This window comes from Salmo salar, chromosome 25, assembly GCF_965601325.2.
Source record: "Salmo salar chromosome 25, fSalSal1, whole genome shotgun sequence".
Taxonomy (NCBI): Eukaryota; Metazoa; Chordata; class Actinopteri; order Salmoniformes; family Salmonidae; genus Salmo; species Salmo salar.
The window spans coordinates 47,007,812-47,079,023 of NC_138315.1; the positions used below are offsets into that span (position 1 = coordinate 47,007,812).

Consider the following 71,212-nt stretch of genomic DNA (forward strand, 5'->3'; position numbering starts at 1 on the left):
CATCAATGCTTTCAACATGTTGTTTAGAGTACAACATCTATCCTCTTTCATATGATGCATTAACCAATAAAGCAGCTGACCCCAACCCAACTATGATGTTAAAGTAGCTCCTAGACTCAACACTAGACCTAGACCCTGAATCCAACACTAACAAACTTTACCCTAACCTTATCCACTAGCTTAGCTAACGTTAGCCAAAACAAATTGCAATTCGTAACATATGAAATGGACATCTACATATGAATACATACCATACGAAACATAACATATGATACTCATTTGATTGTTACAGCTTTACGTTTACTATGTTCCGTCTACCCCTGAGTCCAGGTTGGAAGGACCTGTGGAAATAGAGGGGAGAGAGGCTGTCAAGATCAGGGATAAAGATATGCTATTAAACCTATTTGCATGGCAAGCTTTCCTCTTTGCATACCTAGGTAAGTTACAAGTTACATACAACTCTCCTTCCGTGGCGTCCAACTGCTCTTAAATGAAAGCAAAACTAAATGCATGCTCTTCAACCGATCGCTGCCCACACCTACCCACCCGCCAAGCATCACTACTCTGGACGGCTCTGACTTAGAATATGTGGACAACTACAAATACCTAGGTGTCTGGCTAGACTGTAAACTCTCCTTCCAGACTCACATTTAAGCATCTCCAATCCAAAATTAAATCTAGAATCGGCTTCCTATTTCACAACAAAGCAGCCTTCACTCATGCTGCCAAACATACCCTCATAGAACTGACTATCCTACCGATCCTCGACTTCGGTGATGCCATCTATAAAATAGCCTCAAACACTCTACTCAGCAAATTGGATGCAGTCTATCACAGTGCCATCCGTTTTGTCACCAAAGCCCCATATACTACCCACCACTGCGACCTGTATGCTCTCGTTAGCTGGCCCTCACTACATTTTCGTCGCCAGACCCACTGGCTCCAGGTCATCTATAAGTCGTTGCTAGGTAAAGCCCCGCCTTATCTCAGCTCACTGGTCACCATAGCAGCACCCACCCGCAGCACGCGCTACAGGAGGTATATTTCACTGGTCACCCCCAAAGCCAATTCCTCCTTCGGCCGCCTTTCCTTCCAGTACTCTGCTGCCAATGACTGGAACGAACTGCAAAAATCACTGAAGCTGGAGACTCATACAGTGAGGGAAAAAAGTATTTGATCCCCTGCTGATTTTGTACGTTTGCCCACTGACAAAGAAATTATCAGTCTATAATTTTAATGGTAGGTTTATTTGAACAGTGAGAGACAGAATAACAAAAAAATCCAGAAAAACGCATGTCAAAAATGTTAACAATTGATTTGCATTTTAATAAGAGGTCATACAATAAGTTTTGTAGTGATTCATATGTTGATGATGTAAAGAATATTTGCTGGTCTGTGGTGTGTAATGAGGAGCAACCAGACGCTGCACTTGACACATTTATGAAACTACTTATTCCAGCTACTAACACAGCCATGAAGAAAATTACTAAAAACTGTTAAATCTCCTTGGATTGATGAGGAATTGAAAAATGTTATGGTTGAGAGGGATGAGGCAAAAGGTATGGCAAATAAGTCTGGCAGCACAACTGATTGGCAAACATACTGAAAATTAAGAAATGTGACTAAACTAAATAAAAAAGAAAGTATACTATGAAACAAAGCTAATGATAGTAAAAAGCTTTGGAGCACCCTAAATGACATTTTGGGGGAAAATGCCAACTTCATTGAATCAGATGGCTCATTCATCACAAAACCCACTGATATTGCCAAATGCTTTAATGACTTTTTCATTGGCAAGATAAGCAAACTTAGGGATGACATGACAGCAACAAACGCTGACACTACACATCCAAGTATATCTGACCAAATTATGAAAGACAAGAATTGTACTTTTGAATTACGGTAAGTCAGTGTGAAAGAAATGTATTGTCTATCAACAATGACAAGCCACCAGGATCTGAAAATCTGGATGAAAAATTACTGAGGATAATAGCGAATGATATTGCCACTCCTATTTGCCACATCTTCAATTTAAGCCTACTAGAAAGTGTGTGCCCTCAGGCCAGGAGGGAAGCTAAAGTCATTCCGCTACCCAAGAATAGTAAAGCCCCCTTTACTGGCTCAAATAGCCAACCAATCAGCCTGTTACCAATCCTTACTTCTGGAAGAAATTGTGTTTGACCAGATACAATGCTATTTCACAGTAAACAAATTGACAACAGACTTTCAACACGCTTATAGGGAAGGACACTCAACAAGCACGGCACGTAAACAAATGTCTGATGATTGGCTGAGAGAAATTGATGATAAAATGATTGTGGGGGCTGCCTTGTTAGACTTCAGTGCAGCTTTTGACATTATCGATCATAGTCTGCTGCTGGAAAAACTTGTGTTATGGCTTTACGCCCCCTGTTATATTGTGGATAAAGAGTTACTTGTCTAACAGAACGCAGAGGGTGTTCTTTAACCTCTCTTGGGTAGGGGGCAGTATTTTCACATCCGGATGAAAAGCGTGCCCAAAGTAAACTGCCTGTTACTCAGGCCCAGAAGCTAGGATATTCATATAATTGGTAGATTTGGATAGAAAACACTCTAAAGTTTCTATAACTGTTAGAACTATGTCTGTTAGTATAACAGAACTGATATGGCAGGCAAAACCTAAGGACAAACCATCCCCCCCAAAATAAATCAGCCTACCACTTTTACTATAAGGCGAAATCCTCCCAGATTGCAGTTCCTAGGGCTTCCACTAGATGTCAACAGTCTTTATAAAGAGTTTCAGGCTGGTTTTTGGAAAAATGAGCCAGAAATTGTAGTTTTTCTAGGTGGCTCCCATTTTGGCTGTAGTGTTTCCAAGCGCGTGAATGAGAGCGCGTTCTTTGGTATTTTTCTCCGGTAAAGACAATAACGATTCTCCGTCTTAAATTATATCATTTATTTACGTACTAGGATACATAAGGTTTGATTATAAACATTGTTTGACTTGTTTGGAAAAGTTTATTAGTAACGTTTGGGATTCATTTTGTATGCATTTTGATGGAGGGAAACTGGGTGGATTATTGACTGAAGCGTGCCAGATAAACTGAGTTTTTATGGATATAAAGAAGGACATTATCGAACAAAAGGACCATTTGTGATGTATCTGGGACATTTTGGAGTGCCAACAGAAGATCATCAAAGGTAAGGCATTTATTATATCGCTATTTCTGACTTTCGTGGCGCACCTGCCTGGTTGAAACATGTTTTTCATGCTTTTGTATGCGGGGCGATGTCCTCAGATAATCACATGGTGTGCTTTCGCCGTAAAGCCTTTTTGAAATCTGACACAGCGGCTGGATTAACAAGAAGCTTTATTTTGATGTATTACACTTGTGATTTTATGAAAGTTAAATATTTATAATTCTGTAGTTTGAATTTCGCGCTCTGCAATTTCACCGGGATGTTGGCCAGGAGGGACGCTACCATAGTTGAGGTGTTGAGGTGAGGTGTTGAGGTGACTAAACTGCTTGGAGTAACCCTGGATTGTAAACTGTCATGGTCAAAACATATTGATACAACAGCAACTAAGATGGGGAGAAGTCTGTCCATAACAAAGCTCTGCTCTGCCTTCTTAACAACACTATCAACACGGCAGGTCCTACAGGCCCTAGTTTTGTCGCACCTAGACAACTGTTCAGTAGTGTGGTCAGGTGCCAGAAAAAGGGACTTCGGAAAATTGCAATTGGCTCAGAACAGGGAAGCTGGCACTTAAATGTACACAGAGAGCTAATATTAATATTATGCATGTCAATCTCTCCTGGCTGAAAGTGGAAGACAGATGGACTTCATCATTACTTGTTTTTGTAAGAGGTGTTGACAAGCTGAATGTACCGAGCTGTTTAAAATACTAGCACACAGCTCGGACACCCATGCATACCCCACAAGACATGCCACCAGAGGTCTCTTCACAGTCCCCAAGTCCAGAAGAGACTATGTGAGGCACACAGTGCTACATAGAGCCATGACTACATGGAACTCTATTCCACATCTGGTAACTGATGCAAACAGTAGAATCAGATTTAAATAGCAAGTAAAAATACACCTTATGGAACAGCGGGGACTGTGAAGAGACACAAACGGTACAGACCCACGCAGACAGTACGCACACATTGTTGTATGGGGATATTGAACATTTTGTGTTGTGGCTATGTGGTAGTGTAGAGATGTTATATGATGTAGTTTTATCTTTAGCTCATTCAGTACAAACATAGTTCACTGTTTAATCTGTTGTTTTATATGTAATGTGGGTGCTTTGGTGTGTTTGGACCCTAGGAAGAGTAGCTGCTGCCTTGGCAGGAACTAATGGGGATCCATAATAAACCCCAGGAAGAGTAGCTGCTGCCTTGGCAGGAACTAATGGGGATCCATAATAAACCCCAGGAAGAGTAGCTGCTGCCTTGGGAGGAACTAATGGGGATCCATTATAAACCCCAGGAAGAGTAGCTGCTGTCTTGGCAGCAGATAATGGGGATCCATAATAAACCCCAGGAAGAGTAGCTGCTGTCTTGGCAGCAGATAATGGGGATCCATAATAAACCCCAGGAAGAGTAGCTGCTGTCTTGGCAGCAGATAATGGGGATCCATAATAAACCCCAGGAAGAGTAGCTGCTGTCTTGGCAGCAGATAATGGGGATCCATAATAAACCCCAGGAAGAGTAGCTGCTGTCTTGGCAGCAGATAATGGGGATCCCTAGTTAATACAAATACAAAGTGTATAGATTGATGAGGATGTTTTTTTTTTTTAAATCCATTTTAGAATATGGCTGTAATGTAACAAAATGTGGAAAAAGTCAAGGGGTTTGAATACTTTCCGAATCCACTGTAGACCCATCTCTGATGATCCATGACGTCTTGACTGCTGCGTCACAAGCTAAATACAAAAACGCCATTTTCCATAAGCTATTTGGAGTGTCTCGTATCAGTCAGCTCATAATGAGAACTCTCTCTGATGACTTAAGTGTTTCCACCATTCCATTGCCCTATACTCATGATATCATAAAATGCCAGTGTACCAAGGCCAATAATGAATAAAAGGCATTATTGATCATTATCATACACATAAAGGTCACATAAATAAACACATTACACCAGGGTTCACCGACTGGCGGTGATTGTATTTGGCCCCCCAAGTTCTCAGTCAAATTGTTTATTTCATTTTGAACAGCAGGAAATCAGCTCGTAGTGATTTTAATTCAAGGAATCTGCTCCCAATTATTCCCAGGCATAATAGAGAGGAACATGTGATCGTATAGAAATGTATGCAAGGTTTCAATTTGCATACGATCACAAATGATTTGTAAATATGTTTTCCGGCCCCCAAGAGATAAAATCCGGCCTGCAGCTGAATCTAGTAGATGACCCCTGCATTACACTAAATAGCTCTTAGTTATTTATTCATCCCTGTGATGAAATGCTAAGTCCCTGATGTCAGTTAGACTATTATTTCTCACTAAGAGATACGTCCTCTTCTCTGCCATCCATTGTTGTCCTCTTTCTTCCTCACATCAGTCTTTCACCCATATCTTCCCCATCCACTTCAAGAGCTTTGTGATTGGGTGCAGCCGACATTAAAGGCGAGTCGAGACTGACTGATCAACAAATCACCTTGCATCATAAACAACAACTTAATATTATTTATACATCGGCCTGTCAGTCGCGGTGTTGATGCTCTCGAACACTGCCTTTCTTTGTATTGTCAGTCAGTCTGGTTTATGTGCATTATGTTGTTCCGTCCACCAGAGGGAGCTCTCTCTCCATCTGTCCCCCCAGGCATGATGCTGACCTCATGGTACACCTCATCAGGCTGGGGGCTGCTCTGCAAGGCCAGGATGGAGGAGCACTGAGGAGCCAACAGGTACTGCATGGGGTGGGGAGGGGAGAGGTTGGTCACACTAAAGGCGTCAGCTTGCAAACCGAATTAGTGTGCTCGCATACTCCCTTAAAAGATCTTCACTTAAAAAATGAGAACAAAAACAGAATTCTAGAATTAATAGACAGAATGAATCTAATATAACTCAAGAAATCTAACATTCATTTTGATATTTTTTGCAGAAGAGATCAGAAGAGTCACGCAATTTTAATTCTAAGATCTTTGGGGCAGAATTTCTCAAGTGACAAAATGTGCATGAAAAGGATTTGTCTCTTGTTGAAAGACAAACACTTAATTTAAGAATCCCTACTGTTGACCAATCACAGACAAGGTGTGTAGACTTCGGCTACCAACTTCGGCTTGCCTAGAGAAAAAATGTTGTGTGCACAAAGAGCCCCCCCCCCAAAAAAACTGTTGACGAAGACTAAACCGAACGAAAAAGTCACAAAATGTTGTCATAATATATGCACAAACTGTTCTGAACTGTTTCAGATGGGAAGCACGAGGATGCCTTAAAGGCCTTTAATACTTTAAAGGTCTTTCAGACTAATCTCTTTAAAGGTCTTTCAGACTAAAGGTCTTTCAGACTAATCTCTTTAAAGGTCTTTCAGACTAATCTCTTTAAAGGTCTTTCAGACTAATCTCTTTAAAGGTCTTTCAGACTAAAGGCCTTTCAGACTAATCTCTTTAAAGGTCTTTCAGACTAAAGGCCTTTCAGACTAAAGGTCTTTCAGACTAATCTCTTTAAAGGTCTTTCAGACTAAAGGTCTTTCAGACTAATCTCTTTAAAGGTCTTTCAGACTAATCTCTTTAAAGGCCTTTCAGACTAAAGGTCTTTCAGACTAATCTCTTTAAAGGTCTTTCAGACTAATCTCTTTAAAGGTCTTTCAGACTAAAGGTCTTTCAGACTAATCTCTTTAAAGGTCTTTCAGACTAATCTCTTTAAAGGTCTTTCAGACTAATCTCTTTAAAGGTCTTTCAGACTAATCTCTTTAAAGGTCTTTCAGACTAAAGGTCTTTCAGACTAATCTCTTTAAAGGTCTTTCAGACTAATCTCTTTAAAGGTCTTTCAGACTAAAGGTCTTTCAGACTAATCTCTTTAAAGGTCTTTCAGACTAAAGGTCTTTCAGACTAATCTCTTTAAAGGTCTTTCAGACTAATCTCTTTAAAGGCCTTTCAGACTAATCTCTTTAAAGGTCTTTCAGACTAATCTCCTTAAAGGTCTTTCAGACTAATCTCTTTAAAGGTCTTTCAGACTAATCTCCTTAAAGGTCTTTCAGACTAATCTCTTTAAAGGTCTTTCAGACTAATCTCTTTAAAGGTCTTTCAGACTAATCTCCTTAAAGGTCTTTCAGACTAATCTCCTTAAAGGTCTTTCAGACTAATCTCTTTAAAGGTCTTTCAGACTAATCTCTTTAAAGGTCTTTCAGACTAATCTCTTTAAAGGTCTTTCAGACTAATCTCTTTAAAGGTCTTTCAGACTAAAGGCCTTTCAGACTCTTTCATTAAAAGGCCTTTAAAACTAATCTCAATTAACCCAAAACTAAAATCTTGCATAATTTGGTCATATTTTATTTATTTAACTAGGCAAGTCAGTTAAGAACAATTCTTATTTATAATGACGGCCTACCAAAAGGCAAAAGGCCTCCTGCGGGGACGGGGGCTGGGATTAAAAATACAAATAAATTAAATAAAAATATAGGACAAAACACACATCACGACAAGAGAGACAACACTACACTACATAAAGAGACACCTAAGACAACAACATAGCATGGCAGCAACACAACATGACAACAACATGGTAGCAACAACACAAAGGGCAAGAAGGTAGAGACAACAATACATCACGCAAAGCAGCCACAACTGTCAGTAAGAGTGTCCATGATTGATTCTTTGAATGAAGAGATTGAGATTAAACTGTCCAGTTTCAGTGTTTGTTGCAGCTCGTTCCAGTCGCTACCTGCAGCGAATTGAAAAGACGAGCGACCCAGGGATGTGTGTGCTTTGGGGACCTTTAACAGAATGTGACTGGCAGAACAGATGCTCATTTATGTTTAAGCATTCTGTCCACAAGAGATTAGACTAAAACCATTCATTATTACGTCAAGATAGAACAGGACTCACTGATACATGGAACTCAGCCAAAGACACGGCCTCATTGATAACAGGACACACTGATACATGGAACTCAGCCAAAGACACGGCCTCATTGATAACAGGACACACTGATACATGGAACTCAGCCAAAGACACGGCCTCATTGATAACAGGACACACGTGATACATGGAACTCAGCCAAAGACACGGCCTCATTGATAACAGGACACACTGATACATGGAACTCAGCCAAAGACACGGCCTCATTGATAACAGGACACACTGATACATGGAACTCAGCCAAAGACACGGCCTCATTGACAGTCCTTTTTTTTTTCTTTTTCTAAACAGCAGCATGAACATGTCATTTATGGGTTAGAAAAAGAACAAATAATAGTTACTACACACAAAGAAACAGTGTATTATTCATTAAAACACACTGATCATGCGCCATACTGACCACTGTGAAATGTCCAGGCAGCTTGACCTTGGGTCTGAGGAAGCTGACCACCCTGTAGCAGTGCCAGAATGCTAGAACCACCAGCGGCACTGACACAGCCATCACCACAAACATCACCAGGGCCATCACCCAGGGCCTGTCCTTGGCTGCAGAGGGTTTGGGGTTGGAAAAGGGGACACCAGGGACGAAGAATTGAGTTGAGCAAGAGTAGACTTGTACTCGGAGAATCATTGAAGGCAGCAATCTAATACTCATAATTTGTGTTTTTAACAGATAAAAGGGAGGACAAGAAAGAGGGAGAGATGGCGCTCACCCTTAGGGGTGCTCTCACACGTAACGTTGCTGGGCTGGCTTTGTTTGAAGAACCTTTCGGTTACCACCCAGACCTGAAAACAGTACCTGGTCCATTGCTCCAGCTCCAAGACCACTTTATGCAGTTGGATGCCCGTCATCCGTTTGGCCTGCAGGGGGGTGATAGAGGAGTAGTGAGGAAGCATTGAGCGCCTCACAATGAGTATGTTTTACATGCATATTAACATTATGCATTAGTCATGTAAACACCTTACTCTGATTATCTTAAAATCGGCGTACAGTCAAAATAAAAGTAAGCATACGCCGATTAAAACATCTGGTTTTCTGAGCCATCTTTTGAATTATTAGGACATGTAGACCTTCAAATCGGCGTTCCAGCAGTGTAATTGATCTGCGCATGGGCGAGCACCAGCCGAGCCATCCTCCCTCTTTAGCGCGATGTAAGTGAGTTCAGGAACAACTGAATGTATGTGTCTCAGAAGTAGCTTTCACGTACAGTACAAATCTTGGTAACACTTCATTTTAAAGGATCTTTACTACACTGCAATCACACATGAATTTACACTGTAACAACTATTGTAGTTAACAGTAACAACTCCTAGTAGTAATTGCAGTATGTAATTACAGAGGTGTAACAATGAATGCTTGTTACCATGCTTGTTACAAATGGGCAGGTTTCCCACTAAATTCACCAACTTAGTGTTTTTGCTTCTTATCAGCTGCATACAAGCCACAACTGTCACAAAGGTTGTGACCCCTCGTCGGTGTGCTGGATGCCTGAGAGATTATAGCCTTTACCAAAAAAGATTGCAATAACAGTGCAATAACTGCAGTCGACTGTGGTATTTTGGACACAGTAATTGCAGAATAACTACAGTTACACTGCAAAAGTACTGCAGAAAAAAATATATTATTTTGGATGCAGTATTTGTAGCGTACTGCACTATAACTGCATTTATACTGCAGTGTACTGCGGTTATACTGCACTGTGAGGGAGCCTATGCTCAATAGGCTCTAATTACTTACCCTTGAATGTGCACTGTTCATCCTATACTGTGTCTTCACTCAGTGTTGTTGCTAGCACTTGACCCCAAAATAAAGTTAACTTGGTTGAGCTGGCAAAAACAGATCAGTAGGTCAATCTCACTGACTGGGATCTAATATGGGTGGCATCCCAGATGTGAAAAAACACACTGTTTCAAAGCATAGTACATTTAATGTTTTGACTAAGTACAATGTAATTACTAGGTTTTACACAGGCTGTAGCTAGTTAAAATGAAGTTTATCTTGAGTGGCCCTCATTTTAAAGCTTCCGGAAGTTTCACTTCACAACAAGGTACAGAAATTAAGTGAATTCTGGAATTAAACTTCCAGAAGCTTTAAAATGAGGGCCAGATTGTCAGAATGGATCTTGTACTGTATGAGTACACATTTAGTTACAAGTAAGTACACCTCAAGATACACTTCACTTCAACTAGCTAACTAGCTACATCCTGTGTAACTCCTAGTAATTACATTGTACTTAGGCAAACATTTAAATGTATTATGCTTTGAAACAGGGTATTTATCCTCATCTGGAATGACCAAGTTAACCCAGATTGGTACACTTTATTTTGGTGGCAAGCGCTAGCAATAACATTGAGTAGAGATATATTTCCAACAGTGCACTTTCATGGCTAAGTAATCAGAGCCTATTGAATAAAATCTATTGGACACCCAGCGCACCGACGAGGGGTCACAACCTTTGCGACAGTTGTAACTGTATGCAGCTGAGAAGAAACTAAACACTAAGTTGGTGAATGTATTGGGCAACCGGCCCATTTATAACAAGCATGGAAAACAAGCATTGATTCTTACACCTTTTTGTAATTACAGACCACAATTACTGCCATGTATGTCGTTACAGTTAACTACAATACTCGTTATAGTGTAATTACACATGCCGCTAATACACTTATAGTGTAATTACATAAGGGTCACTAATAAGGACCCCTTAAAATGAAGTGTTAGCCAAACTTTATACGTCCAAACTCAAATATACTTCCCAAAAACTAACATGATTGCTGTGGCATAATATTATTTTGATTGACGATTTTCTGCATTTATCAGAGTGCCATCCGGTAGTCTGATTTCAGATGTATCCATGTTAAGAGGATTATTAGGGAAATTGTTCTTCTTGCAAAGCATGTAAACGTTTTAATCAAACGATTATATGAATCTATCCACAATAATCCCATTATTGTGTGCATGTAACCGTACTCAATGTGTCACCAGATGATCACCCCCACGGTTATAAAGTTTACCATTGGCAGATGGAAAGTAGTTTCTGTGCCCAGACCCTAAACCTGCATCTCATACTCCTTATTGGCTACTGTCACTATGACATCAGATGTGAAAGATCAGGCAAACTGCTTTACTTTGTCTTTCCATTCCTCAAATCCCCTGGCTGTAGGCAGTGGAAATTACACTCCAGATGTATAATCCCAGATGGAAAGTAAAATGGCCACCATACCCTCTTCTCCTGGCCCTCCTTCCAGTAGGTGATGTTAAAGGTTGCATGATTGTAGATCTCTTTAAACTCAGAGATCCTGAGCACTGGGTCTTCGATGCTCACTTCAATGTTTGCACCACTGGAGACTAGAGTGACACTGGGAGGGCCTAAAGTGGCTGTGGAGAGAAACAGAGAGACATGGGAAAGAAAGTGACCTAAAGGAAGTGGCAACCTCTCAGGGGTAAAGAAATGACATGGCGCCTGCTAGTGGATCACCATAGTCCATTAATGAGCAAAAGCTGTCACGCTCCAGTCTGCAATCATACACTCTGCTTCGCCCTAACCTCTGGTTTAACAGTACCTGTTATTACACTTTCATACCCATCTCTAGTGCACTGCAAGAACTACTATGAAATGCTCATGTATTTCTCATGTGCTATGTATAGGTTATGAATGTGTTATGAAGTCCCTATGTAGATTGACGTTACAGATGGGTAACTAGGAACTCACTGTGTTCATCCATGATAAACTCCTTAGTCTCCACCCAGTGAGATGTCTCTCCCTCTCGTTCTGCCCTCACTTGGAAAGTGTACACTCCAAATTTGTTTAGATGACTGGTGAAGTCACAGCACAGGGCTGTAGTATTCCAACATACATACTGGTAGCTGCTCCTGACGCTTTTCCTGTGTTCAAAACAAGACATCACTCTATTGTTATTGCGGTAGACTAATGTTGCCAGTGTTTGTAAGGTGTTTGTCCAGTGTTTGTTTGTCCAGTGTTTGTCCAGTGTTTGTTTGTCCAGTGTTTGTCCAGTGTTTGTTTGTCCAGTGTTTGTCCACTGTTTGTTTGTCCAGTGTTTGTCCAGTGTTTGTCCAGTGTTTGTTTGTCCAGTGTTTGTCCACTGTTTGTTTGTCCAGTGTTTGTCCAGTGTTTGTCCAGTGTTTGTCCAGTGTTTGTATGCTGTTTGTTTGTCCAGTGTTTGTATGCTGTTTGTTTGTCCAGTGTTTGTCCAGTGTTTGTACGTTGTTTGTTTGTCCAGTGTTTGTCCAGTGTTTGTCCAGTGTTTGTCCAGTGTTTGTTTGTCCAGTGTTTGTACGCTGTTTGTTTGTCCAGTGTTTGTCCAGTGTTTGTCCAGTGTTTGTACGCTGTTTGTTTGTCCAGTGTTTGTCCAGTGTTTGTCCAGTGTTTGTACGCTGTTTGTTTGTCCAGTGTTTGTCCAGTGTTTGTCCAGTGTTTGTTTGTCCAGTGTTTGTACGCTGTTTGTTTGTCCAGTGTTTGTCCAGTGTTTGTCCAGTGTTTGTCCAGTGTTTGTACGCTGTTTGTTTGTCCAGTGTTTGTCCAGTGTTTGTCCACTGTTTGTTTGTCCAGTGTTTGTCCAGTGTTTGTACGCTGTTTGTTTGTCCAGTGTTTGTCCAGTGTTTGTCCAGTGTTTGTCCAGTGTTTGTACGCTGTTTGTTTGTCCAGTGTTTGTACGCTGTTTGTTTGTCCAGTGTTTGTCCAGTGTTTGTACGCTGTTTGTTTGTCTGAAACCCATTCTGACAAGTATTGTGTAAAAATAAAAAATAAATAAAAGTGAAATAGTTGCACCTATTCCTTATAAATATAGTAAGTGTATGTTGATGTGTGTGTGTGTGTGTGTGTGTATGTTGATGTGTGTGTGTGTGTGTGTGTATGTTGATGTGTGTGTGTGTGTGTGTGTATGTGTGTGTGTGTGTGTGTGTGTGTGTGTATGTGTGTGTGTGTGTGTGTGTGTGTGTGTGTGTGTGTGTGTGTGTGTGTGTGTATGTGTGTGTGTGTGTATGTGTGTGTGTGTGTGTGTATGTGTGTGTGTGTGTATGTTGATGTGTGTGTGTGTGAGAGAGAGGGTGTATGACACAGATTCTTCTGGGGAAGACTACTTGTGGGTGTGTGTCATTTCTCCTCTTTCCCAGCACCCATAGCAGGAAGTGTGCCGTATTTAAATGTTCACCCTCACTTGGTTGTGTTGTTTGGCAGTGTTCATATTACCACTTGTATTCTGATCTGTAGGTGAGCTTTTCCGTGTGGTTCTGAGGGGGATCCCACTCCAACACTAGTCCCATGTTGACGGAGTTAATCCTAATGTTACTGGGACTTGGAAGTTCAGCTAACACTGCTGTAAAAGCACAGTTATACACAGTTGAACATACTGACAAATACACATCATTCAGGGGGATTACAGGCTTTAGATAAACAAGGGTATTGAGTCAGATGGGGGAAATGGTATTGTATATGTCTTGGATGTTAAGTCCATTCCACTGTGCTTCCTCGAGATGAACACTCTTGACCACATATAGTATGTGGGTAAAACCTTAAGCCTATGTGTATGTATATATTTAGCGTACATCATCAGTATGTCAATGTAACAGAGTCCAAAATGTGAAGTGTTTCCATTGGTTGCCACTATTGACAGTAAAAGAGATTAAGAAATGTATAAGTGCTAAATAAATGTAACCTATAAAAGACTGAAATTATCACGAAATATCAACAACAAAAAACTATCGTAAACCAGTCGTATTATTGAATGGCTTAAAACATTCATCTACAATCAAAGCCAATCGATTTACAGCACGTTAGTAGACTATGCGATGGTAAGGTCGAAAGAGAAATACTGACCTGTCATTCCATGTAAAGTTAAGCATAATAGTTTGACAAACAAGATAGTAAACACCGTAGATTGCATGTTGCCCAAGAGATGTTCTGAATGGTTCCGTTGGCTAGATTTGCTTCTGGCCGCTCTTGAGAGTTTATTGTGTACTTTCTGAATGTACTTTCTGAATGGGCGGAGAATTGCGGGGAAGCGAAACCAAGCTGAGTGATATAAATTCAGAAAAAGTCTAGGCAGGTTTCCAATGAAACAAGTTTATTCGATAATGTCGGAAAAAAACCTTTAGGCTCGTTTAGATTAACGGAAACGGCAGATATATGATTCATTAAAAAAAATATCGACAAAAATGTGTATCCGTTCGACAGGGGTGGATCTTTATTTTGTCTTACTTTATTGCAACAAATTATGATGGAATTAACAGTGTTTTTCGAATAAATGATTGCCTAATACCTTTGAAAGAAAGCAGGGCACGTGATGTTTCGCCTTAACTATATAGTTTCACTCCACATTTCATTCGAAATGCCTACTGCTTGTCAAGTAATTTTTCGAATCTAAAAATTATATTTATTTGTCAAGTATTGTTCCGACTTGCAAGATTGCCTGAACTGCCGCTTCACCTTGCTTTTTGTAGCGTTACATTCGTTACTTTGATTTCCGAGTCAAAACGGAAAACGGCTCATTTATTGTTCCCGAATTTGAAAAACGGGAAATAGATTTGTTTCTCATTTATGGTGTCAAAATTAGACAGGGAATAATGGAAAACAAATAACAATATTTATTACATTTTTATTTTCGTTTTGTTCCTACCAAGAAGTACACGTCCCCTCATAGAATATTCATGGTGCTTTAGGAGAGTGTGTTTACAGCCTAGGTTGTCAGTACAAAGAAAGCATTCGACTGTGAGTGTGACAGGAAAATCTAAATACTCATGTTAGTTATGTTGTAGAACTTATTATGAAGTTAGCATGTCAATGTAATAAAGTCAACAACAAGTGAACAAAGTTGGCTTGCATTAGCGGCTAGCTAGCTACTGACTAGTTAGCAGGCTGGCTAGCTAGCCCTACCTGGTTACTGGCTATAGCTAGAAGTATCTATGGAAGTAAATTAGTCCCTAAACCTGCTACAAGCTGAAGATGCCCAGCCAGAGCTACCTGCTTCAGAAACGTCAGTTTTCTCCATTACTTTATGTAGCTAACTACTGTCTGGCTAGACTGTAAACTCTCCTTCCAGACTCACATTAAACATCTCCAATCCAAAATTAAATCTAGAATCAGCTTCCTGTTTCGCAACAAAGCCTCCTTCACTCACGCTGTAAAACTGACCATCCTACCGATCCTCGACTTCGGCGATGTCATTTACAAAATAGCCTCCAACACTCTACTCAGCAAATTGGATGCAGTCTATCACAGTGCCATCCGTTTTGTCACCAAAGCCCCATATACCACACACCACAGCGACCTGTATGCTCTCGTTGGCTGGCCCTCGCTACATATTCGTCGCCAAACCCACTGGCTCCAGGTCATCTATAAGTCTTTGCTAGATAAAGCCCCGCCTTATCTCAGCTCACTGGTCACCATAACAACACCCACCCGTAGCACGCTCTCCAGCAGGTATATCGCACTGGTCATCCCCAAAGCCAATTCTTACTTTGGCCGCCTTTCTTTCCAGTTTTGGAGACGTATATTACCCTCACTAACTTTAAGCATCAGCTATCTGAGCAGCTGACCGATCGCTGCAGCTGTACATAGCCCATCTGTAAATAGCCCATCCAATCTACCTACCTCATCCCCATATTGTTTTTATTTACTTTTCTGCTCTTTTGTACACCAGTATTTCTACTTGCACATCATCATCTGCACCTCTATCACTCCAGTGTTAATTTGCTAAATTGTAATTACTCCGCTACTATGGCCTATTTATTGCCTTACATCCTCACACCATTTGCACACACTGTATATAGACTTTTTCTATTGTGTTATTGACTGTACGCTTGTTTATTCCATGTGTAACTCTGTGTTGTTGTCTGTGTCGCACTGCTTTGCTTGGTTTTCATTATTGTGGATGGTTGGTTTTCATTATTGTGGGGACTACGTTATATTGTGGACGGTTGGTTTTCATTATTGTGGGGACTGCGTTATATTGTGGACAGTTGGTTTTCATTATTGTGGGGACTGCGTTATATTGTGGATGGTTGGTTTTCATTATTGTGGGGACTGTGTTATATTGCGGATGGTTGGTTTTCATTATTGTGGGGACTGTGTTATATTGCGGATGGTTGGTTTTCATTATTGTGGGGACTGTGTTATATTGCGGATGGTTGGTTTTCATTATTGTGGGGACTGTGTTATATTGCGGATGGTTGGTTTTCATTCCATAGCCATAGTCCATAGCCTTCATCTTCCTCCACAGATCCTCCTCGTGTATGGTCTGGGACAGATCTTGTCCCCAGTGTATGGTCTGGGACAGATCTTGTTCCCAGTGTATGGTCTGGGACAGATCTTGTCCCCAGTGTATGGTCTGGGACAGATCTTGTTCCCAGTGTATGGTCTGGGACAGATCTTGTCCCCAGTGTATGGTCTGGGACAGATCTTGTTCCCAGTGTATGGTCTGGGACAGATCTTGTCCCCAGTGTATGGTCTGGGACAGATCTTGTCCCCAGTGTATGGTCTGGGACAGATCTTGTCCCCAGTGTATGGTCTGGGACAGATCTTGTTCCCAGTGTATGGTCTGGGACATATCTTGTTCCCAGTGTATGGTCTGGGACAAATCTTGCTTCCAGTGTATGGTCTGGGAGCGACAGACTGAATGAGATGGGGGTCCAACCCCAGTCTAGGGGGCCCCAGTGGCAGGACAGAGCAGGTTGACGGGATCAGGCTGGGGATCCAGAGGCAGGACTGAGAGCAGGTTGAAGGGGTCAGGCTGGGGATCCAGAGGCAGGACTGAGAGCAGGTTGAAGGGGTCAGGCTGGGGATCCAGAGGCAGGACTGAGAGCAGGTTGAAGGGGTCAGGCTGGGGATCCAGAGGCAGGACTGAGAGCAGGTTGAAGGGATCCTCTGGAGGTGTCTAACCGTCACGACAGCGGGAAACAGAGGACTGCTAACAGAGATTAGAGACAGGAGGGGAATCATTATAATGATATTGATGGAATTTCCATCAATATACATACATCGGTATTGAATTGAACTCAAAGTTTCAGTATACCGGCTGACTTAAGTGACAACAGCCCCAGAGTTTTGGGGGAGAGGTTTGTGCAAGTGACCAGTGTAGACCACCACTCCACAGAAGAGGAGCACCAGGAGGCTGAATGTACCACAGACACTGAGACAGACATCAAGGACCCAACAGCACAGATATGTCCTGTGTGGTCATATCTGTGCTGTTAGGTCCTGGTACATTACCTGTGCTGGTTGCAGTAGAACTAGTAAAAGCACAGTGGAGCTCAGAGGGGACACGGTCACACAATACTCCGGCCCTGGCTACAGGTACCCAATCACAGTCTCCTCAGTAGAGGTGACCCACAATGTTCATATAGCTAATGTTTATAGTCATGTTTTACAATGCTACACTGTAATGCTTTGGATAGGTAATCTACATTGATCATTATCGTAGCCATGTGTAGCTATAATACCATTCCATGAGATACAGTATTTGTCCTATGACTAAGGTTTTGTTCATTCACTATCTGTACCACATTTTTATTTTATTTAACCAGGCAAGTCAGTTAAGAACAAATTCTTCTTTACAATGACGGCCTACCGGGGAACAGTGGGTTAACTGCCTTGTTCAGGGGCAGAATGACAGATTTTTACCTTGTCAGCTCGGGGATTCGATCCAGCAACCTTTCAGTTACTGGCCCAACGCTCTAACCACTAGGCTACCTGCCGCCCCTATTGACAAATAAACTGTGGGTTAGAGATGGGAGATAAGATGAGCCCCCCCGCTGAACCTGTGTTGGTGTAATTCTTAGAACGAGAGGTGAGTTTCCTTGAACACAGAGGGTGTTCTGGTGAGAGGAAGTAGTGGGCAAAACCACACATATCTACATCTGCAGTGCGAGGTAAACAACCCCTCAGAGAGGAAAAATGTGCCGGATTCAATTATTATTTTAGACAAGATACTGATCTGCTTTGTCATCCTCAGTCCTGGTGTTAATGTCAGGTTCTATTCAAAGAGAATGTGAGTGAGTTTGGCCACATTCTCAGAACTTGCTTTCTTTTCTAGGTATATGTATCCTGACGTATCTCTACACTGTAAAACAACAACCTCCAAATGAAGTAGATACAGTGCATTCGGAAAGTATTCAGACCCCTTCCCCACGTTACAGCCCTAACATGGATTAAATCACTTTTTCCCCCCTCTCTCTATTTCTACCAATGGTGTGCCTGTCCTAGACTGCAGTGATTCAGTATTTTACCTTTACCACATAACCAGCTGAAATGAAAGCACTTAGTCAGCAGCTACACTAGAAGGATGGATAAAATGAAAGCATGGGACTGAAGAGTAAGTGCGTACCTGAGGATCTGAACTGTGAAGTGGGTGTTGGCAGGAGTCCCTGAACCGGGCAGCCAGGTCAGAGTGTGCTCAAGGTTGAAGGAGACAATGGACATGTTGCTAAAGGCTGGGAGCAGAAACACCACTGGAACATGTAGACATATAGACAGAGAGGGAGACAAAAAAATATAAAATATAAAATGATAGACAGTCACACAGAACAGGACAGCCAGAGAGACAGGTATTAAGGCTGGGAGCAGAAACACCACTGGAACATGTAGACATATAGACAGAGAGGGAGGGAGACAAACAAATATAAAATGATAGACAGTCACACAGAACAGGACAGCCAGAGAGACAGGTATTAAGGCTGGGAGCAGAAACACCACTGGAACATGTAGACATATAGACAGAGAGGGAGGGAGACAAACAAATATAAAATGATAGACAGTCACACAGAACAGGACAGCCAGAGAGACAGGTATTAAGGCTGGGAGCAGAAACACCACTGGAACATGTAGACATATAGACAGAGAGGGAGGGAGACAAACAAATATAAAATGATAGACAGTCACACAGAACAGGACAGCCAGAGAGACAGGTATTAAGGCTGGGAGCAGAAACACCACTGGAACATGTAGACATATAGACAGAGAGGGAGGGAGACAAACAAATATAAAATGATAGACAGTCACACAGAACAGGACAGCCAGAGAGACAGGTATTAAGGCTGGGAGCAGAAACACCACTGGAACATGTAGACATATAGACAGAGAGGGAGGGAGACAAACAAATATAAAATGATAGACAGTCACACAGAACAGGACAGCCAGAGAGACAGGTATTAAACAGGACACCAGCCAGAGAGACGGGTATTAAACTGTCCACCAGCCAGAGAGACGGGTATTAAACAGGACACCAGCCAGAGAGACGGGTATTAAACTGTCCACCAGCCAGAGAGACGGGTATTAAACTGTCCACCAGCCAGAGAGACGGGTATTAAACAGGACACCAGCCAGAGAGACGGGTATTAAACAGGACACCAGCCAGAGAGACGGGTATTAAACTGTCCACCAGCCAGAGAGACGGGTATTAAACAGGACACCAGCCAGAGAGACGGGTATTAAACAGGACACCAGCCAGAGAGACGGGTATTAAACTGTCCACCAGCCAGAGAGACGGGTATTAAACTGTCCACCAGCCAGAGAGACGGGTATTAAACTGTCCACCAGCCAGAGAGACGGGTATTAAACAGGACACCAGCCAGAGAGACGGGTATTAAACAGGACACCAGCCAGAGAGACGGGTATTAAACTGTCCACCAGCCAGAGAGACGGGTATTAAACAGGACACCAGCCAGAGAGACGGGTATTAAACAGGACACCAGCCAGAGAGACGGGTATTAAACTGTCCACCAGCCAGAGAGACGGGTATTAAACAGGACACCAGCCAGAGAGACGGGTATTAAACTGTCCACCAGCCAGAGAGACGGGTATTAAACAGGACACCAGCCAGAGAGACAGGTATTAAACAGGACACCAGCCAAAGAGACGGGTATTAAACAGGACACCAGCCAGAGAGACGGGTATTAAACTGTCCACCAGCCAGAGAGACGGGTATTAAACTGTCCACCAGCCAGAGAGACGGGTATTAAACAGGACACCAGCCAGAGAGACAGGTATTAAACAGGACACCAGCCAAAGAGACGGGTGTTAAACTGGACACCAGCCAGAGAGACAGGTATTAAACAGGAAAGCCAGAGAGACAGGTATTAAACAGGACAGCCAGAGAGACAGGTATTAAACAGGACAGCCAGAGAGACAGGTATTAAACAGGACAGCCAGAGAGACAGGTATTAAACTGTCCACCAGCCAGAGAGACGGGTATTAAACAGGACACCAGCCAGAGATACAGGTATTAAACAGGAAAGCCAGAGAGACAGGTATTAAACAGGAAAGCCAGAGAGACAGGTATTAAACAGGAAAGCCAGAGAGACAGGTATTAAACAGGAAAGCCAGAGAGACAGGTATTAAACAGGAAAGCCAGAGAGACAGGTATTAAACAGGACAGCCAGAGAGACAGGTATTAAACAGGACAGCCAGAGAGACAGGTATTAAACAGGAAAGCCAGAGAGACAGGTATTAAACAGGACAGCCAGAGAGACAGGTATTAAACAGGACAGCCAGAGAGACAGGTATTAAACAGGAAAGCCAGAGAGACGGGTATTAAACAGGACAGCCAGAGAGACAGGTATTAAACAGGACAGCCAGAGAGACAGGTATTAAACAGGAAAGCCAGAGAGACAGGTATTAAACAGGACAGCCAGAGAGACAGGTATTAAACAGGACAGCCAGAGAGACAGGTATTAAACAGGACAGCCAGAGAGACAGGTATTAAACAGGAAAGCCAGAGAGAGATATTATAGTATAGCAAAATATTAGTACCAGAGATAATACACAAATCAAACATGTAAAGAAAATTATGTTTCAGTGAATACAAAGAATGAAGATAAGATACTGTAGATAAGGGAAGCTGCTCTTTCCATGACAGACTGACCAGGTGAATACAGATTAAAGCTATGATCCCTTATTGATGTCACTTGTTAAATCCACTTCAATCAGTGTAGATGAAGGGGAGGAGGATTTTTAAGCCTCGAGACAAATTGTGTGTGTGCCATTGAGAGTGAATGTGCAAGACAAAATATTTAAGTGCCTTTGAATGGGGTATGGTAGTAGGTGCCAGGTGCACCGGTTTGAGTGTGTCAAGAACTGCCACGCTGCTGGGTTGTTCACGCTAAACAGTTTCCTGTGTGTATCAAGAATGGCCGACCACCCAAAGGACATCCAGCCAATTTAACAACTGTGGGAAGCATTGGAGCAGGGGCGAAAATCTGATATCCACTTTGGAGGGGACAATTACATGAAATTTTCTCAAGAGCAATTCCTGAGGGGGACACCAAAAGTAGTGCTGTAACACATAGCCTACATTGTAATATGGTAAATGTATATTGAGGAACCAAAGAAATAAGATGTTTGCCGTACTCCTAACTACCGGTACCTAAAACTACACAACTAATCACAACAGCAATACCATTACCTTTAACAAATCTTAGTTCAGTCACCAGTTTAAGTTGAGAGTGGGGGTATCCATGGCATTTTACAATTATGTTCCTATTTTACAAGTTAAAAAAAATTGAGAACCTTTCATAATGTTGCCAAACAAAGACTCAACAAACTTACCTGAGACTCCCTGTCTCTGCCAGTCTGTCCCTGCATATCTGTCCCCAACTCTGCTGACTGTGTGCCATCTGTTGCCTGCTCTGCCTAATGACATCATTGTGAAACATTTCCATTAGAATTTCATTTCTTTCTTATGAACATTTTATCAACTAGTCTTTGAGATATTAGGCTACTCGGGTTCTTACTATGCGTTTTGGTGTATTGAAAAATACTCTGATGTCCGTCTTTTATTTTTCTGCCATTTTTCTACCTAGTTGGCTACACACACAGTGTGTAGGTTATTTACAGTAGGAGATGGGCTTCTATCACCTTCAATCATTCTATATGGGCTTCGATCTAAAAGGTAGCTAGCAAATGTGAAACGGATTAAAATGACAAGAGTTGACAGCTGTATGAGTTCACCATTTACACAACATATGCTGCAACCTTTTGTAATTTTAATAGTTTGTTTCATATTGGCTGGCTTCCAACAATAGCTGAATTTGCAAAGCTAGCGAGCACCAATTCAGTTTCAGTGGTGTTTGCTATAATCTTTGCTACCCGGGTTAAATAAAGGTGAAATAAATAAAAGTTCCCTTGCGACAATTTAGCTTTTGCAACGAGACCATTAAATATATTTAAGACAATGGTAGAAGAGAGTGTAGTTCTGTTCAGTTTGGACTTCAGTTTATCGCTAACCTTATCACAGGGACTTTGAAGCACTAATTTACATCATCTGCATGCTGATTCCATCTTTGACGACGCCACATAAATGGAATAGGTACTAGCTAGCTTAATAGTTAATATTTGCGTGCTAGCTCTGCATATTCAGCTAGTGTGTGTGTGCGCGATTGACTGGATTAACCTCACGGCAGTTACGTGCAAACTAAGGAACTGGCAGTGGATCAAACCATTGTGAGACAAAGGGCGGGGGGGGGGTCGCAATCTTTTGAAACTTAAAAAACGCGCTATTAAATGTCTATTATCAGCACAATTGCTTTCATTGCGTATTATTAATATTATTTAAATGACATAGTTATGTTTCAGTGATATATTGGGGGGGACAAATCATATTTTTCCCAGGATGGGGGGGGGGGGGGGTCGTGTCCCCCCCCCCGGGATTTCCGCCCCTGCATTGGAGTCAACATGGGCCAGCATCCCTGTGGAACGCTTTCGACACTTTGTGGAGTCAGTCCATGCCCCGACGATTTGACTGTTCTGAGGGGTGCAACTCAATATTAGGAAGGTGTTCCTAATGTTTTGTACAACTCAGTGTATTTCTTTGCTGTCCATTTTGATATAATATTTTTATAAGTGTATGCTGTATTAGTTGTTTCTGTGGTTTGAAGGATATGTCATGAACATAAAACTTCTGTTCTACTGAATAGTTTCTTAACTGTGTTTATAACAAACAGTAAAACAAATTTTAAGATGGTAGAAAAATATTTTATTACATACAAAATTAAGGATAAAAAAAGTAACATTTATAAAATAAATTGGCGTTAACAAATAAAACGGTGATTGCAAAATTAGTATAATACACACTTAAATTATGACTTTTTCCTGAATATGTAACAGTTAGATTAAATGTTTCCTACAGTATAGCAAAAAGCAAGTAAAGAAGTACTACTACGATGATCGCATAAACACTAAAAAGTATGTTGACCTTAAACTTGTGAATAAGTACAGAATACTGTATTGTATAGCTTGACCAATGATGCCCTTGACGTTTGCACATTAGCATTAGCCAGTAGTACTAATGCCGTCTGTGAACATCGATAATATAACCCCAAAGTACTTGTAAACCTAATGTAACTTTTGATAATGGCTCTCACATTCAAGTTAGCAACTTGAGAACCTTGCTGAGGTAATATGTACTTTAACAATTTAATGATGTAAAAAAACATAATTCTATGTCTAAATACTTTAAAAAACTGCAATAATTTAGTATAGTCCATATCAATACTATTGGTTGGCCGACGACTCAAACTAAATACTTCCGCTGTTCTGTCGTTCGCTACATACTTCAGTCTGAAACTGACATCGAAGTAATTTGTGGTGACATCAAAAGGAGGGGTGTTGTACAAAACAAAGTCATCAGTGATTGGATCATTTCTAACCAATCAGATTATCAAACCCAATGACATTTTCTAAACGCAGCTTTATCCATGTGTGTTCTGGCTCTGGTCCAATCCATCAGTTTCTGGGACCAATCAGAATGGTTAGAATGCGTTTGCATTCTAGAAATCGTCGGGAGGTACTCAAATCCAGACTCATTGCGGAGAAAAAACTAACGTCCTTGGGCGTGGTGTAGCATATGGCCGGTGCAAGGAGTCTGGGTAGTCAGGCAAATATATTGGCTCTTCTCTTTTAAATTTTAACTGGTCTGAAAATACAAGAAAATTCAAAGCAATACGGTGGAGAGAAACAGTTATTTTCACCTAATGCAGATAAAAGGGCGGCAGGTAGCCTAGTGGTAAGAGCGTTGGACTAGTAACCAAAAGGTTGCTGGATCGAATCCCCGAGCTGACAAGGTAAAAATCTGTCGTTCTGCCCCTGAACAAGGCAGTTAACCCACTGTTCCCTGATAGACAGTCATTGAATATAAGAATTTGTTCTTAACTGACTTGGCTAGTTAAATAAAGGTTAATAACAAAAATAAAGGAAGGACAAGGAGGGGAAGCCACTTCAGGCTACCTTGGGAAGACTGATATTTATGCCAGAAGAGTACACAATGTCCACTAGTCGGCACCTTTCATTAACAAATAAAAAACCTCCTGGCAAAAAAAATGGAATGGAATGGATAGTTGGTTAATTTTGCAACAAATTACTTCTCTCGTCGCCTCATGTAACCAGAATACTCCTCATCTTCCTCCTCCTCTTCCTCAGAGGTAGCAGTGTGCGTCTGTGTTATGGCAGGCTCTGTGGCCCAAAACGTGGTGTCAGAGGGTAGGAAGGGAGTGGTGGGCTCAGGGGGCTCCCCCAGAAAGAGGTGTTCTGGTACCATCATCTCTCTCTGCATCTTCATCTCCTCATGTCTACCTAGGGTTACAGACAGCAGGTTGACATCCAGGCAGCTCTCCTCCTCCTCCGGATGTAATCCCTCTGCATTCCCTGTGTCCCTCTCTGAGGAGAGACTGAAGCTCAAGTCCTGTCCCCTTGAGGCATATTGAGCTGGCTCTGTAAGCTGACTGGTTTGTGAGGGTCTAGACAGTGGATGGTTGTTTGATAGGGACATTGAGAGGCCGTCAGGTCTGAGCAGAGATTCAGGCTGTTGGTCGCTGGTTATGAAAAGAGGAACGTGAGGGCGGTTGGACTGTGTCTCAGCGGTGGTCTGAGTGTCTGTGGCAGTGGGATATGCCGGAGAGCATGTGTTTAGACAGAGGTGTAGGAACACCTCTGTTCCAGAGGAAGAGGAGGAAGAGAGGGGGTTATGAGGGGTCAGACCAGCAGTGATCCCTCGTGTCTTGTATCCTTGTCCTCCCCCACTGCTTCCCTCTGTCTCTGCCTCACTTTCTTCCTCACTCTCTCTGTCCTTCCCAGTGCTTCCTGAAGGGGGCGATGGTGGCACTAGATGCACTGAAGAAAATGGTTCCTCATCATAGGGCACTGGATGTAGGTTCTCCTCGTGGTGTTGTATTGAGCTCTGCAGAGAAGAGAGAGTTCATCTGTGAGGTTAGGAGGTGGGTAGTCAGACACCTATCACAGAATAAGACCATGGCTACCAAAATGTTTTAAAAATGAAATACGTTGATAAAAAAAAAAGTCTTAAATCAACAGAGCGTTGCGCCTCTTTTGACACCATGTGTGAGCCTGTGAATAAGGTCACCTCATGAATACTAAAAGCACTGCTGTGGTCAACACTTCATGATAGAACCAATCAAATAGTGAGCAGATGGGAAACAACCTAGCTTTCATTAGCACATTGTTAGCCTGGACTCCCCCCCCTCCACCTTATAAGTTAATTCAGCTGTGTTGTTTAAAATCAGAATTCCTTCAACCTCATTGGTTGTTTTTTGCTTTGTCATGCACCGTCTACTGTGGGACCTTATATAGACAGGTGTGCGCCTTTTCAAATGATGTCCAATCAATGGAATTTACCACAGGTGGACTCCAATCAAGTTGTAGAAACATCAAGGATGATCAATAGAAACAGGATGCACCTGAGCTAAACTGAGTCTCATAGCAAAGGGTCTGAATTCTTACGTAAATAACATGTCTTTTTTTATTTTAATACATTTGCAAAAATGTTTAATAACTTGTTTTTGCTTTGTCATTATGCGGTATTGTGTGTAGATTGCTGAGGGAAATGTTTTATTTAATAAACTTTAGAATACAGCTGTAACGTAACAAAATGTGGAAAAAGTCAAGGGGTCTGAATACTTTCCAAATGCACCGTATACAAAGTATCCGATAAAGAGACTATGAGAGAAAGAAGAGTTGCACTTCTCCAACCATTCCTGGACCTGCGACCAAAAACAATCTACATATGGACAAAATAAAATGCATCAAATTTTGTATATTAATTTAAATAGAAAAATTACATTTTGAATCCACCGTTATTTTGTTGCAATTAGTTGATTGTAATTTTGGGTAGAGCAGACATTTCCATGTATTTCTGTAAGCTGAAAGTGTGACATAACTCCACCAGTCATACTTATGATATAATTTATAAAGATTATACTTTTTTTGGTAATGTTTTTTTATTTTATCTATTAGTATATTTCAGTTTAACCACAATATCGGTTTTATTATTTGTTCTGTCTTCTCTGTTTTAAAAATAGCTATATTTTGGAGATTATTTCATTTTAAAATATCCGAAAGTAATAGTTCGTAATCTGAATAAAGGGAAAAAGGCCATTCTTGAACATGGGGTGAGTCATTCTTACTAATTTGCTAGAAAACAAGTCCGGATTTAAATTAACGTTTGTATGACTGAAGCCTTTAGTAAGAGGTGTAATGCTTCAATATTTAATCATTTCTGCCCTCCGAATTCATCTTCATTATATAAATAATCCTGTTTAATTTTGTCTGGCTTGCCGTTCCAAATAAAATTGAATATTTTTGGATCATATAATTTACAAAAACAAGTCGCTAGGTGTAGGCAAGACCAGTAGCAAATACCGTAAATTCCGGACTATAAGCCGCAACTTTTTTCCCACGCTTTGAACCTCGCGGCTTAAACAATGACGCGGCTAATATATGGATTTTTTCCGCTTTCAAATTTTTTTTTTCTCCAAAAAACACATTCTGTGACGTGCTCAGTTTTTTGGCGGCATGAAGCTTTCATTTGACCAATGAAATTGCCGAACGGGTTAACCTGTTGGGGCTAGGGGGCAGTATTTGCATGGCCGGATAAAAAACGTACCCGATTTAATCTGGTTACTAGAATATGCATATAATTATTGGCTTTGGATAGAAAACACCCTAAAGTTTCTAAAACTGTTTGAATGGTGTCTGTGAGTATAACAGAACTCATATGGCAGGCCAAAACCTGAGAAGATTCCTTACAGGAAGTGGCCTGTCTGACCATTTCTTGCCCTCCTTGATCATCTCTAACAAATACAGGGGATCTCTGGCATGACGTGACACTTCCTACGGCTCCCATGGGCTCTCAGAAGGCGGGAAAAAGCTGAACGATGTAATTCCATCCCCAGGCTGAAACACATTAGCGCGTTTGGCAAGTGCTCTATCAGAGGGCCATTAGACTGAGGCTCGTGCATGAGGGGATAGCATGCTTTTACTTTCACTCTCTTCGTAATAAAAAACGATTTCCCGGTCGGAATATTATAGCTTTTTTACAAGAAAAATGGCATAAAAATTGATTTTAAACAGCGGTTGACATGCTTCGAAGTACGGTAATGGAATATTTAGATATTTTTTGTCACGAAATGCGCCATGCTCGTCACCCTTATTTACCCTTTCGGATAGTGTCTTGAACGCACGAACAAAACGCCGCTATTTGGATATAACACTGGATTATTTGGGACCAAACCAACATTTGTTATTGAAGTAGAAGTCCTGGGAGTGCATTCTGACGAAGAACAGCAAAGGTAATAACATTTTTCTTATAGTAAATCTGACTTTGGTGAGTGCTAAACTTGCTGGGTGTCTAAATAGCTAGCCCTGTGATGCCGGGCTATCTACTTAGAATATTGCAAAATGTGCTTTCACTGAAAAGCTATTTTAAAATCGGACATAGAGTGCATAGAGGAGTTCTGTATCTATAATTCTTAAAATAATTATGTTTTTTTGTGAACGTTTATCGTGAGTAATTTAGTAAATTCACTGGCAGTGTTCGATCGGAATGCTAGTCACATGCTAATGTAAAAAGCTGGTTTTTGATATAAATATGAACTTGATTGAACAAAACATGCATGTATTGTATAACATAATGTCCTAGGGTTGTCATCTGATGAAGATCAAAGGTTAGTGCTGCATTTAGCTGTGGTTTGGGTTTATGTGACATTATATGCTAGCTTGAAAAATGGGTGTCTGATTATTTCTGGCTGGGTATTCTGCTGACATAATCTAATGTTTTGCTTTCGTTGTAAAGCCTTTTTGAAATCGGACAGTGTGGTTAGATTAACGAGAGTCTTGTCTTTAAAATGGTGTAAAATAGTCATATGTTTGAAAAATTGAAGTTTTTGCATTTTTGAGGTATTTGAATATCGCGCCACGGGATTACACTGGCTGTTGAGTAGGTGGGACGCTTGCCCATAGAGGTTAAGGTCAAACAACTTTTTTGTTTACTGTTTAGATTAAATCGAGCGCTCTCAAACTTCCCATCATTCTGATTACGGTAGTCATTTTGCTACAACCTAATCATGGCAAAGACACAGAAAAATGCATATGATGCAGCTTTCAAGTTGAAGGCGATTGATCTGGCTGTTAGAAAAGGAAATAGAGCTGCTGCACGGGAGCTTGGTCTTAATGAGTCGATGATAAGACGTTGGAAACAGCAGCGTGAGGAATTGACTCAGTGCAAAAAGACAACTAAAGCTTACTGCTAATTTTTTATTTTTGTTACAAGCCGTGTTTCGTTAAAGCCTATTTATTTTTGTTACAAGCCGTGTTTCGTTAAAGCCTGTGTATATTTGTTACAAGCCGTGTTTCGTTAAAGCCTGTGTATTTTTGTTACAAGCCGTGTTTCGTTAAAGCCTGTGTAAAGTTCATTTGTTTCAATGTACCGGTAGGCACCTGCGGCTTATTTATGTTCAAAATAATATATTTTTTAAATTCAGTGGGTCCGGCTTATATTCAGGTGTGCTTAATAGTCCGGAAATTACGGTATATCAAAAGTTTGGTATACTTCCACTGGTATGCCATCCAACCCTGGAGTTCTCTCAGACATAAAGGCTTTAATTGCGTCAAGAAATCCTCTGTAATTTGGCCTTCACATGAGTCTTTCTGTACAGTTGTTAATTTTACATTATTAATAGAAAAAAAATCCATACAATTATCTTCGGCTAGTGGACTAAAACAAAAACATGTGCTTAAAGTACTTTGTTTGGATTTTTAGTTTAAATATAGTTTGGTGAATCATGGGTTATTTTTAGTAGCATTTCTATGTTGAAGATGGAAAAAAAGAATTGTGCAGGGCCAATCTCCATTGTCTGAGCCTCCTGTTGACATTTTAGCATGAGCTAACGCTAAGATTTGTGACATGACTTTATGCTATGAGTTACCCAACACTCTTCAGTCAGTGCTACCTTGTCCCAGACCTTTTTATTTAATTTTTTTACCTCTTTCTCCCCAATTTCATGGTATCCAATTGGTAGCTACAGTCTTGTCTCATCGCTGCAACTCCTGTATGGACTCAAGAGAGGCGAAGGTCGAGAGCCATGCGTCCTCTGAAACACGACCCAGCCAAGTCGCACTGCTTCTTGACACACTGCTTGGTTAACCCGGAAGATAGCTGTACCAGTGTGTCGGAGGAAACACCGTACAGCTGGCGACCAAAGTCAGTAAGGAGTCACTAGAGCGCGATGGGACAAGGACACCCGGCCTTCCAAACCCTCCCCTAACCTGGACGACGCTGAGCCAAACCCTCCCCTAACCTGGACGACGCTGAGCCAATTGTGCGCCGCCTCATGGGTCTTCCGGTCTCGGCCGGCTGCGTCACAGCCTGGGATCGAACCCGGGTCTGTAGTGATGCCTCTAGCACTGTGATGCAGTGCCTTAGACCGCTGCGCCACTCGGGAGGCCAGTCCCAGACCCCTTCTGATCGAGTATTCCAACCATGTCCTGCCTTCTAGGGTGTTTTTCCTAGTTTCTGTGCTTCTGCATTGCTTTCTCTCTGGGGTTTTACGCTGGTATCTGTGAAGCACTTTGTGACAACTGCTAATGTTAAAAGCGATTAATAAAATAGATTTTATTGATTGAAAACCAGGGCTAGAATAGATCTGTATCAGTCTATAGCTTACCAGTACTTCTGGAAGGTGTTGTCTCAGACAGATGAATCCAGTGCGAAACAGTAGGGTAGTACTACACAGCCCAAACAACACAAGCAAACACAAAACCACCGAGATCTCTGTGTCTGTGGAGAGAGATCAACAGTCAGAACACAAAGACCACATATGTGCGCGCACACACACACACACACACACACACAGTACCTGCGATGTACTTGGCAGCAGTGAAGGCACAGTGTGGTTGGCTGTAGGAAGAGTTCTTGTCGCTTCTCTCCTCGCTGTCCATTATTCTGACGGAGACACAGTACTCTCTGCCTGGAGCCAGGTTCTTTAGAATCTTTTTCAGAGACTTCATCTCCTCAGAGTACTGGACACACAACAGAAACCAATGAAACCAATGCATTATGCTTGAATAGACTGAGTTATTCAGCACTGAAATGAGAACATGGCATGCAATAGTAAAGCATCTCTGATGATGCAGCGATGATGTTATACTGTGTGTGAATCTGTCACTCAATTTCAAATTGTCCCATATAGCTCCAACCCTTAGGCATGTTTTAGATTTTCAAAAGGTTTGGCTCCTCCTGTCCTCACCTTAGCTCCATGCCTGCTGCTTCTGATGCTTAAACTGTAGCGGAACTTGTCGTAGACATCCCGCAGGCCGTCCACAGGAGGCTTCAGGTCCACACACAGAGTGCTGCCACATGCCTTAACACTCACCACGGGCGGGTCCAGGAGGGCTACAGGACACACAGAGGGACAAACAGCACTTAGTGGCTGCTGTTCAACCAAGCAGTTTTAAAAAGTGTCTCCAAAAGGGGAGAACATGTTTTTAAAATGAAGAACGTGTCAGCCTACTAGTGGTTCAATTTGACAAGCTCCTGAACACAACTCCAAAGTATTTAAACATTAACCCTACAAACTCCATCCCCTCCTTCCCCCACAACCCTGATAAGCACTGGCCTGCTCTCCTTTGGCGTGACTGAGGAAACGCTGACACTCACTGCCATCGATGGGTTTAAAGCCGCTTTGGTTGGCCGGGGGTGAGACTTGGTTCCCAGACACAGCGAACACCTGGTTGTAGTAGGTGTGACTGTGGCTCGAGAATGCTTTAGTCAGGTTACACACCAGAGGGAACTCCACGTGCTCACAACCAGCCACCACCTTCCAAGATTGGCCACCCCTAATTTAAATGAGGGGGAAAAAGAGAGAGAGGTAATGATAGACAGAGAGAAGTTCAAGACAAACTTATTTGTTTGCTAGTTGGCCTAACATTACACAGTAGTTAGTATGGTGTGTGTGTGTGTGTGTGTATCATTGAGCTAAAATACAAGAAGACACTCCCAAGTCATGTTTTTTTAATTTATTTTTTATTTTTATTTCACCTTTATTTAACCAGGTAGGCAAGTTGAGAACAAGTTCTCATTTACAATTGCGACCTGGCCAAGATAAAGCAAAGCAGTTCGACAACATACAACAACACAGAGTTACACATGGAATAAAACAAATATACAGTCAATAATACAGTAGAAAAATAAGTCTATGTACAATGTGAGCAAATGATGTGAGATAAGGGAGGTAAAGGCAAAAAATGTCCATGGTGGCAAAGTAAATACAATATAGCAAGTAAAACACTGGAATGGTAGATTTGTAGTAGAAGAAAGTGCAAAGAAGAAATAGAGATAATGGGGTGCAAAGGAGCAAAATAAAATAAATAAATACAGTAGGGGAAGAGGTAGTAGTTTGGGCTAAATTATAGATGGGCTATGTACAGGTGCAGTGATCTGTGAGCTGCTCTGACAGCTGGTGCTTAAAGCTAGTGAGGAAGATAAGTGTTTCCAGTTTCAGAGATTTTTGTAGTTCGTTCCAGTCATTGGCAGCAGAGAACTGGAAAGAGAGACGGTCAAAGGAGGAATTGGCTTTGGGGGTGACCAGAGAGATATACCTTCTGGAGCGCGTGCTACAGGTGGGTGCTGCTATGGTAACCAGTGAGCAGAGATAAGGGGGGACTTTACCTAGCAGGGTCTTGTAGATGACCTGGAGCCAGTGGGTTTGGCGACGATTATGAAGCGAAGGCCAGCCAGCTAGAGCGTACAGGTCGCAGTGGTGGGTAGTATATGGGGCTTTGGTGACAAAATGGATGGCACTGTGATAGACTGCATCCAGTTTGTTGAGTTGGGTATTGGAGGTTATTTTGTAAATGACGTCGCCAAAGTCGAGGATCGGTTGGGATGGTCAGTTTTACGAGGGTATGTTTGGCAGCATGAGTGAAGGATGCTTTGTTGCGAAATAGGAAGCCAATTCTTGATTTAACTTTGGATTGGAGATGTTTGATGTGAGTCTGGAAGGAGAGTTTACAGTCTAACCAGACACCTAGATATTTGTAGTTGTCCACATATTCTAAGTCAGAACCGTCCAGAGTAGTGATGCGGGCAGGTGCAGGCAGCGATCGGTTGAAGAGCATGCATTTAGCTTTACTTGTATTTAAGAGCAGTTGGAGGCCACGGAAGGAGAGTTGTATGGCACTGAAGCTCGTCTGGAGGGTTGTTAACACAGTGTCCAAAGAAGGGCCAGAAGTATACAGAATGGTGTCGTCTGCGTAGAGGTGGATCAGAGACTCACCAGCAGCAAGAGCGTCATCATTGATTTATACAGAGAAAAGAGTTGGCCCAAGAATTGAACCCTGTGGCACCCCCATAGAGACTGCCAGAGGTCCGGACAACAGGCCCTCCGATTTGAAACACTGAACTCTATCAGAGAAGTAGTTGGTGAACCAGGCGATGCAATCATTAGAGAAACCAAGGCTATTGAGCCTGCCGATGAGGATGTTGTGATTGACAGAGTCGAAAGCTTTGGCCAGGTCAATGAAAACGGCAGCACAGTAGTGTTTCTTATCGATGGCGGTTACGATATCCTTTAGGACCTTGAGCGTGGCTGAGGTGCACCCATGACCAGCTCTGAAACCAGATTGCATAGCGGAGAAGGTGCGGTGGGATTCGAAATGGTCGGTAATCTGTTTGTTGACTTGGCTTTCGAAGACCTTAGAAAGGCAGGGTAGCATGGATATAGGTCTATAGCAATTTGGGTCAAGAGTGTCCCCTCCTTTGAAGAGGGGGATGACAGCAGCTGCTTTCCAATCTATGGGAATCACAGACGACACGAAAGAGAGGTTGAACAAGCTAGTAATAGGGGTTGCAATAATTTTGGCAGATACTTTTAGAAAGAAAGGATCCAGATTGTCTAGCCCGGCTGATTTGTAGGAGTCCAGATTTTGCAGCTCTTTCAGAATATCAGCTGAATTGATTTGGGAGAAGGAGAAATGGGGAAGGCTTGGGCGAGTAGCTGTGGGGGGTGCAGTGCTGTTGACTGCAGTAGGGGTAGCCAGGTGGAAAGCATGGCCAGCCGTAGAAAAATGCTTATTGAATATCTCAATTATAGTGGGTTTATCGGTGGTGGCAGAGTTTCCTATCCTCAGTGCAGTGGGCAGTTGGGAGGAGGTGTTCTTATTCTCCATGGACTTTACAATGTCCCAGAACTTTTTTGAATTTGTGTTGCAGGAAGCAAATTTCTGCTTGAAAAAGCTAGCCTTAGCTTTCCTAACTGCCTGTGTATATTGGTTTCTAACTTCCCTGAAAAGTGGTATATCACGGGGGCTGTTTGATGCTAATGCAGAACACCATAGGATGTTTTTGTGTTGGTTAAGGGCAGTCAGGTCTGGGGAGAACCAAGGGCTATATCTGTTCCTGGTTCTAAATTTCTTGAATGGGGCATGCTTATTTAAGATGGTGAGGAAGGCATTTAAAAAAAATAACCAGGCATCCTCTACTGACGGGATGAGGTCAATATCCTTCCAGGATACCAGGGCAAGGTCGATTAGAAAGGCTTGCTCGCTGAAATGTTTCAGGGAGCTTTTGACAGTGATAAGTGGAGGTCGTTTGACCGTAGACCCATTACGGATGCAGGCAATGAGGCAGTGACTTGCAGACTTGTTTACGCTGCTGTGCGTTTTGTTGCCGATCTTACTTTGCTACCTGACGGTTTTTTACTTTTTCATTACCGTATATTTTTACTTTTTCCCTCACTCAACTTTTTTCATTCAACTTTTTCACCCCGGAGGTTTTATCTGGACATGGTTCGTCAGGACTTCAAACAGCCGAAGCAAAGTAACATTAACATGATGCCTTCTAATTGCAGTCGTTGTACTTATAATATACAGGAGAACGATCGCCTTACGGCAAGGATAGCTGTGCTGCAAGCCCAGCTTCAGACGCAATCGTTAGGCAAGGGTAATTTCAGTGTAGGAAAGGATGAAACAGCGTCTGTGCCACCAGTAAGTACAGATAGTAACGTTAGTATAAACCCCCTCGCACGGTCCCCGCAGCCGGACAACTTTCTCATGGCTTCTGGAGGGAAACGCTGTAGGAATGCTCAACCGGTGTCGCTTATTCAGCCGACAGAAACTTTCAACCGGTTCTCCCCATTAAGCGAGTCGGAGGCCGAGACTTCTCTGGTCTCTACTCCTCCCGTTGTGGGGTCTGAGACGCCGACGGCACCCACCATTAGCTCTGACAAATTGAAAACCCTAGTCATTGGCGACTCCATTACCCGCAGTATTAGACTTAAAACTAATCATCCAGCGATAATACACTGTTTACCAGGGGGCAGGGCTACCGACGTTAAGGCTAATATAAAGACGGTGCTGGCTAAAGCTAAAACTGGCGAGTGTAGAGAGTATAGAGATATTGTTATCCACGTCGGCACCAACGATGTTAGGATGAAACAGTCAGAGGTCACCAAGCGCAACATAGCTTCAGCGTGTAAATCAGCTAGAAAGATGTGTCGGCATCGATTAATTGTCTCTGGCCCCCTCCCAGTTAGGGGGAGTGATGAGCTCTACAGCAGAGTCTCACAACTCAATCGCTGGTTGAAAACTGTTTTCTGCCCCTCCCAAAAGATAGAATTTGTAGATAATTGGCCCTCTTTCTGGGACTCACCAACAAACAGGACCAAGCCTGGCCTGTTGAGGAGTGACGGACTCCATCCTAGCTGGAGGGGTGCTCTCATCTTATCTACGAACATAGACAGGGCTCTAACTCCTCTAGCTCCACAATGAAATAGGGTGCAGGCCAGGCAGCAGGCTGTTAGCCAGCCTGCCAGCTTAGTGGAGTCTGCCACTAGCACAGTCAGCGTAGTCAGCTCAGCTTTCCCCATTGAGACCGTGTCTGTGCCTCGATCTAGGTTGGGCAAAATTAAAAATGGCGGTGTTCGCTTTAGCAATCTCACTAGTATAAAGACCTCCTCCATTCCTGCCATTATTGAAAGAGATTGTGATACCTCACATCTCAAAATTGGGTTACTTAACCTGTTGGGTCTAGGGGGCAGCATTTGCACGTCTGGATAAAAAAAATGTACCCGATTTAATCTGGTTACTAATCCTACCCAGTAACTAGAATATGCATATACTTATTATATATGGATAGAAAACACTCTAAAGTTTCCAAAACTGTTTGAATGGTGTCTGTGAGTATAACAGAACTCATTTGGCAGGCAAAACCCTGAGACATTTTCTGACAGGAAGTGGATACCTGATGTGTTGTATTGACTTTAAACCTATCCCATTGAAAAACACAGGGGTTTAGGAATATTTTGGCACTTCCTATTGCTTCCACTAGATGTCACCAGCCTTTACAAAGTGTTTTGAGTCTTCTGGAGGGAGATCTGACCGAACAAGAGCCATGGAACGGTGATGTCCCATTAGACACCTGGCGCGCTACTTCATGTTGGGTACCCTCGTTCCAATACGTTATAAAAGAGTATGCATTCGTCCACCTTGAATATTATTCATGTTCTGGTTAAAAAAGGCCCTAATGATTTATGCTATACAACGTTTGACATGTTTGAACGAACGGAAATATATTTTTTCCCCTCGTTCATGACGAGAAGTCCGGCTGGCTTACATCATGTGCTAACGAGACGGAGATTTTTGGACATAAATGATGAGCTTTTTTGAACAAAACTACATTCGTTATGGACCTGTGATACCTGGAAGTGACATCTGATGAAGAGAATCAAAGGTAATGGATTATTTACATAGTATTTTCGATTTTAGATCTCCCCAACATGACGTCTAGTCTGTATCGCAACGCGTATTTTTCTGGGCGCAGTGCTCAGATTATTGCAAAGTGTGATTTCCCAGTAAGGTTATTTTTAAATCTGGCAAGTTGATTGCGTTCAAGAGATGTAAATCTATAATTCTTTAAATGACAATATAATATTTTAACAATGTTTTCTAATTTTAATTATTTAATTTGTGACGCTGACTTGACTGCCGGTTATTGGAGGGAAACGATTTCCTCAACATCAATGCCATAGTAAAACGCTGTTTTTGGATATAAAAATGAACTTGATAGAACTAAAAATGCATGCATTGTCTAACATAATGTCCTAGGAGTGTCATCTGATGGAGATTGTAAAAGGTTAGTGCATCATTTTAGCTGGTTTTATGGTTTTGGTGACCCTGTCTGCTTGCACTTACACACAACTCTTGTAAATGTACTGTCCTAACATACTCTAAATTTATGCTTTCGCCGTAAAACCTTTTTGAAATCGTAAAACGTGGTTAGATTAAGGAGATGTTTATCTTTCAAATGGTGTAACATAGTTGTATTTTTGAAAAATTTGAATTTTGACATTTATTTGGATTCAAATTTGCCGCTCTTGAAATGCACCTGCTGTTGATGGAGTGCACCACGGGTGGCACGCTAGCGTCCCACCTAGCCCCAAGAGGTTAATGTTAGATCCCTCACTTCCAAGGCAGTTATAGTCAATGAACTAATCACTGATAATAATCTTGATGTGATTGGCCTGACTGAAACATGGATTAAGCCTGATGAATTTACTGTGTTAAATGAGGCCTCACCCCCTGGTTACACTAGTGACCATACCCCCGGTGCATCCGGCAAAGGCGGAGGTGTTGTTAACATTTACGATAGCAAATTTGAATTTACAAAAAAAAACCGACGTTTTCGTCTTTTGAGCTTCTAGTCATGAAATCTGTGCAGCCTACTCACTCACTTTTTATAGCTACCGTTTACAGGCCTCCTGGGCCATATGCAGTGTTCCTCACTGAGTTCCCTGAATTCCTATCGGATCTTGTAGTCATAGCAGATAATATTCTAATTTTTGGTGACTTTAACATTCACATGGAAAAGTCCACAGACCCACTCCAAAAGGCTTTCGGAGCCATCATCGACTCAGTGGGTTTTGTCCAACATGTCTCTGGACCTACTCACTGCCACAGTCATACTCTGGACCTAGATTTGTCCCATGGAATAAATGTTGTGGATCTTAATGTTTTTCCTCATAATCCTGGACTATCGGACCACCATTTTATTACGTTTGCAATCGCAACAAATAATCTGCTCAGACCCCAACCAAGGAGCATTAAAAGTCGTGCTATAAATTCTCAGACAACCCAAAGATTCCTTGATGCCCTTCCAGACTGCCTCTGCCTACCCAAGGACGTCAGAGGACAAAAATCAGTTAACCACCTAACCGAGGAACTCAATTTAACCTTGCGCAATACCCTAGATGCAGTTGCACCCCTAAAAACTAAAAACATCTGTCATAAGAAACTAGCTCCCTGGTATACAGAAAATACACGAGCTCTGAAGCAAGCTTCCAGAAAATTGGAACGGAAATGGCGCCACACCAAACTGGAAGTCTTCCGACTAGCTTGGAAAGACAGTACCGTGCAGTATCGAAGAGCCCTCACTGCTGCTCGATCACCCTATTTTTCCAACTTAATTGAGGAAAATAAGAACAATCCGAAATTTATTTTTGATACTGTCGCAAAGCTAACTAAAAAGCAGCCTTCGCAAATGGAGGATGGCTTTCACTTCAGCAGTAATACATTTATGAACTTCTTTGAGGAAAAGATCATGATCATTAGAAAGCAAATTACAGACTCCTCTTTAAATCTGGGTATTCCTCCAAAGCTCCATTGTCCTGAGTCTACACAACTCTGCCAGGACCTAGGATCAAGGGAGATACTAAAGTGTTTTAGTACTATATCTCTTGACACAATGATGAAAATAATCATGGCCTCCAAACCCTCAAGCTGCATACTGGACCCTATTCCAACTAAACTACTGAAAGAGCTGCTTCCTGTGCTTGGCCCTCCTATGTTGAACATAATAAACGGCTCTCTATCCACCGGATGTGTACCAAGCTCACTAAAAGTGGCAGTAATAAAGCCTCTCTTGAAAAAGCCGAATCTTGATCCAGAAATTATAAAAAACTATCGGCCTATATCGAATCTTCCATTCCTCTCAAATTTTAGAAAAAGCTGTTGCACAGCAACTCACTGCCTTCCTGAAGACAATGTATACGAAACGCTTCAGTCTGGTTTTAGACCCCATCATAGCACTGAGACTGCACTTGTGAAGGTGGTAAATGACCTTTTAATGACGTCAGACCGAGGCTCTGCATCTGTCCTCGTGCTCCTAGATCTTAGTGCCGCTTTTGATACCATCGATCACCACATTCTTTTGGAGAGATTGGAAACCCAAATTGGTCTACATGGACAAGTTCTGGCCTGGTTTAGATCTTATCTGTCGGAAAGATATCAGTTTGTCTCTGTGAATGGTTTGTCCTCTGACAAATACATTGTACATTTCGGTGTTCCTCAAGGTTCCGTTTTAGGACCACTATTGTTTTCACTATATATTTTACCTCTTGGGGATGTCATTCGAAAACATGTTAAATTTCACTGCTATGCGGACGACACACAGCTGTACATTTCAATGAAACATGGTGAAGCCCCAAAATTGCCCTCGCTAGAAGCCTGTGTTTCAGACATAAAGAAGTGGATGGCTGCAAACGTTCTACTTTTAAACTCGGACAAAACAGAGATGCTTGTTCTACGTCCCAAGAAACAAAGAGATCTTCTGTTGAATCTGACAATTAATCTGGATGGTTGTACAGTCGTCTCAAATAAAACTGTGAAGGACCTCGGCGTTACTCTGGACCCTGATCTCTCTTTTGAAGAACATATCAAGACTGTTTCAAGGACAGCTTTTTTCCATCTACGTAACATTGCAAAAACCAGAAACTTTCTGTCCAAAAATGACGCAGAAAAATTAATCCATGCTTTTGTTACTTCTAGGCTGGACTACTGCAATGCTCTACTTTCCGGCTACCCGGATAAAGCACTAAATAAACTTCAGTTAGTGCTAAATACGGCTGCTAGAATCCTGACTAGAACCAAAAAATTTGATCATATTACTCCAGTGCTAGCCTCCCTACACTGGCTTCCTGTTAAGGCAAGGGCTGATTTCAAGGTTTTACTGCTAACCTACAAAGCATTACATGGGCTTGCTCCTACCTATCTTTCCGATTTGGTCCTGCCGTACATACCTACATGTACGCTACGGTCACAAGACGCAGGCCTCCTAATTGTCCCTAGAATTTCTAAGCAAACGGCTGGAAGTAGGGCTTTCTCCTATAGAGCTCCATTTTTATGGAATGGTCTGCCTACCAATGTGAGAGACGCAGACTCAGTCTCAACCTTTAAGTCTTTACTGAAGACTTATCTCTTCAGTAGGTCCTATGATTAAGTATAGTCTGGCCCAGGAGTGTGAAGGTGAACGGAAAGGCTGGAGCAACGAACCGCCCTTGCTGTCTCTGCCTTGCCGGTTCCCCTCTTTCCACTGGGATTCTCTGCCTCTAACCCTTTTACAGGGGCTGAGTCACTGGCTTACTGGTGTTCTTCCATGCCGTCCATGGGAGGGGTGCGTCACTTGAGTGGGTTGAGTCACTGACGTGGTCTTCCTGTCTGGGTTGGCGCCCCCCCATTGGGTTGTGCCATGGCGGAGATCGTTGTGGGCTATACTCGGCCTTGTCTTAGGACGGTAAGTTGGTGGTTGGAGACATCCCTCTAGTGGTGTGGGGGCTGTGCTTTGGCAAAGTGGGTGGGGTTATATCCTGCCTGTTTGGCCCTGTCCGGGGGTATCATCGGATGGGGCCACAGTGTCTTCTGATCCCTCCTGTCTCAGCCTCCAGTATTTATGCTGCAGTAGTTTATGTGTCGGGGGGCTAGGTTTCAGTCTGTTACATCTGGAGTATTTCTCTTGTCTTATCCGGTGTCCTGTGTGAATTTAAATATGCTCTCTCTAATTCTCTCTTTCTGTCTTTCTCTCGGAGGACCTGAGCCCTAGGACCATGCCTCAGGACTACCTGGTATGATGACTCCTTGCTGTCCCCAGTCCACCTGGCCGTGCTGCTGCTCCAGTTTCAACTGTTCTGCCTGCGGCTATGGAACCCTGACCTGTTCACCGGACGTGCTTGTTGCACCCTCGACAACTACTATGATTATTATTATTATTTGACCATGCTGGTCATTTATGAACATTTTAACATCTTGACCATGTTCTGTTATAATATCCACCCTGCACAGCCAGAAGAGGACTGGCCACCCCTCATAGCCTGGTTCCTCTCTAGGTTTCTTCCTAGGTTTTTGGCCTTTCTAGGGAGTTTTTCCTAGCCACCGTGCTTCTTTCACATGCTTTGCTTGCTGTTTGGGGTTTTAGGCTGGGTTTCTGTACAGCACTTTGAGATATCATCTGATGTACGAAGGGCTATATAAAAATAAATTTGATTTGATTGATTGATCACTGAGATCTTGGTTGAAAACAGCAGAGGTGTATTTAGAGGGCAAATTGGTTAGGATGATATCTATGAGGGTGCCAGTGTTTACGGCTTTGGGGTGGTACCTGGTGGGTTCATTAATAATTTGTGTGAGATTGAGGGCGTCAAGCTTGGATTGTAGGATGGCTGGGGTGTTAAGCATGTCCCAGTTTAGGTCACCAAGCAGCACGAGCTCTGAAGGTAGATGGGGGCCAATCAGTTCACATATGGTGTCCAGAGCACAGCTGGGGGCAGAGGGTGGTCTGTAGCAGGCGGCAACGGTGAGAGACTTGTTTTTAGAGAGATGGATTTTTAAAAGTAGAAGTTGAAATTGTTTGGGTACAGACCTGGATAGTAGGACAGAACTCTGCAAGCTATCTCTGCAGTAGATTGCAACACCGCCCCCTTTGGACGTTCTATCTTGTCTGAAAATGTTGTAGTAAGGGATGAAGATTTCAGAGTTTTGGGTGGACTTCCTAAGCCAGGATTCAGACACGGCTAGGACATCCGGGTTGGCAGAGTGTGCTAAAGCAGTGAATAAAACAAACTTAGGGAGGAGGCTTCTAATGTTAACATGCATGAAACCAAGGCTATTACGATTACAGAAGTCATCAAAAGAGAGCGCCTGGGGAGTAGGAGTGGAGCTAGGCACTGCAGGGCCTGGATTCACCTCTACATCACCAGAGGAGCAGAGAAGTATGAGGATAAGGGTACGGCTAAAAGCTATAAGAATTGGTCGTCTGTGACGTCCAGAATAGAGAGAAAAAGGAGTAGGTTTCTGGGGGCGATAAAATAGCTTCATGGTATAATGTACAGACAAAGGTATGGTAGGATGTGAGCACAGTGGAGGTAAACCTAGGCATTTAGTGATGATGAGAGAGCTTTGTCTCTAGAAACATTGAAACCAGAAGATGTCATAGCATGTGTGGGTGGAGGAACTGAGAGGTTGGATAAGGTATAATGAGCAGGGCTAGAGGCTCTACAGTGAAATAAGCCAATAAACACTAACCAGAACAGCAATGGACAAGGCATATTGACATTAAGGAGAGGCATGCTTAGCCGAGTGATCAAAGGGTCCAGTGAGAGTTAGATAGCTAGCCGAGCCGTCTGTAGATTAGTGGGGTTCCGTGTGGTAGGGGGGACCAGTCCAATTGGCAAAATAGTTAGTTATAGAGGCCCAATAAAATTGTACGATAGACCTATTCAGATCGCAGCCGATAAAACAGCTAACGATTAGCGGGCCGCAGATGGGCATTCAGGTTACGTCGCGACGGAGGGGCCAGTTGGATAACTCCCTCGGGCAGGCAACGCCGGTGGTCTAGTCGTGAAGGTCCCGATGGGGCTCCGCATCGGCAGTAAAACGGGTCCGGATAGGTGATTGTAGCCCAGGAGAGGCTGATGGAACTCTTCAGCTGGCTAGCTCCGGAATAATTATGTTAACTCCGGGACCAACGTTGCCAATAGTCACTCAGGTAGCAGCTAGCTAGCTGCAAGATCCAGGTGTAAACGTCCAGAGCCTGCGGTAGAAATCCGGGGATATCGAGAGAGAATAGGTCCGGTAAGCTCTGGTCTGAGTCACGCTGTACAAAAATTGGCGATAGCTTTTCGAGCTAATGGATGGCTGAGGACCGCTAACCGTGGCTAGCTGAACTCCAACGTTAGCCAGGCTAACCTTTGGCTAGCTTCCGTTGTGGATTTCAGATTTGAGGTAAATAATACTTTTATTTTTTAAATTGGTGAGGCGGGTTGCAGGAGAGTGTTTTGAGGTTGAGTTTTTAGAGAAAAAAAAAAATATGTAAAAAGATATGCGAAGAAACAATATATATATATATATATATATATATATACACACACACGACAAGAGGAAGACAAAGGACGTCTGAACTGCTACGCCATCTTGGGACAAAAAAAAAAAAGTTCTCACAAGTCCATCTTCATCTAGGTCTATGATATAGTTCGGTTCTAATTCTCAAGACTAAAAAACTCAACGGACATTATGAAAGCTTAACCAAGTTTACTCTTCCCAGAGGGTCAATACAGCTGCATTAGACAAAACATGTTTCCACCACCACAAGTATATATACTCCAATTTAGGCACTCCTCCTCTCTAATCCTTACATCTATTATGGTTTGACGGGAAGACGAAGTAATAGGGTAATAAACCATAATTTCTCCCTTTAAGGGGATCTGACCTGACGTCAACCCCTCATTTTACTAACCCTCAGATCACCACCCGTATCCGCTATAGCAATCCTGTGACTTTCTCCCGTCCAGCCAACACATTCCAAAGCCATCTGGTTCCTACAGATAACCATCAACTTCTGATGTAAAAACCAGTCGCTATCACTCTTTAAATAAGATACTTCTGAGTTGAACAATGTTCCAAGTTTAACCAAGAATCTAACAATATGTTGTGATTACAGTACTGAATCATTCAAAAAGCAAACACATCAAGGGAAGGCAGTTTTGGCCTATTCAACTGAGAGGATCAAAGAGCGAGAGAGATACTCATACAGAATGACACAACTACATCATACACACACATACCTGTCAGAGAGAACCTTCACGCGGTAGTACACACCCCTGGGGGACCCCGGGCCTGGATCCCACCTCAGCTGGTGGACAAAATGTTTGGAGGAGAGAGTCAGATTGACTGGAGCAGGCAGATCACACATAACTGAGAAAGAAGAGGAAGATACATTTTATTTAGGATGTCGTTTGGGTCCTGGATGCTGATTGGCTGAAAACCTGTGGTATATCAGACCGTATACCACGGCATACTATGACACAAAATCACTTGTTTACTGCTCTAATTACATTGGTAACCAGTTTTTAATAGCAGTAATGCATCTCGGGGGGGTTTGTGATATATGGCCAATATACCACGGCTAAGGGTAGTATCCAGGCACTCCACTGTGTCGTGTGTAAGAACAGTCCTTAGCCGTGGTATATTGGCCCTATACCGCACCCCTTCGGGCCATATTGCTTAAATATACCACACCCACTCAGGCCTTATTGATAAAAGTAACTTCAAGTATAGGCCTACACCCACACCATTTTGTTGTTGAGGTATGGCCACACCATTCAAACACAGGAAAGCTTATTTTTAACATATTTAATTAGTTTTCCATCTACAAAATGCTATTTCACTCATATTGTAATTAATTATAGGTCATTATTTCAAAGAAATTACACTGGACAGTTACTTTAAGTATTACCCCTCAGAAATACAGTAATGATGACTACAATTACGAAGCCGTAACGTTACTGAGGAAAATATATTGTACAAGATGCAAAAATGTCTCACCTGAATGTGCCTGTAGTAACCAGGAAACCACCAATATCACTGGAGTCATGACACCATTGCCACAACACTCAGTGGTCATGTCAATGAAGCTGACTCTTACATCCTCCACCTTGACTCCACTGTGCAGCAGCTCTCATGTCCATCCCCATCTAAGCTGAAAGGACAGATAGGCTACATTGTCTCTTTGGGTGTGGTGTTTGTTCACTTGGTTCAAAGGATCGTTTGATTGAGTTGTGGATGTACTGTTAAACAGTGTTCATTCTTATGTGGTTGAGGGGTTCATAATTTGAGGAGCACTTGTTTTCACACAACTCAAACCAACATTGTGCTGGAATTTTGGAAAAATAAAAGGAAAAAAACGGACTCATTTGGTAAGCTACATTAGGCTATTGCAACCCGGGTGGTATTAGAATGTGTTTCTTTTCCTTTTTACAGAAATCTGCTGCTTTGTGATAATGGAAACTTTTGTAGCTATGTGGCATAACTAGTTGATATCACAAATTCTCAGTTCAGGTGGCCAACTAGCAGTGGTGGATACTTGAGTAAAAGTAAAGATACCTCAAAAGAAAATGACAAGTAAAATACTACTTGAGTAAAAGTCTAAATGTATTTGACTTTAAATATTATTCAGTATCAGAAGTAGGAATCTTTTCAAATTACTTATATTAAGCAAACCAGACCGCACAAATGTATAGTTTTTATTTTATTTAAGGATAGTCAGGGGAACACTCACACATAATTCACAAAGGAAGCATGTGTGTTTAATGAGTCCGTCAGATCAGAGGCAGGCGGGAGGACCAGGGTTGTTCTCTTGATTAAGTGCGTGAATTGGACCATTTTCCTGTCCTGTTAAGCATTCAAAATGTAACATGTACTTTTGGGTGTCAAGGTAAATGTATCGAGTAAAAAGTACATCATTTTCTTTAGGAATGTAGTGAAGTAAAAGTTGTCAAAAAAATATAAATAGTAAAGCAGGTAAGTAGTTTTATGGGGTAACGTTGTGGTACTTGAAAGTATTTTTACACCCCTGCCTCAACATTACCAAAACAAAACGTGCAACAGAGATAGTAAGAACAAAACACGATAACCGCGAGCAAAACAACAGTTAGCTAACGTTCGCTGTCGGTTCCACTGATACAACGTTTCCGTTAGCAGCAGTTAGCTAGCTGTACCACTAATTCCGTGATTCCGTTAGCTACTCGCTAACAAAGCCTAGGCCAAACAGTAGATATCATTTGATAACTCCAAGCATAATACAATAAAACATAGCTACCGATATGAGATGTTCACCTTTCTGCCTGGTTGGCAACAGAAGTCAAACAAGAGCCAGTCCTCTGCCACAATTGGGGTGCTTTCCGCAACTGCTGCCAGCTTGTAGAAATTCAAGGGTTTTGCCGCGTTCAGAACAACTGGAAACTCTGAAATCTCCTACTTCCAGGCGCTAGGGAAAAAAACTAGTTACGACTGGGAAAATAATTTTTTAACGGTCATCCAACTCGGAATTCCAAATCGGGAACTCGGGCCTCTTTCTAGAGATCAGACTTTCCCACCTGAAGATCACCGACGTCGTAATTTGACCTCGTATTTTGCCGAGTTCCCCGTTGTTTTGAACGCGGCATAACAACGCTGCTACTGGAAATGACGACAATGTTGAGCAACCAACCACAGATCTTTATACGAACTGATTGGCTTTATCTTGGGGACATTGTTTCACACTAAGCATTTCGTTTTTTTAGAGAGCAGTGTACTTTAACATGACATACAGGGCTCGATGTATCAAGGAAGTTCCCACAGACTAACTTTTTAGAAACAACAGCATAAAAAAACACATTCTACACAAAAACCGGGTCACGATTTGATCATTGAGCTCTAATTCCTCTTTCATGAAATTGCACGTACATTACAATGAATGAAACTGACACACATCAGTGGTATTCAAAGTCGGGTTGGGGGAACTGCATTAATGTCGCCAAATAACAACAAAAAATAAAAATAAGAGTAATTAATAGTACATGCATATAGTATGGGACAATATACAAAAGATCATTTCAAAAATCAAATGTATCTGAATGAACAGAATCCTGATAACACGTAGAGACATTTTAAGCCTGTCATTAGTTTTTGGGTGAGGATCGGGAAAGTTTGAATACCTCTGTTTTACATACACACATTCTCAACAGAAGACAATATTTGGGAAGGAAGGCATATCCAACCAAGTGGAATATCTGTGCAATTATCAGCTGTTCAATTACACTGTAGGCCTACACGGCACGCACGCATCAATGTCCCATATAGCCTGAGAAGTCTTCCTCCTCCTCTGTCTCATTGTGAGACTGCACAGTGCCAGTGTGCGTTACCAGGCAGTCAGAGTATGTCTTTGTACAGCTGACAGCATGTCTATCTGAATATTCAGAGTATTTGTGTGTGCAGTCTGTCTGTGGCGGTGTCAGTACTAGGCCTGTATCTTCCTGTATCTCACCCTGTGATCCCATGCTGTCTAGTCCTAATGTCCTCTGTAAGGAGTCTATGGGAAGTAGAGGCTTCTGCTCCTGTTTGGAACAGCATAATAAAACATCTGTCTCATTCTCATCCTCCCTCTTTAAAGCCCCCAGAGTCAGAGAGAACAGATTGACATTAATAGAGGTCTCCTCCCTCTCTTTCTCCTCCATCTCTTTCTCCTCCTCTCCACCCAATCCTACAAGTCCCAGATCTCTGTCTAGGCTGGAAATGACCTTCACTAGTTGACCTTTGACCTCGCTCTGACCCTGACCTCCAAGCACCACCACACCCACAGGAGCTTCCTCTTCTTCCTCAGCAGCTACCTCAGAACTCAACCCCCCAGAATGCCCTACTGCATTAAGGGCCACATTGGCCCCTGATGCATTCTGGGACTGTGTGGTGCCAAAGCTGCTTTTAGAGGAGAGCTTGGGGGCGCAGTCCATGTAGCAATCATTCCCCCCCGCCTCCTCTTCACCCTGTGATCCCATGCTGTCTAGTCCTAATGTCCTCTGTAAGGAGTCTATGGGAAGTAGAGGCTTCTGCTCCTGTTTGGAACAGCATAATAAAACATCTGTCTCATTCTCATCCTCCCTCTTTAAAGCCCCCAGAGTCAGAGAGAACAGATTGACATTAATAGAGGTCTCCTCCCTCTCTTTCTCCTCCATCTCTTTCTCCTCCTCTCCACCCAATCCTACAAGTCCCAGATCTCTGTCTAGGCTGGAAATGACCTTCACTAGTTGACCTTTGACCTCGCTCTGACCCTGACCTCCAAGCACCACCACACCCACAGGAGCTTCCTCTTCTTCCTCAGCAGCTACCTCAGAACTCAACCCCCCAGAATGCCCTACTGCATTAAGGGCCACATTGGCCCCTGATGCATTCTGGGACTGTGTGGTGCCAAAGCTGCTTTTAGAGGAGAGCTTGGGGGCGCAGTCCATGTAGCAATCATTCCCCCCCGCCTCCTCTTCACCCTGTGATCCCATGCTGTCTAGTCCTAATGTCCTCTGTAAGGAGTCTATGGGAAGTAGAGGCTTCTGCTCCTGTTTGGAACAGCCTAATAAAACATCTGTCTCATTCTCATCCTCCTCCTCTTCCTCCTCCCTCTTTAAAGCCCCCAGAGTCACAGAGAACAGATTGACGTTACCAGAGGTCTCCCCCCTCATCTCTTTCTCTTCCTCCACCTCCCTCATCTCATTCTCCTCCTCTCCACCCAACCCTACAAGTCCCAGAGGTCTGGGTTGGTCTCCGTCTAGACTGGAAATGACCTTCGCTAGTTCACCTTTGACTTCTCTCTGACCCTGACCTCCAAGCACCACCACACCCACAGGAGCATCCTCTTCCTCCTCAGCAGCTACCTCAAAACTCAACCCCCCAGAATGCCCTGCTCCGTTAAGAAGGGCAACATTGGCCCCTGATGCTTCCTGGGACTGTGTGGTGCTGGAGCTGCTATCAAAGGAGAGCCCCGCATCGCGGTCCATGTAGACCGTGCCGTTTCCCCCCTCCTCCTCTTCATCCTCCTCCTCTTCCTCCCCTGCTTGGTTTGCGTTCTCTCTGTTGTAGTGTGCTTTTGGTGTGAGGGCCTTCCCTTGTTTCTCTGGCTCAGAGGATATAGAGACCAGGTCAGGAACTGTTCTCTCTGGGGTGACTAGGTAGCCCTCAACCAGGGCAGTCTGCATGGGGAGAGGGAGGAGAGAGAGGCTGTGTTAGACACAGAGAAAGGCACAGTGATGTCACTGCCTGAAGCAGATTTAACTTTATGTGGACTACAGGGCATGAAAGACTTGAAGTTAATGTTATTTGCCTTTTGCAGGAATTTACTTTGGCTTTGCATTTCTTAAGCTCCACAAATTCACATCCAGGACCAACAGATCAACATTGAAACTATGGCAAAGCCAAACAAATAATATCACAGACAAACAGTGATAGAATTGTGAGAGAGATGGGTTTGACAATGTAAACATATACTGCTCAAAAAAATAAAGGGAACACTTAAAAAACACATCCTAGATCTGAATGAAATAAATAATTTTATTAAATAATTTTTTCTTTACATAGTTGAATGTGCTGACAACAAAATCACACAAAAATAATCAATGGAAATCCAATTTATCAACCCATGGAGGTCTGGATTTGGAGTCACACTCAAAATTAAAGTGGAAAACCACACTACAGGCTGATCCAACTTTCATGTAATGTCCTTAAAACAAGTCAAAATGAGGCTCAGTAGTGTGTGTGGCCTCCACGTGCCTGTATGACCTCCCTACAACGCCTGGGCATGCTCCTGATGAGGTGGCGGATGGTCTCCTGAGGGATCTCCTCCCAGACCTGGACTAAAGCATCCGCCAACTCCTGGACAGTCTGTGGTGCAACGTGGCGTTGGTGGATGGAGCGAGACATGATGTCCCAGATGTGCTCAATTGGATTCAGGTCTGGGGAACGGGCGGCCCAGTCTATAGCATCAATGCCTTCCTCTTGCAGGAACTGCTGACACACTCCAGCCACATGAGGTCTAGCATTGTCTTGCATTAGGAGGAACCCAGGGCCAACCGCACCAGCATATGGTCTCACAAGGGGTCTGAGGATCTCATCTCGGTACCTAATGGCAGTCAGGCTACCTCTGGCGAGCACATGGAGGGCTGTGCGGCCCCCCAAAGATATGCCACCCCACACCATGACTGACCCACCCCCAAACCGGTCATGCTGGAGGATGTTGCAGGCAGCAGAACATTCTCCACGGCGTCTCCAGACTCTGTCACGTGCTCAGTGTGAACCTGCTTTCATATGTGAAGAGCACAGGGCGCCAGTGGCGAATTTGCCAATCTTGGTGTTCTCTGGCAAATGCCAAATGTCCTGCACGGTGTTGGGCTGTAAGCACAACCCCCACCTGTGGACGTCGGGCCCTCATGGAGTCTGTTTCTGACCATTTGAGCAGACACATGCACATTTGTGGCCTGCTGGAGGTCATTTTGCAGGGCTCTGGCAGTGCTTCTCCTGCTCCTCCTTGCACAAAGGCGGAGGTAGCGGTCCTGCTGCTGGGTTGTTGCCCTCCTACGGCCTCCTCCACGTCTCCTGATGTACTGGCCTGTCTCCTGGTAGCGCCTCCATGCTCTGGACACTACGCTGACAGACACAGCAAACCTTCTTGCCACAGCTCGCATTGATGTGCCATCCTGGATGAGCTGCAATACCTGAGTCACTTGTGTGGGTTGTAGACTCCGTCTCATGCTACCACTAGAGTGAAAGCACCGCCAGCATTCAAAAGTGACCAAAACATCAGCCAGGAAGCATAGGAACTGAGAAGTGGTCTGTGGTCACCACCTGCAGAACTACTCCTTTATTGGGGGTGTCTTGCTAATTGCCTATAATTTCCACCTGTTGTCTATTCCATTTGCACAACAGCATGTGAAATTTATTGTCAATCAGTGTTGCTTCCTAAGTGGACAGTTTGATTTCACAGAAGTGTGATTGACTTGGAGTTACATTGTGTTGTTTAAGTGTTCCCTTTATTTTTTTTGAGCAGTGTATGTTTCCCATGCCACTAAAAGTCATTTAAATTGAATTTAAACAAATGAGTGAGAGTGTAGGATGTGGTTAGCTACAAGATAGAGCCATTTCTCACCAGTGATCTAGGCAGGTGGGTCTTCAACTTGCACACGAACCCAGTGTAGAACAGGACAAACATGAGAAGCATCAGGCCTGCCCCACTCACAATGAAGAGAACCGACAGCCCAGCTACAACAGCAGGGACTGGGGGGAGGGACAAGTCATCGTTATACCCCAGTCCAAGGTGTACCGAATGAACAGAATAATCCTGATAACATAAGAGTTCCATGCAATATCTAAAATAGTAACACAGTGCCAACACATTACCTAATATCTGGCATGGTAAAAGTGAGGATGAAGCATTGACTGACAGAACTATAAACAATATTCACCTCTGTTAGGCTCCACAATACTGGTGTGAGCACACTTCCACTCAGAAAGCTGTGTTTGTTTGTTGGTGTTGATCAATGTATGCACCCTCACACAGTACTCTGTGCCCACCTTCAAGTTCCCCAGCATATAACTTAAATTAGTTGTACGGGTCTCTTTGAACTGAAAATGAATATGATCGAAGAGTATTCATTTAGATTAAATGGTCCTCATTCTCATTAAATGGACATAATTTGTAAAAAAAATAAAATAATAATAATTTGAATAGAATTTGACACTACAATGAAGACAGGGAAAGGATAGGCATTGTTGTTTTTACCTGAGTCTCTCCTGCTCTCTTCCAGTCAATCTGAAAGGATATGCTGTTCCCATAGACCTTTTCAATGGTTCCCATCTCAGGCAGTGTGATGTTGATTACCAGGCAATTGCCACATCCATCCAAAGACAATGTTGGAGGACCAATAACAGCTGTGGAAGATATAATGGTACTGTAGCATCATTTCACAATTAATATTTAACTTTTATTTTTTTATTACAAGAACATATTATAATAGACACATTGACACACAAATACATGCCTAGATTGTGTTATGTGATGACAACTTGGCTAATGTAAATAATGGCCCTCACACAAACACCTGGTTAAAATCCCTAGCAGAAGTATAGTCATCCGCCTATTAGCGAGACAGAATGACCAGCAGACGTACTCTGTGTGAAGGGGGTGAAGGTGATCCCGGCCAAGGGCGACTCGAAGAGGTCGTGGGAAGCCTGAACACACAATCTGTATACTTCTTTGGGGTACTTCAGATCCAGCTTCTGATTTGTCATGTTGGTTTGATGTTGTATCTCTAGGGTCGTGTTGTTTTCTCTGTTAGGATAGAAATGAGGAGGTACATTCTTAATGTAGCGAATAAATTTACAAAGTAAACTTAGTTAAATTACTTTATTGACAAAATACAGTGAGTTAATTTGGATTACAAATAATTATGATTTGGATTTCAAATAATTATAATTTTTTAATCAGTGGTCTTCAGACCTCAAGAAGATATATTCTATCTCAGAGTGATGTGTCTAGCCACATTACTGGTTTACTAGTCTTTCCTGTTCCATAATGGCTTAAGAGTATTTATCTACACATATATTATATTCCAAAAAGATTGGAAATGTATCTGATGATTTATACATATGTACATTGGATGATGCCCACATTGATCATGTCCAGGGTTATACATATCTGGGTATCTGGATTGACGAAAAGCTATCTTTCAAAAAGCATTGATGAGTTAGTTAAGAGGTTTTTAGGAATAGGGAATGTCTTTTGTTAAATAGCAGAAAACAAATCATTCAGTCTACATTCATTCCAGCTTTAGACTACGGCAATATCTTCTATATCAGGTTTTCCCAAACTGGGGTACACGCAATGCCGTCGGGGTTACGCCAAATAAAAATGTGATTCACATTTTTTTTTTAAGACCAAAAATATTATAATCACATTTTCAAACAGTACATTTATATTTTACAATGGGGCTATACATTTAGGTGAGGTTTTTTTCTCACCTGAGTAGCCTCGTTTCACTGCCAAAAATACAATTCAACCATCTGGCGAAATAACAACACAATGTCAAATACAGGTAGCCTAGACAAATTCTTAACATCCAACAACATTAACCGTTACTCTCTCAATCGAAACCTTCACTCTTGCGCAGACATTTAGAAATGAAACATGACAATTTGAAAAATAAGCCACGGGAGTTTGAGTGAGAATAAAGACGACTTTGAGTAGTAAGACCTGTATAAAACCAACAGATACCAATAATAAGAAGGGGCTAGAATCATCTTTTAAGGTGAGCTACCGAGTGGCTAGGACAGGCAAGCCCCATACTATTGTGGAGGACTTAGTTCTTCCTGCTGCTGCAGATATGGGCTGGGACAAAGCTGGGGGAAAAGGCCCAAAAAGCTATACAGACAATGTCTTTATCAAACAACACTGTTTCACGACGCATCAGTGACATGGCAGGAGCTGTTTTGAAACAATTACTGCTTCACATACAAGCCAGTGAATTCTATGCGTTACAGCTGGATGAGTCAACAGACGTGGCGGGCCTGGCACAGCTCCTGGTATATGTCCGTTACGTTTATGGGGGGTCAATTAAGGAAGACATCCTCTTCTGCAAACCAAGATAACATGAGATTATATTTTTAAAGTACTGGACAGATTTGTGACATCAAATGGACTTTGGTGGTCAAGATGTGTTGGTATCTGTACTGATGGAGCAAAAGCCATGACAGGGAGACAGTGGAGTGGTTACGCGCGTGCAAGCAGTTGCTCCCGACACCACTTGGATACACTGCAGCATCCACCAAGAGGCTCTTGCTGTCAAGGGAATGCCTGACAGCTTGAAAGACGTTTTGGATACTACAGTGAAAATGGTTAACTTTGTTAAAGCAAGGCCCCTGAACTCTAGTGTATTTTCTGCACTATGCAATGATATGGGCAGCGATCATGTAGCGCTTTTATAACATACAGAAGTGCGCTGGTTATCAAGGGGCAAAGTATTGACACGTTTTTTTTAAAATTGAGAGACGAGCTTAAAGTTCTTTACTGACCATCATTTTCACTTGTCTGACCGCTTGCATGACGAGTTTCTCACACGACTGGCCTATCTGGGTGATGTTTTTTCTTAACAAGGACAACACACAGGTCTTTCCATCATTTTATGATTTATTGTGTGCAAATGAACACAAGCTTACCAACAATGTCAAATGTGATATAGCGAAGCACCTGAGTTGGGTGCGCAATTACGCAGGTACTTTCCCGAAACGGACGACACAAACAACTGGATTCATTATGCCTTTCATGCCCTGCCTCCAGTCCACTTAACAATATCTGAACAAGAGAGCCTCATCGAAATTGCAACAAGTGGTTCTATGAAAATTGAATTTAAATCAGAAGCCACTGCCAAAATTATTGATTATTATTATTTGTGCCCTGGTCCTATAAGAGCTCTTTGTCACTTCCCACGAGCCGGTTTGTGACAAAAACACACTCATTCTTATGTTTAATAAATGTATCATATAGTGTGTGTGGCAGGCTTACAATAATGGCAAAAAACAACATTTGAGAGTGCGCTGACCCCGGTGCTAGAGGGGGTACGCAGCTGGAGGTTGAATGTTTGAAGGGGTACGGGACTATAAAAAGTTTGTGAACCACTGTTCTAGATGAATGCACTTGACAGTGCCAATGTACCCTCTAAACAGCGCGCAGTAGCCCGAGACTGCCGCCCAGCTCCCCGGGACTGCATGCAGAAGAAATACTGTATCAGCCCACAGAGAGAAGTATGCGATTGAACTTCACTCAACTTTCTAGAGAGTTTTCCCTGTTAGTTAACACTATCAACGTTTCCCTTTACTGTGGCAATTGTGATCGAATCAACGCAATATTAAGCACTTAAGGCAACATACCGAAACAAAACGAACTATGCAGGAGACTTTGTTGTAGACAGAACGCATCGGAATAGGATTCGATTGCATTGACAAGCAGAACTCAGCCTGTACTCTACACAGACCAGTGCGGCATAACCAATCAGAGCTGCAGTAGGCCTATATGCAAATCAACCATTGCTATATATGGATCTGTGCCATTGACTTTGAACTGGACTGTTTACAGCTGTGGTCGTGAGTAGATGTGCTTGTTTTGAGATCAAAGCGAGAGCTGCATGTATTCACCTGTCCACATTTTGTTCAAATCCTTTGCTAGTTAGTGAGTTATTAGCCCAGTTATAGATCATTTGTAGTCAGCAATTGGGGAGTGATTGCTTCCTACAAGAGAACAAAAATGTGTACATTTTTTGACCTCTTTGAAAAGCTAGTCAGGTAAAGAGCTTTTTTTTTGTCTAAAGGGGCAGTGTTGTATTTTGAGACAGGCTTGAATAAGCTAAGTAGCAGAGGGCTGCATAATTTGTCTGATTCTCTGTAATAATTGTATGGGAATAATAATGCATTTTATTTTGTAAAGTGGTTTCTTGCATCAAACAACATTTTCTTGCATCAAACAACGCAACATTTTCAGTCACCTCCTTGTCTGAAGGACAAGTGGACAAACAGGTTAGGTCAAGCCCTGCATGTTTTTACAAAAGTCTCATGAAATGTAGGCCTACATTGAACACCACACATTGGCTGCTACTGTAGGCTGAATGATAGAACAGCTATTTCCATGTTAAAATGTTATGGGATGCATCTTCTCCAATGTTTTTGATGGTAGGCCATTCTGGTAGGCCTACATTATGATCAAATAGCCACAGTAGGCTACTTGGCTACTGTTAAAACTAACTTAAAGCGGGTACAACCTCAGTGTTCACAGTAAACGCACGCTGGAAGTTGCACAACATTTTCACAATGTTCAAGTTTCGCACTCAGCGGACCTGAAATTCACTCAGTGCAGAGAAAAATTAGAGGGAACATTGCTTGGCACTGTATCCCAACCAAGGTACAGTAAATCAATAACTTGCTGCCAGTACCAGGTGTGTTAATTGTCTATAATGTCTACTTAAAATGTTAAAATGTTTGTAATGTCTAAATGTGAACTATAATTGTTTGTAATGTTTTGTTAGTTCTGTGTCGGACCCCAGGAAGATTAGCTGACATTTTGGCATCAGCTAATGTGGATCCTAATACAATGTAATTAAAAAAAGATTCATAGGCCCTTTTTCCAGTGGTAAGACCTGCAGAGCAGAGTACTGTCTCTAGAGTTGCGACACTATGAAGGTGCAAACTACAACCACAGAGCTGTAGCTATGGTCAAGTGAAAGCAATACTTGAGAAAACACGTCACACTGCAGTCAAATGTTCCATCCACAGCACACTTGGTAAGATAGGCAAATTGTTCTAAATAGACTAAGTTCAAAGCTTATTTCTAAGAACGGTGCTCATCTCCACAAAGTGAAAAAACATAATTCTGACAGAAGACATTGCTTTTCACAAAGAAAACTAATTATAGCACCATCATTATTATTATTACTACTACACCTAACGTCTGACTTACGTTACAACCCAGTCATATCAAGTGTCATGGGAATCAGATCACCATCATTTGTCTAAAGTCCATAAACCTTAACCACAATGCAGTAGTAGAATTATCCAATATGATAAACACAAACAAAATAATGATGATGGGTGATACTATAATCTATAATTTAAGATGGGGAAAGGGTGGGGGGTGTAGGTGACAACCTGTATAAGATATTGTACATGGTCCCGGGTGGTGTGCCCGGCCCAGGGATCCAGCGGAGAACATGGTGGAAGTTGAGAGAATCGATGGTAACATTGACTGGAGCAGGGAGGGTACACAGGGCTAGGATGGCAAAAGGGGATACAGAGAGGGACAGTATCATTAAACTCGTAAATGAAGATAACATACAGTATGTCAGTACAAGCCACTATACTGCCCACAATCACAGACTGTTTGTGGGTGAATGTGTGAGAGCAACTAGAGACTTCAGTAAGGTACAGTAAATCAATAACTTGCTGCCTAGCTGCCAGAAACCCATTTTGATGACAATTTTTGATGACCCCACCGTGTTATGTCATCAACGGCCAAGGGTTACTTTCTTAATTTGACTATGACAGTTTATTACAAATCAGTCTGACAGTATTTCAATCTAAAAGACAGTATGGTTTGAAGTGACTGAAATGCATGAGAAAGGTATTGAGAAGTTCGGAAGACCATCAGGCAATAATGTTGTATGATCTTCTGTGTTGAAAATAACACCATCATTGACAATGTTCTTTCCCCCTCAGTCTGATTTAGTGCCTGGTCTTGTCCACTCCATTCTAATGGCTTGTGGGCATAGTAACTGGAAACAGTGTTCCTGAGTCGTATCTTTCAGTGAAGGCATCATAATATTGCTAAGCTTAAAACATTAAAAAGAGAGCCACATTTGTAGGAAGAAAACAGAAACCAGTCTGTTAAGTACAACCGCATCTAGAATCTACCCCAAATTTTCTCTTGCGACCGCATTTTCAAATTGACCCCTAGTTATGGAAACAAAGCAGTAAACACTGAAATGCTACGTTGAACCTGTTCTTAAACCCATAATAGTGGTGGACAACTTACCATAAAAACACTGCAACATCAAATAAATAGTTAGAAGGAAATGTTTCATATCTTTTTATTCCTAAAACCTTTAAAAAGAATATCTAGAGGACTGGTCCATTGTTGGTCAATGTTCTGAAAAACAAAAGATATTGAATACATTAGTGAAAATGAAGTTATCCCACTCACACAAAAGGAAAGGTACAGCCGTACTGTGAGGTTTGTGTGGAGTCTATTGATAACGACCAGGTTGTATGATCTAATGTTGGGACAGGGGAAAAACACTTGACTCAATCTATGCTTACTTTAGGCTACTGTTATGTGTTTATATAAATATGTTGTCTACAACCAGTCTGCAACTCTTGAAATTATTAAACACAACAAACAATTTGAATGAAGAAAATAAAAGATAGAGCTTTGTGTAGTCTTCCTCGTCTACAGTGTTTCTAATAATGACTTCGCTAGTAAAGAGCTAACGTTACGCTAGTCCTACACTGTTTCCTCCTCCGAACTAAATGCTGGCATTAATAAATAATTTTACCTGAAGATATACCTTCTTTGATGAATCCCTTTCAAAAGAACGTGATATTTCCCCTGTGCGTAAAAGTAGAAGACAAAATAGACATATAAACAGTCTGGTCGTGCTGTGAACATTAGTAATTTATTCGTTTCTTTCAGTCACTTGTGTTTTCCAAACGTCACTCCTTTCCTTGAAATGGCATGGTAACCAGGTCGAACGCTCCCAAAATGCAACGGGAACAAATGAGTCACATTGAGATGAGATCCTATTCGTCCGTTTCAATCAGATATTTGCATATTCACGTTAGGGAACGCCTACTCTGTGAAGTGCGCGTGTGCAATAACTAAATTCGCCTTTTCGTTCTAAACAATGCGATAATTTTTTTTTTTTTTTACAGCTTTGGCAAAGGTTAATGTCTACAAAACGTAGTCCACTCTGTTTATAACAGATTCTAGTTTTTGGAACAGAAAACTGTATTGAGATAAAAATGTTTAATCGATGAGAAAATGTGCAGAATGTCGACCAAAATCCATCTCGTTGAGTCTTCTACCACTGCCGGCCACTGGGCTTCCTCTCACTACCATATTTGGAAGGGAGTTTAAACGCCAAGCGGATGCTTTACATTTATACATCTGGTGAAATATCTGTCTCATTGTTCTATCTTGTGGAATGGACTTCTTCTATGGTATATTGACGATCGCACAATTTAATGTGCATCCGGCAACCTGCTAAACGGCATGAAAACAGGATTCCCCAAAATGGAACAAAATACCACAAAAAAAACTAAAAATAAAACTAAATCAAACACATTTTCTGTTAACAAAATAAAACATATGATCCCTACACAGGCTCACGGGGAACCTGGGAGGGCGGGTCTTCCGGCACCAGTACCCCTTGCAAGTCTTCAGAAGTAAGTCCCAAGAACGTTTCTGCACAGGCTATCTTTTGGCTGGCAGCAAACATTTACTAGACTGTGCTGCGTCCACTGCCACATCTTCACTAGCATCAATTGTTTTCTCATTCTGTTAATCGCCTCTGCATAAGAGATACGATTGACTGCTCTGACCTTTTGTCACCTCAATTTCCTTCACGTTTACAGGGCACTCCAGGAAGTCTGGATTAGTTTATTTTGTAAATATTTTCTTAACTATATTTTCTGAAAACTGCATTGTTCGTAAGCATTTCACGGTAAGGTCTACACTTCACCAGGGCGTAGCCTAACGTGATCAGAAATCAAAACTAGCAAGCAAATCGCAGCAATGAAGAATTGAGTGCGTTCACGCCAATGGGGGATTCTGGCAGGGGGGAGATTTTCGGCACAACACCGGTCCTTGCGGTTATGCCTGTATAGGCGAGACCGAAAAATGTCGTCCCCGCACAAAACTAGAATAGCCCCAGTAAGCAAAATGACGTCTAAAATACGTATTTACCAGACGAAGTTAGGTTCAATTTAGGTTCTGAATGAAAGGTGAAAATGTATTTTCCATATGTTTTAAAAACATATTTTCCAGGATGTTGAAAAGGCATCTTTTCCGGATGTTGAAAAATACATATTTTCTGGAAGTTGAAATCAAGCCCTTTCTGGAACTGCACCAAAAAAATACGTCCTCCTGTGCTAACTGAGGTGTAGCTTACAGTGTTGCCTAAAATTACATTTTTATGAATGCCCGCCTGTGGTAAACTTAGATGTCGGCTTGTACTTACTGGGGTGTGGCCTACAATGTCATCCCGCAATGGAATTTTATGAATGCCCACCATTTGTAAAACAGGAAGTTGCATTGGCTTTATTAGTTCTGATTCCTGTGACTAATTCATTTGGCTATTTAAGCTCTGAAATCAGCTACCCAACTTTATCAGGAGTTCTCGAGCCTATTGGCAATGTGTTTACACAGCGGGAAATGTAGAAGTATTTTTCTTGTTTTGCTATGATCAGCTTGTCCAACATTGACCGATACAAACTTGAAACCACTGATCATGACAATGGAGTGAAACTCCTGGACAACAGTTGTGATTGTCCATTTTACTTCGACCTGTCCTGTTTTTAGGAAATGTTGTTTGTTAACATGATATCACATTTTTTATTTGATTGAGCGCCATTTAGGTTCCGGTATTTGATCTAGAGAAACCTGCATAATGTAAAAAGTGTCTGCCTCATTACATTTTTTTTATTTCCAGTCTGTAGGCTATAGAAAAGGCCATACTCTTTTTATCATATATCTGCTAAGTGATTTATGTTAGATTAATGAAAAACATTGGTCGAGCGCTTAAGAGATGCGTCCCTTCACCCTGGAGAGGCGCACAGGGAATGGACAAGCAAAATATTTAGCAGTGGGTACTGCTTGTCAAATGCGGCATAAGCACTCACCTAAAAAGCCCATATGCCACTGGTTGAGAGAAATTGTAATTGTTTGTGGGCAGAATTATGTGAGGTTTTGTGTGTTGTTGTTGGAGGTCCATCTTGGTCAGTTTAGGTGGTTAGTCTGCTGCCATATACGGCCGCCTAATGCCCCATGTACACTATGAGCGGGTCCGACAAGCTCTTTATCAAAAAACGACAGGTCCGACAGACTTTCTTTTTCTTCATTCACCCAGCGGCAGCGGATCAGACGCCGGGAACCAACCACAGCAGGAATTTTCTTCAGGTAATGGTATTCAAACTGAACATCCATCATCACCCCTGAGATGACTCCTTTGACGGGTGCTCTACAGCGAAGTTCAAAACCCAACACTTCTGTTGTTTGGATTCTTACTGCAATCTTCCTCTGTTCTGAAAAACAATTAATCAATTTGTACTCCACTTTTCCCAGCTCATACCTCACCATTTGACACCTCAAACGGGTTTCCCACATATGCATCCCAACAAGAAGCGATTCATTATAATTCATACACATATCCTCCACTCCAATTTCAGCCAATTTCCTTTTTGTTCCAGTTTTCGCTACTACTGTTGTCCATTCAGAACATTCGTCTTCATCAACTACGCTCGACGCACTGCTTGATTCGAACTCAGGACCCACTTCCGCCATCTTTTTCTTTAGCAGGGAACCATAGTCCTCAACGAATGGACTTCTTCTTCTATGATATAATGGCGGTCTTCAAACCAACGTTAAAGGTGCATGCCGCCACCTACTGGGCTGGAGTGTGTGGTCAATCACGGTTTTTAACATTTCTAAATCCTCCTACCTATCTCAGTACTTCAGAGAAAATAATAAAGAACTCTACTAACTTCTAATAGACCCTCCCCATCCCACAAATCCCTTCCAAACCCCCTCCCAACCTCAATCTTTCCCTCTCTTCAACATACTTACATTACATTTTACATTTTAGTCATTTAGCAGACGCTCTTATCCAGAGCGACTAACAGGAGTGAATGCATACATTTCATACATTTTTTCCCCCCTACTGGTCCCCCGTGGGAATCGAACCCACAATCCTGGTGTTGCAAACACCATGCTCTACCAACTGAGCCACACGGGACTTACAACAATATAACAACACATGTTCCACCGTTTTGCGACCATACACTTCTGACACAAACCATTCACATGCTTGCTAACCAGTTGTAATGACGAGTTCATTGTACAACGTCCTAAGCGCAATCGAGTAAACATCACCTCTTCCTTTCTGATCTGACCTTTGAATCTTGGTCCACCGACATTTCTTTGGAGGGCATATAAATGCCGGCCCTTTGGCTCAGAGTCCCATCTCTTCTGCATCTATCAAAATGGCTCTGATCTTAAATTTGGTCTCACCTCTACCCAGTGGAAAATTAATATCAATTATCTTGTTTTAAAGCTCTTTTGGCTAACTGGTCTACAATTTCATTCCCTTCCACACCTGAATGTGCTGGCTGGAACCCAGCAGAATCGCACTACTACATCCATTCTCTCAATTCTCCATAATAACATTAATACCTCCAATAGTAGGTCACTCCTATTAGATTTACCAGAAGATAAATTATTCAATACAGACAGAGAATCTGAGCATACTATAATTCTAACAGGTTGTATGTCCTCCACCCACTGGAGGGCAACTATTATCACCAACAGTTCAACTGAGTATACTGACAGTTCATCTGTTAGTCTTCTACATATCTGCACATCACATTCAGGAACGTAAACGCCTGCTCTTGTGCACCCACTATCAGGGTCCTTGGATCCATCTGTGAAAAGCGTTAAAAAAAGCATAAAAACTTCTACCAATGTAAATGTCAACCAGTTTCCCTATATCACTGACTTCTGACCAATCCTTCCTTTTTCTCTACCAAGGTTAGCTCAACAACAGGATCTGGAAGTAACCATGGAGGAACATCCCCTATCACCACAGACGGGCCAACCTCCAACTCCCTTAAACCACTCGCATCAGCAAGCTTTCCAACTGTCCAACCAAAACCACTGCCTTGTCTACTAGTATATGCTCAACAGTCATCTAGAACAGTAACAGTGGGATGCTCAACCTGACAGCCTTTCAACCTAACCCAATAAGCTAATGACAATTGTTTTACGCCGTATATCCAAAGGCATCTCACCTACCTCCACTAGTAAGGCACATACAGATGTAGATTTAAATGCACCAATACATATCATAGCTATATACCAGATTCTGTCCAGCTTCTGAATCCAAATCTTTGCTGCTGTTCCATAAACTATACACCTGAAAAAGGGAATGGACTTGAGTTGGTGCCCCTCAAAACATTGAATGTTTTTGTACTTTGCTGTTTGTATAGCTCCAAGGTGCCCTCTATGGGCCGTACACTGACACCTGTATATGTGTGCGCGCATCAACACAGAAATGATTGCATTTTAGACATCGTATCACTTTTATTGGTTTTAATAACATAATACTCATATACAACATTAATGGTGTGTAGACAGAGGCCATAACCCACACTCACCTATAAACAAATTATTTCTACCTTATAAAACAGTCAATAATCTTGCCTTGAACCAAATTATACACAAATCAAAGCCACCAAACTGTGATACATGATCTATTGATGACGTATTAAATATGTCATAGAAGGCAAGTACCCAGAACGATTTATACAGCCGGTCCCAACACCAGAGAGCCTGTACTTATCTATATGTGATTTATACCGGTTTCTGCAAAGCATACAGTTGAAGTCGAAAGTTTACATACACTTACGTTGGAGTCATTAAAACTCGTTTTTCAACCATTCCACAAATTTCTTGTTAACAAATTATAGTTTTGGCAAGTCGGTTAATACATCTACTTTCTGCATGACACAAGTAATTTTTCCAACAATTGTTTACAGACAGATTATTTCACTTATAATTCACTGTATCACAATTCCAGTTGGTCAGAAGTTTACATACACTAAGTTGACTGTGCCTTTAAACAGCTTGGAAAATTCCAGAAAATGATGTCATGGCTTTAGAAGCTTCTGGTAGGCTAATTTACATGATTTTAATCAATTGGAGGTGTACCTGTGGATGTATTTCAAGGCCTACCTTCAAACTAATTGCCTCTTTGCTTGACATCATGGGAAAATCTAAAGAAATAAGCCAAGACCTCAGAAAAACAATTGTAGACCTCCACAAGTCTGGTTCATCCTTGGGAGCAATTTCCAAACGCCTGAAGGTAACACGTTCATCTGTACAAACAATAGTACGCAACTATAAACACCACGGGACCACGAAGCTGTCATACCGCTCAGGAAGGAGATGCCTTCTGTCTCCTAGAGATGAATGTACTTTGGTGCAAAAAGTGCAAATCAATCCCAGAATAACAGCAAAGGACCTTGTGAAGATGTTGGAGGAAACAGGTACAAAAGTATCTATATCCACAGTAAAACGAGTCCTATATCGCCATAACCTGAAAGGCCACTCAGCAAGGAAGAAGCCACTGCTCCAAAACCGCTATAAAAAAGCCAGACTACAGTCTGGTCTGATGAAACAAAAATAGAACTGTTTGGCCATAATGACCATCGTTATGTTTGGAGGAAAAAGGGGGAGGGTTGCAAGCTGAAGAACACCATCCCGACCATGAAGCACAGGGGTGACAGCATCATGTTGTGGGGTTGCTTTGCTGCAGGAGGGACTGGTGCACTTCCCAAAATAGATGGCATCATGAGGATGGAAAATTATTTGGATATATTGAAGCAAAATCTCAAGACATCAGTCAGGAAGTTAAAGCTTGGTCGCAAATGAGTCTTCCAAATGGACAATGATCCCAAGCATACTTCCAAAGTTGTGGCAAACTGGCTTAAGGACGACAAAGTCAAGGTATTGGAGTGGCCATCACAAAGGCCTGATCGCAACCCTATAGAAAATTTGTGGGCAGAACTGAAAAAGCGCATGCGAGCAAGGAGGCCTACAAACCTGACTCAGTTACACCAGCTCTGTTAGAGGGAATGGGACAAAATTCACCCAACTTATTGTGGGAACTTGTGGAAGGCTACCTGAAACGTTTGACCCAAGTTAAACAATTTAAAGGCAGTGCTACCAAATACTAATTGAGTGTATGTAAACTTCTGACCCACTGGGAATGTGATGAAAGAAATAAAAGCTGAAATAAATCATTCTCTCTACTATTATTTTGACATTTCACATTCTTAAAATAAAGTGGTAATCCTAACTGACCTAAAACAGGGAATTTTTACTAGGATTAAATGTCAGGAATTGTGATTAAACTGAGTTTAAATGTATTTGGCTAAGGTGTATGTAAACTTCCAACTTCAACTGTATATACCTTCAAAAAATTTCCTGATATGATACAGTGAAGAAAAAAAGTGCTTGAATCAAAAGGTGCTTTAAAATCAAAGTAGCAACACTAGTTAATAAACATGACATGAAACACAAATACCCATCTCCTACTACACAGGCTCATGGATCGTTCTGCCTAGATTGTGAGTGACTGAGATATACTTTATGGTGCAGACAGTGAGCGTGAGGAGCGACACATTTTGTGATGACCTAGCCTAAATGTTTAATCCACAGTAAATGGTTCCCCAGAGGTGTGACCTAAGTTCCCCAAATGGCAAGCACTAATGACAGATCTCTGTCTGTACAGAGCGAGCCTGTGCTTGAGAGCTTGTATCCGAGATGTGTTCGGTCCTCATTAACATGACATAGGGAATATTATTAAATATTCCACTGGAATATTTCACTAATGCTATGTAACCGAATGTGTAGAATTAGAAACCATATTCAACACTCCCAGCTCTTAAATACTTGGATCTGGTTGGGGTCTGATGCGTGTGAATGTTGTAGTGTCATGTCAATGCAGAATAATACAGAAACCTCAATGTCCTAACAGTCATTAGTGAGTGTGTTCTGGAGTGGAATAATACAGAAACCTTCATTTCCCAACAGTCATCAGTGAGTGTGTTCTGGAGTGGAATAATACAGAAACCTTCATTTCCCAACAGTCATCAGTGAGTGTGTTCTGGAGTGGAATAATACAGAAACCTTCATTTCCCAACAGTCATCAGTGAGTGTGTTCTGGAGTGACCTAATACAGAAAATACTCATCATTGCTCACCACGGGGCAGGCAGAGGAACTGAAACGTCACGTCACCCATCTTCATTAATTATTTACAAGACGTATATAAGAATATGCATGTACACTTGCACGCCTAGGCACACGCACATTTACACGCACACACGCGCGCACACTCACGCAGAACAGAAGTGTTGGCTGCAGTCTGTTTGTGAGGGTGGTTTTAGATGAATGATATGACTATGTCTCTCTCCAGATGTCAGCTGAAAATAAAACACGTGCTATTTGTTTTTTGAGTGGAGATCAGAAAATATTTCCTAACACCTCTTGTCATGTTCCTTCATCACCGTCTTTTTTTTAATTTATTTTTTTAACCAAGGGTAAGATGTATTAACCTTTACTAACCTGGTCTAATCCCTGGCCAGGGTACTACTTAAAAACCAAAAGGGTACAGACATGCTCATTCTAGAACATGAGCAGAATAACATATTGTGGACCATAGGGGTGAGACCAAGGCCGTTCCAGGACAACCCTGTATTCTAGAACACCAGAAACACAGTGATGTAATCAATCCAGCATGGGCCGGACGGACCCAGTCTCCAGAGCACACCATTCCAGAAGGCTTCTACATCAGCTTCATCTTGAATTAAAAACCCAACCAAGTCCAGCTTAAGGTGGGTCCACAACCGTACAGTTCAACTAAGAACAGTCACATGACCTGACGATCCATTAGGGTTCCAACCAGGAATACCCATTTATAGGGGAGCCATGGTAACCTGCTTCACAACAACATGCCTTAATAGGCCATCTGCACCGAATAACTGAAGAAAAGAGCAGCTGGCAAAGCTAACTGTCAGATAGCTTGTAGGCCTACTGTTATGAATGCTATCTGACAGTTAGCTTGTAGGCCTACTGTTATGAATGCTATCTGACAGTTAGCTTGTAGGCCTGCTGTTATGAATGCTAACTGTCAGATAGCTTGTAGGCCTACTGTTATGAATGCTAACTGACAGTTAGCTTGTAGGCCTGCTGTTATGAATGCTAACTGACAGTTAGATAGCTTGTAGGCCTACTGTTATGAATGCTATTTGACAGTTAGCTTGTAGGCCTACTGTTATGAATGCTATCTGACAGTTAGATAGCTAGATAGCTTGTAGGCCTGCTGTTATGAATCCTATTTGACAGTTAGCTTGTAGGCCTGCTGTTATGAATGCTAACTGACAGTTAGCTTGTAGGGCTGCTGTTATGAATGCTAACTGTCAGATAGCTTGTAGGCCTACTGTTATGAATGCTATCTGACACTTAGCTTGTAGGCCTACTACTATGAATGCTATCTGACAGTTAGCTTGTAGTCCTGCTGTTATGAATGCTATCTGACAGTTAGCTTGTAGGCCTGCTGTTATGAATGCTAACTGTCAGATAGCTTGTAGGCCTACTGTTATGAATGCTAACTGACAGTTAGCTTGTAGGCCTGCTGTTATGAATGCTATCTGACAGTTAGCTTGTAGGCCTGCTGTTATGAATGCTATCTGACAGCTTGTAGGCCTGCTGTTATGAATGCTATCTGACAGTTAGCTTGTAGGCCTGCTGTTATGAATGCTAACTGTCAGTTAGCATTCATAACAGTTAGCATTCATAACAAGCTTTCTGTTAGTCTTTAGAGCAGCAGACGGATGCCGTCCTTGTCTCGTTCTCTGTCTCTTTCCATCTCTTCTTCTCTGCCTCGCTCTTGCATTGATACTGAAAGATGGTTGTCTTGTCTTGTCCAGAGTCTTCTTGTGGATATTGGAATCGAGTTTTTTGTAACGTAGAATCGCATTATATAGAAACACATTGAAAAGCAGCATAGCTCTCTGCACATCAAGCCCATTCAGTAACATCAGGGTGAATGGAGCTCTTGCACTTACCACTTCAGTGTTATCCATCCAGCCCAGTCTAGTTTCCATAGATCTATTTAGCTGAGGGACTGACCCAGCCCTGCTCTCTGCTCAGAGCCTACAGGTCTAGTAGATGAAGGTGAAGAGGCAGTCCTGTTGAGGGTCAGGAGGCTGGTCCAGAGGGGTTGAGGGGTACAGGGGCTGGTCCAAGGCAGTGGAGGGGTACAGGGGCAGGTGGGGGAAGTACTGGGAGAGGGTGGGCATGGGAGGGGCGCTCACACTGTAGGCCTTTAGGGACGACAAGCCATTAAGCAGCGCTACATCCAGGAAGGATACATGGAGGATAGAAGATGAAGGGTCAGTGGAGGCTAGGGACCCCATCCCCTCTATATCCTCAGTCCCAGAGGCGATTGTGAGGACCTGCTCCGGGTGTGGGGCACCCTGGGCAGCGATGTGGACCCTCAGCCTACGGAGACCGAACAGGGCCAGGTACTGGGTGGGGATGGCCAGGGACCCGGGTCCACAGTAGGACAGGCACAGGTCTGGCACCACGCTCCCATTCAGTAGCTCTGTGAGGACCCAGGGCTCTCTGAGCCACATGGTCAAGCTGCCCTGCTCCCTCAGGCCCCCAGGGGTCAGCTCTGAGTGCGACATGGTGCGGCAGCTGCACAGCAGGTTTGCCAACGCCTCGTCACAGTCCTGGATGTTGGTGGAGCAGCTGCATTTCCTCAGGCTGTTGCCGTGGGTGGCACTGTTGAAGAGCAGGGTGCTGTTGCCGGGGCCCGTGCTCGAGCCGACGGTCGTGGGGAGGAGTAGAACCCACAGAGTCCACAGTAACAGGGCAGGAGGGCGGCGACAAGAGGAGGCCCTGTTTAGAGACATCTCCACGGAAACCAAATGGACTACATCTTCACCGAGTGGATATTCTGAAGCCAGTAAGCAAATCTGTAGGATGGGAGGGAAAGTTATGCAGATTTTTAAAGAGCAAAGTGTACTTTGAGATAGATTTCAACCTAGTATAGACACCAAGACAAATCAAAAACAAAGCAAAATTGAAACCAAGACAAATTCTACCAGTGGGAAAAATGTGTCAGATTGCCTTCTGCCTCTGTCACAGAAGAACACAATCATACTCACTCGCTCAGAATAGCACATGATAAATAGCTGCTCTGTCCTACAGTAACCTAGCTGCTTCTTATTTAAAATTCCAGTTTATTGGTTGGAGGTCCGTGAGAGACAGCCAGATGAATTCAGCTCTTTATTTCCAGGCGCCCGTAATTGAGCAATTTTTTTGTTGCTCTCCAACTTTATTGGGGAGCGGTCCTTCAGGCCTTGGACTACTGCGGATGGCATACGACTGTCTATAAAAATGCCTGCACCGTGCTGCGGTAAAGGCAGAGGCCAGCCACATTAAAACTGTCAGGAAAAATAAAACACTGCCTCTTTCTTTCCCCATCGAGGAGCAGAGGAAAAGTGGGATGAATAAGGACTTCCAGAATAACTTTTTCCCTCTTTTTGTTTTTAAAGGAGAGGACTTTCCAATGTTGTGATTGGCATCACAGTTGGACAAAATGTACTTAGTTGTCTGAAACATGTCTGGAAAAATAGAAAGATGGCTCTGGTCACAAAGAATCCTATTTATTTATGTCTTATATAACCAGCATATAGCGCTGAAGATGGCTTCAGTTGCCACTACAGTGCCAGGCTGGCAGACTATGTAAGAGGATATGTTTGGTTGAAAACCCAGACTAACAGAGGATTTGGCTATGTCGATCCCCACTCCTCAGCCTAGCATCAAACATCTCTTATCCATCACAAAATATCAAGACATTCTCAGTCTTTAAACAGAATATACCATAGGCCTTAAACCTAAACTAGAAGTTCAGCAGCCATGTCTCCATACAACACTGTGTCAACTTACTCCCACTCTGTGCTAAGGTGTCTGACTGCTCCATGCAGCCTCTGTATCCTTCAGTCACCAGATCCCTGCTAAGTACACAGACCACAGCCCAGTCTGCATTACCGGAGCCCAACCTCTATAGACTACTGTTCAGTTCCCTTCCTTCCCACTCCTTTACTGTCCCAGTCCAACTCATCCCCCTCTCTTTATGTCACACCAAACTTTGCCTCTCCCTCTGTCTCTCTCCCTTTTGCTTCCCTTGCTCCCTTCTTTCCTTCCCCTCCCTTCATTTGCTGCAAACTCCAGCTGCTGGGCCGGATGCAGAAGGAAAGGGAGACGGGGAGGGAGTGAGAGAGGAAGGTGGCTGCTGTTCCAGTCAGCTATGAGGAGCAGCGCAGAGCATTCCTCTGACATCATGTTCTGTATGCGGCCGCAAGCACCCAACCGAATCCTCCCTCTCTTTCTCTTTCTCTGCCTCTCCAGATCATCCCTCTCCCTCTGTTTCTCTGCCTCTCTATATCATCCCTCTTTCTTTCTCTGCCTCTCCAAATCATCCCTCTTTCTCTTTCTCTGCCTCTCCAAATCATCACTCTCCCTCTCTTTCTCTGCCTCCCCAAATCCTCCCTCTCCTTCTTCCTCAAAATCTAATTTTCTGTCTGAGACTGTCACGTACACACACACACACACACACACACACACACACACACACACACACACACACACACACACACACACACACACACACACACACACACACACACACACACGCACACACACACACACACACACACACACACACACACACACACACACACACACACACACACACACACACACACACACACACACACACACACTCAGACATCAGGCACTTTGACACATTCCCATAGGATAAATCAGACAAGATGTGGCTTGATTATTAAAAGTATGGCTACTTACAGGGAAGAGCGCTGGCAGCAGTCAGGGAGGCATGTGCTTCTCAGACGTTATGATTTAGCTCCGCTCCAGACGCAGCAATTTAGCCTTCCACATCTGTTGGCAGACCCAGTGGAACTCCTCACCCGTCTAGCAGACGCAAGGGGGAGAAACAGTCAGCCCAGAGAGAGGCACAGAGGGGGAGAGACAGAGAGAGCTGGGAAGAATGAGAGAAGGAAAGGAGAAAGAAAGACAGACTTACTCTCTGAACATGGGATAGCACGGACAGTCTTCAGTGATGATGACACCGGACACAAATAATCTGCCCATTTTCTCCTCATGTCACTCGCTTTCATTCCCCCTCCCTCTTCCTCCCCCCTCTCTTTTTTAACTCCCTCCCTCTCTTCTTTCCTCCCTCCCTCTCTTATTTCACTCCCTCCCTCTCTTATTTCACTCCCTCACTCTCTTATTTCACTCCCTCCCTCTTGTCAGTGATTTTCCTCAAGCTGCCATCTGCTGGTAGAATACAGTAAGCCTACTACTAAACAAAACTTTTACCATTCAGACTAATACAGACTACTTACACTGTTCAAATTGCAGTATTGAATATCATATCTATCAAATCATGTTATTTGAATACCATACAATTAATCTGAAATGTTTTTAACTAATGCCAAGCTGCAAAATAAAGAGACAATATTGCCACTGTTCATTATGTTTCTGTCCTTTGAAAAACTATGAAGACTTGGATTTTAAAGAGGAGTATGTTGGCGTGGTGCAGGGTAATGGAGGTACACAGTGATCTCTACAGGATGGGTAATGGAGGTACACAGTGGTCTCTCCAGGATGGGTAATGGAGGTACACAGTGGTCTCTACAGGATGGGTAATGGAGGTACACAGTGGTCTCTACAGGATGGGTAATGGAGGTACACAGTGGTCTCTCCAGGATGGGTAATGGAGTCCACAGTGGTCTCTCCAGGATGGGTAATGAAAGTGCACAGTGGTCTCTACAGGATGGGTAATGAGTACACAGTGGTCTCTACAGGATGAGTAATGGAGTACACAGTGGTCTCTACAGGATGGGTAATGGAGTCCACAGTGGTCTCTACAGGCTGAGTAATGGAGTCCACAGTGGTCTCTCCAGGATGAGTAATGGAGTCCACAGTGGTCTCTCCAGGATGGGTAATGGAGGTAAACAGTGGTCTCTACAGGATGGGTAATGGAGTCCACAGTGGTCTCTACAGGATGGGTAATGGAGTACACAGTGGTCTCTCCAGGATGGGTAATGGAGTCCACAGTGGTCTCTCCAGGATGAGTAATGGAGTCCACAGTGGTCTCTCCAGGATGGGTAATGGAGTACACAGTGGTCTCTACAGGATGAGTAATGGAGTACACAGTGGTCTCTACAGGATGGGTAATGGAGTCCACAGTGGTCTCTACAGGCTGAGTAATGGAGTCCACAGTGGTCTCTCCAGGATGAGTAATGGAGTCCACAGCGGTCTCTCCAGGATGGGTAATGGAGGTAAACAGTGGTCTCTACAGGATGAGTAATGGAGTCCACAGTGGTCTCTCCAGGATGGGTAATGGAGTACCCATGTTCTCTACAGGATGGGTAATGGAGTCCACAGTGGTCCTCGGGGGGGGTCACAGGGCCCGGGGATGGGTCACAGGGCCTCGGGAGTAGGGCACAGTGGTCTCTACAGGATGAGTAATGGAGTACACAGTGGTCTCTACAGGATGAGTAATGGAGTACACAGTGGTCTCTACAGGTCATAGAGGGAGAAGACATGGACTCGACCTGGCCTGATGGTACTCATTAACTTTACTGAGTGGGCGTGCTCTAACTAGTACACAAAGCACATTCTCTCTCAAGTGCAAAAATACCCATGTGTAGCAAACAGGCACACAATACATAGAACTATATTCATATCAATACATAGAACTATACTCATATCTCTCTATGAATCAACAGCTAATAGATGAAAGCCAGACATGACTGACA

At 42.6% G+C, this 71,212-nt stretch overlaps 4 protein-coding genes across 11 annotated transcripts; all 4 read right to left on the minus strand.

The window, feature by feature from the left end:
• Positions 1-5,169: 5,169 nt before the first annotated feature.
• LOC106586857 (interleukin-10 receptor subunit beta) lies at positions 5,170-14,438 on the minus strand. 3 transcript variants are annotated; one of them, XM_014174580.3, is made up of 7 exons: positions 13,906-14,438; positions 13,279-13,405; positions 11,782-11,954; positions 11,293-11,447; positions 8,782-8,929; positions 8,469-8,614; positions 5,170-5,896 (listed from the first exon to the last, which is right to left on the minus strand). In XM_014174580.3, the coding sequence occupies exons 1-7, from the start codon at positions 13,970-13,972 to the stop codon at positions 5,735-5,737; spliced, it is 978 nt and encodes a 325-aa protein (XP_014030055.1). In that variant the 5' UTR covers positions 13,973-14,438; the 3' UTR covers positions 5,170-5,734. The 3 variants fall into 3 exon arrangements, with proteins under 3 accessions (XP_014030055.1, XP_014030056.1, XP_045563539.1); XM_014174581.3 differs by having other exon boundaries at positions 5,170-5,986; XM_045707583.2 differs by lacking the exon at positions 5,170-5,896 and adding an exon at positions 5,973-5,991 and having other exon boundaries at positions 13,906-14,437.
• Positions 14,439-23,030: 8,592 nt separating this feature from the next.
• LOC145864083 (uncharacterized) lies at positions 23,031-45,591 on the minus strand. Of its 3 annotated transcripts, none has more exons than XM_082969191.1 (8): positions 45,304-45,591; positions 44,014-44,167; positions 43,254-43,383; positions 31,025-31,203; positions 30,615-30,760; positions 30,225-30,387; positions 30,033-30,145; positions 23,031-25,252 (listed from the first exon to the last, which is right to left on the minus strand). In XM_082969191.1, exons 2-8 carry the CDS (start codon positions 44,090-44,092, stop codon positions 24,434-24,436), a joined length of 1,629 nt encoding a protein of 542 aa, XP_082825317.1. In that variant the 5' UTR covers positions 44,093-44,167; positions 45,304-45,591; the 3' UTR covers positions 23,031-24,433. The 3 variants fall into 3 exon arrangements, with proteins under 3 accessions (XP_082825317.1, XP_082825319.1, XP_082825318.1); XM_082969193.1 differs by having other exon boundaries at positions 44,014-44,162; positions 45,304-45,565; XM_082969192.1 differs by having other exon boundaries at positions 45,287-45,565.
• Positions 45,592-45,856: 265 nt separating this feature from the next.
• LOC106593401 (uncharacterized) lies at positions 45,857-57,293 on the minus strand. 3 transcript variants are annotated; one of them, XM_082969188.1, is made up of 8 exons: positions 57,078-57,293; positions 56,558-56,671; positions 55,675-55,795; positions 51,153-51,313; positions 50,765-50,913; positions 50,448-50,607; positions 50,132-50,259; positions 45,857-48,182 (listed from the first exon to the last, which is right to left on the minus strand). In XM_082969188.1, the coding sequence occupies exons 2-8, from the start codon at positions 56,604-56,606 to the stop codon at positions 46,293-46,295; spliced, it is 2,658 nt and encodes an 885-aa protein (XP_082825314.1). In that variant the 5' UTR covers positions 56,607-56,671; positions 57,078-57,293; the 3' UTR covers positions 45,857-46,292. The 3 variants fall into 3 exon arrangements, with proteins under 3 accessions (XP_082825314.1, XP_082825315.1, XP_082825316.1); XM_082969189.1 differs by having other exon boundaries at positions 57,090-57,280; XM_082969190.1 differs by lacking the exons at positions 55,675-55,795; positions 56,558-56,671; positions 57,078-57,293 and adding an exon at positions 52,003-52,613.
• A 4,563-nt stretch (positions 57,294-61,856) lies between these two features.
• On the minus strand, positions 61,857-69,686 carry LOC106586860 (exosomal polycystin-1-interacting protein). Of its 2 annotated transcripts, XM_014174583.3 has the most exons (3): positions 69,472-69,686; positions 69,234-69,359; positions 61,857-67,339 (listed from the first exon to the last, which is right to left on the minus strand). In XM_014174583.3, the coding sequence occupies exon 3, from the start codon at positions 67,274-67,276 to the stop codon at positions 66,521-66,523; it is 756 nt and encodes a 251-aa protein (XP_014030058.1). In that variant the 5' UTR covers positions 67,277-67,339; positions 69,234-69,359; positions 69,472-69,686; the 3' UTR covers positions 61,857-66,520. The 2 variants fall into 2 exon arrangements, with proteins under 2 accessions (XP_014030058.1, XP_014030059.1); XM_014174584.3 differs by lacking the exons at positions 69,234-69,359; positions 69,472-69,686 and adding an exon at positions 68,316-68,970.
• Between the last annotated feature and the right edge of the window lie 1,526 nt (positions 69,687-71,212).

Bases quoted from the DNA above. Each gene is read 5' to 3' on its own strand.
- LOC106586857 (XM_014174580.3), bottom strand. From the start codon at position 13,972: ATGCAATCTACGGTGTTTACTATCTTGTTTGTCAAACTATTATGCTTA. The intron at 8,615-8,781 runs GTGAGCGCCATC...AACCCTCTGCAG, and splicing joins GTGTGAGAGCACCCCTAAGG to CCAAGGACAGGCCCTGGGTG. The intron at 5,897-8,468 runs GTCAGTATGGCG...CACCCCATGCAG, and splicing joins TGCCTGGACATTTCACAGTG to TACCTGTTGGCTCCTCAGTG.
- LOC106593401 (XM_082969188.1), bottom strand. From the start codon at position 56,606: ATGAAACATTTCCTTCTAACTATTTATTTGATGTTGCAGTGTTTTTAT. The intron at 51,314-55,674 runs GTTGTCACCTAC...CTATCCTAACAG, and splicing joins ATGTACAATATCTTATACAG to AGAAAACAACACGACCCTAG. The intron at 48,183-50,131 runs GTGAGAAATGGC...CTCCCCATGCAG, and splicing joins CCCACCTGCCTAGATCACTG to ACTGCCCTGGTTGAGGGCTA.
- LOC145864083 (XM_082969191.1), bottom strand. From the start codon at position 44,092: ATGACCACTGAGTGTTGTGGCAATGGTGTCATGACTCCAGTGATATTG. The intron at 43,384-44,013 runs GTGAGACATTTT...CTTCTTTCTCAG, and splicing joins GTTACTACAGGCACATTCAG to TTATGTGTGATCTGCCTGCT. The intron at 30,388-30,614 runs GTGAGGACAGGA...TTGTGTGTCCAG, and splicing joins GCAGCAGGCATGGAGCTAAG to TACTCTGAGGAGATGAAGTC.
- LOC106586860 (XM_014174583.3), bottom strand. From the start codon at position 67,276: ATGTCTCTAAACAGGGCCTCCTCTTGTCGCCGCCCTCCTGCCCTGTTA.